Source organism: Myxine glutinosa, chromosome 14 (genome assembly GCF_964187855.1).
Source record: "Myxine glutinosa chromosome 14, kmMyxGlut1.1, whole genome shotgun sequence".
NCBI lineage: Eukaryota > Metazoa > Chordata > Myxini > Myxiniformes > Myxinidae > Myxine > Myxine glutinosa.
In genome coordinates this window covers 88,005,857-88,077,945 of record NC_136274.1, presented here as the reverse complement: position 1 = coordinate 88,077,945, position 72,089 = coordinate 88,005,857, and the positions used below count along the sequence as shown (strand labels likewise).

The 72,089-nt window shown below is 47.4% G+C and overlaps 1 pseudogene across 1 annotated transcript; it reads right to left on the bottom strand.

Annotated features, from left to right (window-relative positions):
• Nucleotides 1-23,989: 23,989 nt before the first annotated feature.
• Nucleotides 23,990-53,744, bottom strand: LOC137439295 (lariat debranching enzyme-like; annotated as a pseudogene). The gene is made up of 11 exons (XR_013621330.1): nucleotides 53,727-53,744; nucleotides 48,388-48,527; nucleotides 47,432-47,556; nucleotides 46,938-47,018; nucleotides 46,717-46,802; nucleotides 45,959-46,199; nucleotides 45,716-45,796; nucleotides 45,443-45,567; nucleotides 35,948-36,166; nucleotides 34,815-34,986; nucleotides 23,990-25,008 (listed from the first exon to the last, which is right to left on the bottom strand). The product of XR_013621330.1 is annotated as a lariat debranching enzyme-like (transcript).
• Nucleotides 53,745-72,089: the final 18,345 nt, after the last annotated feature.

Genomic DNA, 72,089 nt, shown 5'->3' with positions numbered 1-72,089 from the left:
ACTCAGCCTGTCATCCTTCCGAGGTCGGCTAATTGAGTACCAGTTCACTGGTAATTCCCTGCTTGTCGTAAAAGGCGACAAAAAGGGTTGGCGTCAGGAAGGGCATCCGGCCGTAACACATTGCTTCAAAAAGGGGACCAAAAAACAACAACAACCATGGTTCCCGAAAAAGGCCAACCCCCGCTTTGCAGGGAAAAATGGCCTCTAAAGGTGTTTTATTTATTTATTTATAGGCCTAAATATGACAATGAAGTTATGCCCCCCTCCGTAACTATTCAACAACAAATAAAAGGGCTCCTATGTTTCAGCCGACATCGAACCAAAGAGAATGATAAGTTTATGGGAAACTCCACCTGCCACCATTATAGTTACGAGTTGGACTATATGAGATTGCTTGTCCCAGTAAGGGACACTAGCTTAAAGATGATATCTTTGTTTTGGGAAGGAACTTGGACAACAGATACTACATGGACCTATAATAATACATATTTTATATGTGGACACAAGGCGTATGCGTATCTCCCACTGACATGGTCAGGATCATGTTTTCTTGGTTTTGTACTTCCACACATGCGCTTGTTAACAACGTCACCAATGCGTATCCTGCATTCTAGGCAGAAAAGAACTGTTAGTTTGGGAGAATGGGTTGGAATGGTAGTATTTCCATTTTATGGAACCTGGAAGGCAGGAAATGAACTACGGCAAATGGCATTGGCTATAGAAACATTGGCAAATAAAACAGCTAGTGGATTGACACAACTTACAAGTGAGCTGGTAGCGACAAGAACCATGGCATTACAAAATCGTATGGCATTAGATATTGTTATGAATTTGGTAATGCAACATCTAGAGCTAGGTAGATCTGAATAGGTAGGTACTCGGCTGTCGTGACAGGGACTCTACATGTAATAAGTTCTTGATGTTTAGGCGGTTGTCGGGGTAAGATGTATGAGTGTGGATCTACCTGGAGATTCGAGTGTTAAATAGTGAGGGGTTAAAGGTAACGCCCCTGTGAGTATCACCTAGTAATCAAACCTTTGTCCTTTATGGCACTGCAAACCACATAAACATTAGTTAGGTCCTTAGCGCAACATTAAATAATCCCCTTTCCCTGACAAGGACTTCGTATTAAATTGACAGGAAACCAGGCCAAAAACACCGCCACGGCTGGCCGCCACCGTGTACACCTCCAAAGGCCTACAAACCGGGCCGGCACGTGTTATGCCAGGACCGCAGGGTCGCGTAACGGGGGAGATGTTAGGAGTCGCATGCCGTAGAGGGCGTGACCGGCGAGTTGGGACCATATGATTGGCTGAGGAGTGCGCGAATGTGACGTCATCGGGGAGAGATATATGCGACGGTCGGACGCCATTTTGAGGAGTTCGTTGAACAGTTGAGTCTCTCTGAGTTCGCGAGTTGAGTTGTGATCTGATCTCGAGTCGTCCCAGTTCGTTGAACAGTTGAGTAGAGCGTCCCAGTTCGGTACCGGAGTGGCAGTTGAGAGAAGTGAGAGCTCGTGGCAGTTGACGGTTCGTGCCATTTTCTACAGTTCGTGACCACAGCTCGTTGCAGTTGGCAGTTGGCACTCGGCACTCGGCAGTTGGCAGTTGGCACTCGGCACTCAGCAGTTGGCAGTTGGCACTTGGTTTTTGGTTGCTTCGTGCAGCCCTGCGTTGGACCGACGAGGCCTGGTGGCGCTTGGAGGCGGAGGCAGAGGGCCGTGGAACTTGGAGCGAGGTGTGCGATCGGGCCGAAAGGAGCGGTGTTGGACGGCAGCCACAAGGACGACAAAGACAGATAAGCCCGAATCCGCGTACACTGTACACGACGTGACTTGTTATTTTCGTATTAATCTCCCTCGTTTGTGTCTGATATCAGTCGTGTGGGGACGTCCCGATTTAGTTATTAGTATTACCGGCGCGTGCTTTTTCACTGGCTTTACTTTTAATAATAAATCCTTATATTATTTTCTGTACATATTTGAACGCAGTTTCCTGGGTGTTTCATTTTAATAGATAAGGCTGCGGAGCCTTCGCTGCGTCCCGCCATTTCGCGCGTTGGTGTTGAACGTGAGTCCGCCATTGAGTGTTCGCCTCGGGAGTTAAAGTCTCGCAAATCGGTCATCCGTACTCTGTGGTGTTAATCACGGTTACGCGACAAGTGGTGTCAGGAGTGTAGGATTCGAATCCGTCGGACAAATTTTTTTGTCCGCGGCGAGACATCGACACGGTCGGGCGTACATTGCGTCCGACGTTCGAACGCAAAATTTGGATAGGCGAGGCGGAGAAATTTAATAATCAATTGGGCATACGGAGCGCGATATCGCGTCTTCGTCAAATTTAAATTGTGTTTTTGGAATTGAAATAAATACGCGCGCGGGAAACAATCTTCCGGAAAGCGGATGTCGGAAATTGATGAGATGGAAGTACGCAGCGAGGCCTCCGTCAGCGTCGGGAGTGAGCCGGAAATAGGGGAATTAGATGCAGAGGTGAGCCTTGGAACCTCCCTCGTCCCGAGCACCAACTTATCCCCCTCCCCCACCGGGGAGTCGGGAGCAGTAGGAACGGCCCCGACAACCGACCAGATGTTGGGTCAATTGCTTCGAAAAATTGATGGGTTGGGAAATAAAATTGATGGGGTAAAAGGGGAACTGAATGCCCAGAGTGATAAAATTGAAGGATTAAAGGAGGGATTGAAAGAACAAATCAAAGGGATGGTCAGCAAAATCGATGGATTGGAGGGAAAAATGGAGGTGATGAATGAACAAATGAATGAACAAGGGAATGAAATAAAGGAAAGGAATGAACAATTGGAAGGAAAAATTGGGGAAATGGCACAGCAGCTGGGGGAACGAATTGATGGCATAGAAGAGAGAGTGCAAAACCAAATTACGGACAGACTGGGGAAATTTGAGGGTAAAGTAGAAACTCAAATGGGGGCACAGGAGAAGCCAAAGGTGGCAAAAATTGAATCGGAATGGGGGGAAGCTAGATTGGGAACAGGAGAGAGTACGGCCCATGCAGATGTGCACGGGGCTCAGGAGCCGGGAATGGCAAAATTGGGAATTGCACAGGGAATGGCAATTGAAGTAAATGGGGAGACCGCAGGTCCACAGGTGGATGGGGAATGTCCACAGGTGGATGGGGAATGTCCACAGGTGGATGGGGAATGTGTACAGGTAGAGGGGGAATGCCTGCAGGTAAACGTGGAGTGTCCACAGGTGAGCGGGGAAGGAAATTTGGAATGTGAGAGTTGTAATGGGGAATGTTTCCCACATTCTGGCCTGGTTGTTTATCGGGACCGTGTGGATGTCACAACACCCCAACCGGGGGATGAATTTGGAATTGTGCAGCACCAGGGCGGTGGTGCGGAGCAAGAGGGGGTAGAGTTTTTGGGGGTCCATGCGATAGAGCCGGACCGGGTATTTATTGGGGATATTGATCAAAGCCTGGCGGGGCCAGGAATGATTTCTAATGATGATGATGAGGATGATTTGATCCAGCGGCTGGAGACCTGTGACAGTCCCATGGAGGTAGAGCTTGTTCAGGCCCAAAGGAGTCTGGGGGAAGAGGTGAGTTGGTTCGAGGAGGTGGTTGGAATGACCGAGGGGACGCTCACTGTACACTGCTATTTGGAAACAGAGGCTCCAAAATTGGACAACCAGTTGGGGGAGTGTGTTGGCTCCGGGCTGGATTTGGATCTTGGAGGATCGGGAGATAGAGCTTCTGGAGATTTGGTCCCTGTAGGGAATTTGGATCAACTGCAGGGAGGGGCAGAACAACCGGTGGTAGAGGTTGTTCCCTGCAGCTGCGGGTTGGCAATGGGAATGAAAATTTGTAAAATAAAATGTAAAATAAAATTACAATGGGAAATTGATTTGGAGCAGCCATGGTGGGGATTGGTCCCCGGGCTGCGGGATTTGGACATGGAGAGGTCATGGGTGATGGCCTCGGGCAAAAGTTGCCCCTTTCAGAATTTGGGTATGCCGGCCAGCTGGGGGGCTGTGATGGCGAGATTTGGACGTGGGGTCCAGCCTTGGGTGTCGAGGTACGACCTGGGTCCCACGGGGGGTCTGGTGGAGTGTGGCGTCCCTTGTCCGTCGGGGCGCCGTCCGAGCTGGTGGCTCGGGCCGGCAGGGTCACCGGACCCTGGTGGGGGTTAAGACCTCCAGGGAGGTCCGAGGTGGTTTCTCAAGCCTGGGATGGCAAATATTGAGGACCACTGGGGGGAGGTGTTGTGGGTCGCGCTTTGGTGGTGGCACCGCAGATGGCCAGCTTGGGCCTGATGTAGTGATCACCCGGGCATGCGACCTGACACCCTCTCCCTGAGACTTTGGGACAACTGGCATGTGATGACCTGCCATGCCGTGTTGGTCGATGGACGCGGGTCAAACCGAATGGACAGGGATGGAGATAGCCTGCCGGACAACCATTGGGGCATCTGTGGAACGTGATGGTGTGAGTGACCTTCCACAGATGCTCCGTTATGATTTATGGACTCTCGGGTTGGGAAGAGAGCCATGGGGATGTGAATCGGGAGATGTGTAACGAGCCGAGCATATGGGCCATGCTCGGCTGGCATGTGTATGGCAAAGCATCCTTCTTTGGTGAGGTTAGTGAAATGTGACAAATGTTTAGCATGGGTAATCTGTGGGTTAGATGCAAATTTAAGGGTGGATTTTGAAATGCCATGGTGGACACTGTACAGTGACGCCATGATTGATCCAGGTGTGTAGACCAAAGTGTTGGAGGCTGTGATGAAATTAATAGGGTAGCAAGACACAGCTTTCAACTGGTTGCGGGGGCAACTGTGCTGATATTTGGGACGCGGGATGATGGGGATGTAGTTGTGTAGCCTGAGGGTCAACGTGGTGCTGTGCGTGTCCGAGGTGTGTGGACCATGTCTTCTGGGTGGGTCTCCTGGTGGAGCATGGCTGTTGACTGGACCTTGGTGTGGTCAAGTGTGGGTGAGCACTGGGGGGCTGCAGTTCTGTAGTCGGACTGGGGGATGATGGGGAGGTGCAGGGGACGTGGCTGTAGGGATGCCACGCACTGCGACCGTGCCCCCCAGGGCCGAGGTTGTGTGTGCGGTAGTGTGTGTTGTGGCAGCAAGTGCTCACCACATTGGCCAGCTGGGGCTGCTGCAGCTGTGTTCCTCGCAGGGGGGCCGAAGGATGGATGGTGGGTCGCACCCTTATGGACACTCATGGGCCATGTTGGCGTTTTGACTGCTCACCTTGTCCCGGTGACCCTTGCACGGTAGAGGTGCAGAGCTGTCGTGGCCACAGGTAGTTGTGTAGTGATGATCACCGTTGGATGCGGATCCACATACCTGCCAGTGTAGTGGGGACAAAAGAGAAATTTGGAAGTATTTGGTAGGCCCAATGTGAAATTTTGGGAATTGTATGGGTGGATTGCACTTCGAACCTGACCAACCTGCAACTACCTGCACTTAAGGTGAGTGCTTTGAGGAGTACTGTCCCAGGCTTCAGGACTTGCTTTGGAAATTGGGGACATGTAAATTGGAGTTGGGAGGCGAGTGTGAGTGATGACATGGCCGGTGAGGGGATGGAATGGGAGCCACAGTGTCTTGTGGGTGGCGTATGTTTTTGTATTGTGGTTACGTGTTTTGATGTGGTCGTGAGAGTGGAACCTGGAGAGTGTGTGATGATTATTGGAGATAATGAAGGGTGATAATTGTGCTTTTTGGAAATGTGCTAATGGAAATGTGTAAGGATTCAATGATTCGAACTGTGAATGGAATTTCACATGTAGCAGGCCATGGCAAGCCTTGTAACACCTTTTACACCATCTATGGAATTGTACTGAATTGTGCTGAGTTGTGTGGAGAATTGAATGGCAGTGGGGGAGGAAGTGTGTTTTGGGGTCTTGTGGGTGGGGAAGGTGTGTGTGTCCGCAGGTACAGAGCAAGCTCTGAGGAGCGATGCCTGCGGGCCCCCCTCTGCGGCAATTACCCCTGGCAGCCGGTGGTAACTGGAAATTGGAGCTCGTCGGTGGAGGGTCTGGTTGGGCGCCGCGGGGTGAGGAAGTCCCCCGGTGACCCGTGTTGCTGCGTGAAAGCAGGAGGCAAAGGAGCCTGGTGTGTGTGGAGACCCTCACCGGCGAGGTAACGGCGGAAAGGGGCTGTTGGGCTGTCATGGGGCCAAGAGGTAAAGGGGGGGGGGCAATGAATTTGTAAGTCGGTTGACTTGTTTTTGGGACTGCGGGCACCACAGCCTGATGCGCCCCCACCATCTTTTGTGCGGTACCTCCCCGCTGCCTAGTTGAGGAATGCACACACACGTGAATGACATCAATGCCATGGTCCTGCAGGGGGTGTACTGGGAATAAGTGCTTTGTTGATTTTTGCAATGCCTTGATGACCTATGGAATGAGAATGAGTGGTTAAGGGGTCTGTGTTGCATGAATGTGGGCGAAATCCACCGAGCCGTGTCACTCACCTGTAACATCTGGACGGGGCCCGTGGAAATTTAGTGGGATGCATTGGGGATGGCCCCGCAGGTAAGGTTGAGTCTTGTGGCATCCACCGGGGGACGCGGTCTGTAGACCGGGGTATGTACAAAGGTTAGAGTTTGGAGTTTTTGGTAAGATGGTTAAGTTTGTGGATAAGGTAGGAGTTTTGGTGTGTTGTTTGTTCCCCCCTCCACAGGAACAAGGAAGAAGATGTACATACTTGCATGATGGTTAAGGGGTTCAGCATGTTAAGGAAGTGTAGGTAGGTAGTCCGACTCACTTCCCACAGCCCTTCCTGATTTATTTCGTAGGTTAATTAAGTGTGTGACAGTAAGTGTTAAGGCTGGAATGGTAGCCCTGCGGTGAACCTTGCAGGAGCTACGGTTCCAGGGGGGGGGCTGTGTTATGAATTTGGTAATGCAACATCTAGAGCTAGGTAGATCTGAATAGGTAGGTACTCGGCTGTCGTGACAGGGACTCTACATGTAATAAGTTCTTGATGTTTAGGCGGTTGTCGGGGTAAGATGTATGAGTGTGGATCTACCTGGAGATTCGAGTGTTAAATAGTGAGGGGTTAAAGGTAACGCCCCTGTGAGTATCACCTAGTAATCAAACCTTTGTCCTTTATGGCACTGCAAACCACATAAACATTAGTTAGGTCCTTAGCGCAACATTAAATAATCCCCTTTCCCTGACAAGGACTTCGTATTAAATTGACAGGAAACCAGGCCAAAAACACCGCCACGGCTGGCCGCCACCGTGTACACCTCCAAAGGCCTACAAACCGGGCCGGCACGTGTTATGCCAGGACCGCAGGGTCGCGTAACGGGGGAGATGTTAGGAGTCGCATGCCGTAGAGGGCGTGACCGGCGAGTTGGGACCATATGATTGGCTGAGGAGTGCGCGAATGTGACGTCATCGGGGAGAGATATATGCGACGGTCGGACGCCATTTTGAGGAGTTCGTTGAACAGTTGAGTCTCTCTGAGTTCGCGAGTTGAGTTGAGATCTGATCTCGAGTCGTCCCAGTTCGTTGAACAGTTGAGTAGAGCGTCCCAGTTCGGTACCGGAGTGGCAGTTGAGAGAAGTGAGAGCTCGTGGCAGTTGACGGTTCGTGCCATTTTCTACAGTTCGTGACCACAGCTCGTTGCAGTTGGCAGTTGGCACTCGGCACTCGGCAGTTGGCAGTTGGCACTCGGCACTCAGCAGTTGGCAGTTGGCACTTGGTTTTTGGTTGCTTCGTGCAGCCCTGCGTTGGACCGACGAGGCCTGGTGGCGCTTGGAGGCGGAGGCAGAGGGCCGTGGAACTTGGAGCGAGGTGTGCGATCGGGCCGAAAGGAGCGGTGTTGGACGGCAGCCACAAGGACGACAAAGACAGATAAGCCCGAATCCGCGTACACTGTACACGACGTGACTTGTTATTTTCGTATTAATCTCCCTCGTTTGTGTCTGATATCAGTCGTGTGGGGACGTCCCGATTTAGTTATTAGTATTACCGGCGCGTGCTTTTTCACTGGCTTTACTTTTAATAATAAATCCTTATATTATTTTCTGTACATATTTGAACGCAGTTTCCTGGGTGTTTCATTTTAATAGATAAGGCTGCGGAGCCTTCGCTGCGTCCCGCCATTTCGCGCGTTGGTGTTGAACGTGAGTCCGCCATTGAGTGTTCGCCTCGGGAGTTAAAGTCTCGCAAATCGGTCATCCGTACTCTGTGGTGTTAATCACGGTTACGCGACAATATGCTGTTAGCAGAAAAAGGAGGTACATGCGCAGTGATTGGTACAGATTGTTGTACATACATACCTGATAATTCGGGAGACGTTTATAACATAGCCAATACAATAAGATGAGAGGGAGCAAAATATCACGATTATGTGAAAGGGGGTGCCTTTGCATGGCTGGAAAACACATTGGGAGGAGTAGCAGCTGAGATACTCCAATACTTGTTCATTGGATTAGTAGTTATATTGGCAATAGTTTTAATGATGGCTTGCTTGAAAACCTTCGTGACGGTGGGTTTGAATAAGATAACAAACAACACTATGATAGTGCAAGCAGCCACAAAAGATTAAATAAAAGACGCAACAAATGAGGAAATAAATGTGGAACCACAAGAGGAAGACTTCTATGGCGACATGAATACTGAGATTCAAAGATTGAATCAAGTGATGTTGCAAATGAATACAGGAGAGTTAAAATAAGGGCATAACACAATGTTGTGAATTGTGTCCGTTTTACAAGATCGATGAACTCATATCACCACAAGTTACACTGTTAAAGAAAAACAAAAAGTGGGGAGGACTATGATAATAATACATTATGCATAGTTTGCTTGTTTGCAAGACTTGTTGGGAATTAGATATTCCTGTTTGTGATTTCAATCATATATACTCATTATTAATGCATTTATTTTCTTTGAGCTGTGTTACAATACCTGCATGAGTTTAATTTGTGAATTATATTAACCTGAAAGCAATTGTGGATGCTATTCTTAGTTTAGTAGTATAAAACACATACCTGATTTGAATATTATTCGTGTGAAGTTGTTATAAGATATACATGATGAGTTAAAAATATATATATATAGTGATTTCATGTTATGATGTACCCCATCTGATTCAATCTGTGTGGAGAGCAGATATAAATGTGGCTGAGTAAAGGAAAGACAAGTTCACATCCCAAATGGAGTGATAACGACATGTGGGAAGAAGTTTGAGAAAGGAAAATTTGTGAAGAAATGAAGTTAATCTTGGCATACACCCTCCTTCTCAAAGAATGATGAAGACATACTCCTTTGTAAGATGGATGTTTACCTTCACCAAGGGAAAATTATGTGACCATTTGTCTGGATCACACTGCAACATATGAAAAAGGGCGATCACTTACTTTTGTTCGAATACCTCGAACATTCATCACATCAGCAATTGCAGGACGATGACATTTTACCTGCAACTTCTACGGGATGCGGTGACGTGTGTCATTACTTCAGCAACTTCCGGGGAGCCAGCATGGAGCTGCAAGCGAACGGCTGCGCCTTTTCCTTCACAACAGCTGTGCACGATTCTGCTGGTTGCTCCTGGTATGGACCATGGACGACTTGAACACCATGGTCCCAACATCATTGTGGATGCATCTGGCGTCCCTGCTCCACATCTTGCTGGCCAATCAACATCACATCAACACTTGCTCCATACTCACGATGAGTGGGGAGGCAAGTCGACTACAACTGGATGGAGGCCTTGTTCAAATCTACTATGGCTCACAGCAAGAGTGGCAAGGATGATGCGTGGAAAGCAGGGTCAGTTTATGACTCTGCCCAGCTATCACAACAGCAGAAAATCCTACGCAAATAGTGTAGGTGCTATGAAGACATCAGAAGAAAAATGTTTCATGCTTGAATTTCAAACACAAGTGATCAGCCCCTTTTTTTCAAACAAAGAAAGTCAATATTTGATTGAGGGCAAACGTTTTGCCAAATGTTGCAGACGCTTTATTATTTTAATGATGAACTGAAATTATTGTGTTTTGGTAAAGGTGAAATGTTTTGTGATCTTTATGCAAATGAGTTGAATTGAATTATCAGCATGAAAAGAGTCAATGAACAAGGAAATGTTTTGTGATCACAATTCTTCCAGAATGACGGTGTATGCCTTAGGAAATTGAATTACCAAATTGGTGGTTTGAATATTTAATGTGGTAATGTTTAGATTAATGGTTAATATAAACAAAAAGAAAAAATCAGGGACTGTGGAATAAATATTCTTATTGACAATATTGCTAAAATATATCTTAATGTGATCTTGTGTAAAATGGAATATGTTGAACTGTTAACTGAGTAAGAGTCTTGGGACTAGAGCCAATATAATTAAAGACAGCATCTGTGTCTGTCAAAATAGCCTTTGTTCCATTTATGGAGCCAGAACAGAAATGTGCTATCTCTGGAATAGTTTTTGTCATCTCCGACAACCCCAGGCCTGGGCAAATTCCCCCTCAGGCAGGTCATAAGAAAGTGACCTCTTGGAGGGAGTATGTAGTTTTTTAGTTCCCAATATAGACAGTTAACCCAAAAGAGCCAAGTAAGGCTTTTGGATGAGAAGCAGAGACGCTTGCAAGCTCTCATGTCCCAGGGGTATTCACCCCTGGGTTGACCCCTGCATGCTCGTAAAATCAAAGGAGTTTTTGCTTTATAACGGAGAGAGAGCAACTGGAAATAGAGTGAAACTGGGAGAGCGACTGGAGAGGAGTGAAAAACTGAAGACCAGTTAAACTGGTCAAGCAACTGGAGAGACTGGTCAACAACGAGAAGGAGCTCCAGCTACGACCGGCAGAACGACGTCATTAAGATCTGGAATTAGTACGTTTATTTATACAGCAAAAACTCTCAAAAGTCAATAAAACATTGATTTTGTTAAAACGAGTTTCTTGAAGTTTTAGTGGTAGAATAAAGAAATTCGACTACAGAGCCTTCATGGTGTCAAAAGGTATAAAGGGGTCTGGAACTCTTTTTGTAGTATAGAAGTACGGTAAAACAGCAAACTTGTCTTCCTATCAATGTTCCGACTAGTGTTCAAAATATAACATTCAATTGAGATAAAGTTGTTCCTCCATCATAAACTGACGTTTGTGGACAGAAAGACAGACAGAGAGACAAAGTGTACCACTTGCTTACCCCCACTTTTCGCTTCGCTCATTCCAGGTAATTGAGGTGCGTGTCCAGTGCCCGTTTAGGTTCCAGGTTGAAAGAACCGCCTTCAGAGAACATTTTTCTTCGCAGAGCAGGGGTTGGTCTTTTTCGGGCACCGTGCCCCTTTTTGAAGCAATGTTTTATGGCCTGATGCCCTTCCTGCGGCCAACCCTGTTAGTCGCCTCTTACGACACGCAGGGAATTACCAGTGAGCTGGTACTCGATTTGCCGACCTCGGAAGGATGACAGGCTGAGTCAACCACCTGGTGTTAATTCAGCGATCAACCGGGATTCGAACCCAAGGATCCCAAGCGGGCACCCTAACCGCTAAGCCCACACCAGGCTAGGTTCCAGGTTGGCACAACACAATAAACCAAACCCAATCCAGAGTAACAGAGAAATCCAATTCACCTCAAAAGGAAACATGAAGTACGAAGGAAGCAAAAAACGAGAAAGATTTATGCTTTTATTTCACAAAGCAGACGATTAAAATTCGGGCAGAAATGAAAGAAAAACGTATAAAAGTTTAAAACGACGATGAATGTGCCATGCGCTACAGACCTGTTGAACAGTCGATGGAGGATGGCACATACAGACACACCCCATCTCTCTTGTAAAGACAAAAATCCTCTCGTTAAGAGTATTTTTAAATTTCAAAGATAAAATGCTGGTTTACCACACTCTACCAAAAATCGACCACTCGTTCTGGATCAAGTGGCTGGCCTTCTTGTGTGCGCAGGTGGACATAAATGGGTATGCATTCCGAAACACACAAGACATTGAACTGTAAGTTTCGAACCCAATTAGAGCAAAGTGAAAGAGGTTCCACTGCACTGCTTATTACTGTAAACTCCTGCATTTTCACAGCAAAGCTCATTTAAGTCGGGTAAAAATAAAATAAACGAGAACTGCCACTTTAAAACTGCTGGCAGTGATGACCGATTTACTCGCACCCACTTTTGAGACAACCCCACTTTTGAGACAACCCCACTTTTGATACAACCCCACTTTTGATACAACCCCACTTTTGATACAACCCCACTTTTGATACAACCCCACTTTTGATACAACACCACTTTCATTGGACATGCTGTGACACAACCCCCTTGGATACAACCCCGACACACACACACACACATCCCCCCCACACACACCCCTCCCCCCACATGCACACCCCTACACACACACACACACACACACACACACACACACACACACACACACACACACACACACACACACACACACACACACACACACACACACACACACACACACACACACACCAATTTGACCAAATCTGTTTCATTCGTTTGTTAATATTCCTCACCTATTGACAAATCTTCAATTGGAATTTCATTTAGGGTTGAAATGACCGCGGGAGATCGTGTGATAGTGATCACATTCTGGAAGGACAAAACGGTGCGTTTCTTCTTCTTTCAACAATAAAGACTTATAGCTTCGAGACCGTACATCCAATCATCTTGACAAAAAATTTTGTTTGACGAATTCTAACCTCTTAACGTTAGCATTTTTAATATACTCGATACACATGTCTTTTGTTCCCATTGCAGAGTTCTTTGGAATGAGCCATTCATCAAATTTTTCCATTGAGCCGTTTCGGAGATACAGCGGGGCAAAGTTGAATGTGTTTTACAAGATGGCGCCCATACCACGTGACCTATGACGTCATAATTAGCATTAAAAAATTATACCAGCAGAGACGATCATTTGATGAAATTTCCTGTCAATCTGACCAAGGGTTGCTGAGAACATTAATTATGAAGTTTTCAGAGGTGCAAAATACGGTGGAAGAATAATAATAACTAGAACTGCCACTTAAAAACTGCTGGCAGTGATGACCGGTTTACTCGCACCCACTTTTCATACAACCCCACTTTTCATACAACCCCACTTTTCATTGGACATGCTTTGACACAAACCCCTTGGATACAACCCAGACACACACACACACACACATCCCCCCTACCCCAACCCACACCCCTCCCCCCAAACGCACACCCCTCCAAACACACACACACCAACGCCAACCCCCACCCCCCCGCCTATACAGACACATCTCTCCACCCCCACACACACACCCCACCCCCAACACACACACACACACACACACACACACACACACACACACACACACACACACACACACACACACACACACACACACACACACACACACACACACACACACACACACACACACACACACACACACACCTCGTTTTTTCATTTCTGTTCCTCACAATTCTATCCCTCTCTTTCATTCACAAACACACACACACAGAGACACACACACACACACACACACACACACACACACACACACACACACACAGAGACACACAGACAACCCCCCCCCCCCTCCTCCACACACAAATCCAACCCCCCCCTCCTCCACACACACACCCCAACACCCCCCACCCCCCAACATACACACATATCCACCCCCCCCCCCCCCCCACACACACACGCACGCACATCCCCACACCCACACACACGCATATCCACATATACACACACACACAGAAACACACACCCCCACCCCCAACACACACACAAACACACACACACACAACCCCTCCACCCACACACACATCCAACCCCCCCTCCTCCACACACACACCCCAACACCCCCCCACCCCCCAACATACACACATATCCACCCCCCCCCCACACACACACACACACACATTCCCCCTACCCCCCACCCACATACACACACATAAACACACATCCACAGACCCCCCCACCCCCCACCACACACACACCAACCCCCCCCCCCACACACACACACACACACACATCCCTCCCCCCCCACACCCACATACACATCCACACGTCAATCCATGCACTGATTGCAGAAAAAGCTATTTTAAAAAGAAAATTAGCCAGAAATTGCAGAGACAGAATTATTTATTTTATCTAAGAAGCCAAAGGATTCTTCTTCTTCTTTAGTTTCTCACTTTGTGTGAAATGCGATAAAGTTTTAAAAAGTCAGAATTTGACCAAATCTGTTTCATTCGGTTATTAATATGCTTCTTCTATTGACAAATCTGCAATTGGAATTTCATTTGAGGTTGAAATGACCGCGGGAGATCGTGTGATAGTGATCAAGTCCTGGAAGGACATCTTCTTCAGTTGCTCAAAAATTTGTGTTGAATGCGATCAAGTTTTAAAAAGTCAGAATTTGACCAAATCTGTTTCATTCGTTTGTTAATATGCCTCTTCTATTGACAAATCTGCAATTGGAATTTCATTTGAGGTTGAAATGACCGCGGGAGATCTTGTGATAGTGATCACGTCCTCGAAGGACATCTTCTTCTTTAGTAGCTCAAAACTTTGTGTCGAATGCGATCAAGTGAAAAAAAGTCAGAATTTGACCAAATCTGTTTCATTCGTTTGTTAATATGCCTCATCTGGGCAGGGATTTTCGAAGCTCCACACGGTCTCCACGTTTTTCGAAGTCAAGTCTGTTCACAATTGTATTTTGTCGAAACTGTATTTATCTTTCGGTGTGTGAAGTTATTGTGTGCAACTTTGGTTGTTTCTCGGTGTTTATCTTTCATAAATTGATCGTCTGTTTGCCGCGTCACGAGCAAGGCCTTTGCCGCGTCACGAACGATATGAAATCGAAGTTAAGTGTTTGTTCCCATTTGTATTTTCGTTAAAACTGTATTTATTTATGGTGTTGTACGTATATTGTGTCCCGACGAAGATTTTTCGGTGCAAATCTTTCATGCCTGTATTGAAAATCGTGTTAATTTGTGTCGTGTCTTGAGGTCTTGTACAGTGTACACTGTACAACCTTGAGGCTTTGTTTTTTTTCTCGCAGCGGTCCGTCGTTTGTGATCCAATAACTTTCGTTCTCTGTATTCGCAGTCTTTTCACTCATAGCCTACTTCCTTGTGTAAATCTCAACTCAAAAAAAAAAACAAAAAAAAAAACAAAAAACATTTCCTTCTCTGTTCTCATTCGTTTATTCATTCTTATTCGTTCGTTCGTTCTTCGACCCGTGTTTCTCCCCCATTTCCCCAGATAGTTTTCACTGTTATTAACCTTCAATATTTACACTTTCCCCTCAAGTTATGTATTCCGTAATATAACACCTTTTTCTTCTTCTTTAAAAGGCTGCTTTCGACTTGCTCACCAAATCAATTCATCCCCAAAAAAATATCCATCCCCTATAGTGCCCTTTTTCTACATTCCCTAAACTCTCCTGCACTCCATCCTCCATCCAGCGTCCTTAAACGTATTTTTAACTCGAAGGTCACAAGAAACTCATTTTGCAATAAATGTTCGTCTCCCATAAATCGTACACTTTCTAAAATCCAATCTCACCCCTCCCCTCCAAATCTTCCCCATAACCCCTCCCCTCCAAATCTTCCCCATCACCCCTCCCCTCCAAATCTTCCCCATCACCCATCCCTTTCAAATCTCCCCCCTTGCCCCCTCCCTCCTAAACTACCCCCTCACCCCTCCCCGCCAAGATGCCTCCTCGCCCCTCCCCTCCTAGACTCCTCCCTCACCCCTCCCCTCCAAATCTCCCCCATATCCCATCCCTTTCAAATCCCTCCCCTCGTCACTTCCCTCCCAAACTCCCCCCTTGCCCCTCCCCTTCAAATCTCCCCACCCTCATTGCTTCTCAATTTCCCCCCTCTCACTCCCACTCCTCAAAGCGTCCTCCCCGCTTCTTCCCCCTTCCAACTCTCACCTCCATCTCCCCCAACCTTCTGCCTCGCTCTTCCCCCTCCTCAAATAACACCTCATTGTGCCTCACCCAATCACCATCAAACCTTTTGTCCGCCCCATCCTTCCCTTTCTCCGAGCTATTCTGCAATCTCTGACACACCTTCAACAGCTCTCCCTACCTCTTCCACCTCTTCCACATCTTACCCTACCCCTCCTACCCCCTGTTCTGTATCTGATGCTCCCCCTTCCTCTTCATTAACGGTATGGACCTCAAACATCCGGGGCCTTCGTTCAAACTTAACTGATCTCTCCATACAGGTTGCTTCTGTCAAACCAGACGTGATCTGCTTAACAGAAACTTTCCTCCTTTATGATGTCTCTGATTCCTTAGTATCTCTCCCGGGCTACTCCCTCCTCTGGTATGATAGACCTGAGCCTCGTCCTGGAGGTGGGGTTGCTATCTTTATCAAAAACTCTCTTCCTCACTCGCCCTGCACTGCACTCTCTCCACCTCACCCCCAGGAATACCTCTGGCTACGGCTTCCCCTTCGCTCCCACCTCTTGTTCATATGTGTGTTGTACCGTCCACCAAACAGTGATGACTCCATCTACATCTCGCTGTCTGATAATATGGACCAACTTCTATCTACTCATCCCAACTCTCGCTTCCTCATATGTGGTGATTTCAACTGTCATCATGCCAGTTGGCTGGGTGTGGGTACCTCTCTCACCAGCCATGGCTCATCAGCAAAGGACTTCTGCGACTCACTGGGACTGACACAATCTGTCAATTTCCCGACCCGGATCTCAGTCAACGGAACATCTTCTCTTCTGGACTTGGTTATGACTAACTTCCCTGAAAATGTCTGCTGCTCTTCTTCTGCTCCAATCGGATCATCTGATCATGTCCTTGTTAAAGTGGACATCTCTCTGACCATCCTCAGGGAGCCTGCTCAGCGTCGACGAGTCTGGCATTTCACTCAGGCCAACTGGCACGGTCTTCAAGCAGCCATCAATCATCTGGACAGGTCTCCCATCTCAACCACCTCTGACATCAACTCATCCTGGGAATTCTTCCAAAGTAAATTGCTCTCTCTCATGCACAGATTTATCCCATCTCGTCTTCAGTTGTCATACCCTTCCTCCCATCCATGGTACACGGAATCTTGTGGTGAGGCTGTTGCCCAGAAACAACTTGCCTTAGTCTCCTGGAAAGCAAATCCAACGGAAGGAAATCTCATTTCCTTTCACAAAGCCCGAAACAAGTGTGTGTCCACCCTCAGGAGAGCCAGGAAACAATATCTCTCCGTTCTCAAGACCGAACTCTCTCATCTGTCTCCCTCTTCCAAATCCTGGTGGCATCTGGTCAAATCTGTTTCTGGTGTTTGTTCCCCCTCCATCCCATCCCTTACCTCAAACGGCTACACAGCTGACTCCGCACGTGAAAAAGCTGAATGCCTCAACTCTGTCTTTGCCTCTAAATCTTGTGTCCCAAACCCATCCCTCTCTGTACCCACCATACCCAGTCGTACCCTGCTGCTCCTGGACTCCGTGTCCTTTCCTCCTGACAAGGTGGAAAAGTTTCTGTCAACCCTCGACTCTGATTCTGCAACTGGACCCGACGGCATCAGCCCACGGGTCCTAAAATCCTGCTCTGCCACTCTATCTCACCCTCTCTCTGTTCTCTTCACCCTCTCTTTTGCTCAAGGTCAACTGCCATCTGCTTGGAAATCAGCCAACATCACCGCTTTGCACAAAAAAGGTGCAAAAACAGATCCTAGCAACTACAGACCAATCAGGCTTCTCCCAATTATCAGCAAAGTCATGGAATCCATCATTGCTTCGGATATGAAATATTTCCTCTTCTCCAATGGCTTGATCTCTGATCATCAATTTGGTTTCAGACCAGGTCACTCTACTCTGGACATGCTGCTTCTGCTGTCTCAACAATGGATGGAGGTCCTCAATGCCAAACAGGAAATTAGAGCTGTCTCCCTCGACATATCACGTGCCTTCGACACGGTCTGGCACCCCGCTCTGCTCACCAAACTCTCCTCCTTTGGTATCCATGGAAATCTCCACGCATGGATGGCGGACTTCCTCTCTAGTCGTCGTCAACGTGTGGCCCTGAATGGGTTTCTCTCATCTCCTCTTCCTGTTCAGGCTGGAGTTCCCCAAGGCAGTCAGTGTTCTGGGCCCCATGCTTTTTCTGGTCTTCATCAATGATCTCTCTGACTCTCTTGAAAATCCTCTCTATCTCTTTGCTGATGACTCCACTCTCTGCCGCTCCATTCCTCTTCCCTCAGATCGGCAGTCTGCAGCCTCCTCACTCTCTGAAGACTTGGACAAAATCACAGACTGGTCAAACAAGTGGAACATGTCTTTCAATCCTGACAAATCTCACACTCTTACTATGTCTCTCCGAAAAGATCGAATGGACAACCCTCCCATCTACTTTCTCAACAATCCTCTCCAAGAAGTTCTGTCGCTCAAGCTTTTGGGTCTCACTATCTGCCATGATCTTTCTTGGGAAAACCACATTTCCAAGCTGGCCTCCAAAGCCAGTCGCCGACTGGGCATCCTCCGTCGTGCGAAGTCCTTCCTCGGCACACCTGAGCTCCTCACCACATACAAGGCTTTCATCCGCAGCTCAATGGAATACTGTTCTCCCCTATGGGCCGGTGCTCCTGCCTCACACCTAGCTCGGCTTCACGCTGTTGAAACCAAAGCTTTCAGAATTATTGGAATCTCCCGCGATGAAGCTATCTCTGAGGGCCTTTCACTCCCTCACCGCAGGCAGGTAGGTGGTCTTTCTGTCTTCTACCGACTCCTCTCTGGCCTTGCACCCCCAGCTCTCTCTGTGCTCTGTCCCCCAAATATTCCTACAGGTCGCACAAGATCTGCCAGCAACCCTCTGATGGTTAAACTGCCGAAATCTCGGCTCTCTGCTCACCTTCACTCTTTCATTCCTCTTTTCTCCCGCCTCTGGAACAAACTCCGTCACTCCCTTCAATCCCACCCCACTCCTCCCTCCAGGTCTTTAAAACAGCTGTTCACCACCATCTCTTATCTTCCCCCATCCAAAACCTTGATCTTTTCTACCCCCGCTAATTCACCCCAGATCCACCTTGTTTGAAATTCCAACTTCTTTCCTGGAAGTCCTGGCAGTGTCCATATGTTTTAAACCTCTCCCACCGCACCCTTCCCATGCCCCCCTCACCCCCAAAGCCCTCGCCCTCTCTCAGATCTCAGATGTCTCCATGTCTCTCGGTCCCTGCTCTCAAATGTTGTGTTTGTGTCCTTCCCCCTCTCTCCCCATCTTGTCTACCGCTCCCGATGTTATATGTTTTATGTGTCGGTTTGTCTTTCTGTGTGATTAATGTTCGCTCTTTCACGAGCCTCGACCTTGTATACCAAAAAAAAAAATACAAAAAATATATATATATATATTGACAAATCTGCAATTGGAATTTCATTTGAGGTTGAAATGACCGCGAGAGATCGCGTTATCGTGATCACGTTCTGGAAGGACAAAACGGTGTGTTTCTTCTTCTTTCAACAATAAAGACTTACTCGCCGAAACCCGTGGAACATCCACGGAAGGGAGGATGTGGTGTATGGATAGAGTGTACCATTACGGATGGCATAGGGGATTTGCTTGTCCGAGTAAGAGTTAGGAAGAAAGATGAGAATGAAGAGTGCATATATGAACAACGATCGCCGACACCGGCACAAATGCATGTTCTGGATTGTCCACTCAGTGGACGGCTTGCTTTCGCCTTCGCCTGTCCAATCAGCGGACGGCTTGCTTCGCCTTCGCCCAGCAGACGCCAATACGATGGCGCCGTAAGATGGCGTCGTATTGGCAGTTAATCGGATGCTTTTGGGCCACACCGTCGGCTAATTCAGATTTTTCGAGTATGGCTGTACGTGATAAACAAAGAGCGCGGTTCGTAGATCGTAAATCCATTAGTGCCGTGGGCATCGGGTCACTGGGTGCGGCGTAAAAGGGATAACAAAGTCGAGTCCTTACGCTATTATTATATAGATAGCTTCGAGACCGTACATCCAATCATTTTGAAATTTTGCACACTTCTTCCGCTTTATGAGAGCTACATTGCATTAAAAATTCAAGTCGATCCATGCAGTGGTTCAAGAGTTACAAGCTTTTTAAAATTTAACTTCAATTATTTATTGCGGCCAAACCATGTGACTTATCAAAACGTCTCAAGTAACATTGAAACATCCCCCCATGAGGAACATTTGTGTAAAGTTTCCACTCGATATCCACAAATTATAGAGGTGATACCATTTCTAGTTTGAGCTTTAAAACGTTATAACTCTGAAACCATGTGTCGGATGACGTCGTGCTGATTGACTTTTTTGTTCGTCATGGGTATGCGAATACGCATGCCAAGTTTGGGCTCGATCCGTTCAGCCGTTGCGGAGAAAAAGGGTTTTTTGTGTTTTTTCACGAAAAACAAGATGGCGGCCGAACCATGTGACGAATGACTTCGAAATTTTTTGCAATCTGAGTTTTTTTAACTGAGCATCTGGGGAAAAAATCCCATTTCATGGATTTCATGGAGAGTAAACCTAATAAGAAAAACTCTAGCAGTAATTAATAGGTTTCCTCTCAATTTCATGGAGAGTAAACCTAATAAGAAAAACTCTAGCAGTAAAAATAGGTTTCCTCTCCATTTCATGGAGAGTAAACCTAAAAATAAACAATGCTCTAAAATACGAGGCAACGCAGTCATTTGCTCAGCCGGTTCCTCTGGCTGAAGCCGAAGTCCGGTTCCTCGGGCGAGTGAAGCGTACTTCGAGCTCTCCACGGCATTGAAGTTTAAGTGTTTTCCCATTCTTGTCTTTGTCAAATTTCCACTGGTTATTTTGCTGTGTACGTGTTATTGTGTGTTTCTGGTTGGTATTGGTTTGTAATTCGTACAAACTTGTGTGTAGTTAATCGTTTTCTGGGTCGTACCTCGTGCGCGGCCTGGTAACTTGGGGCTTCCCTCCCCCCGTCGGTGTTTTGTCGATTTGGGTTCTTTCCTTCACTGTATTGCTCGTTTCTTTTATTTTATTTTCTCCCCCTCACCTCACCTCCCTAGACAAATAATTCTATATTGATTCTTTCTCTCCTCCCGGACATGTTTGTTCGCTCTCCTCCTCGTCTCAACTGGTGCCCCGCCCCCTGTATCTCGTTTTTCTTCCACCTCTGCTCCTTCTTTCTCAAATCCACGTTCTCGCTTGGAGACTTTTCCCAGATTGTTTTTCATGGTTTTCATGGTTCTGTTTGGATATTGTTGGAATATGTTTAAACCGCAGCCGTGATGCTGACGCCGCCCCTCCGCCCTCCCCCCACCCCCCCCCCCCCCAAATTTCCATGTTTTAAACGTTTCCCAGTGTGTACCCTGGTCAGAATAGGTACACCGTATCCCTGCGTGTCGTAAGAGACGACTAAGAGGGTTGGCGTCAGGAAGGGAATCCGGCCATAAAAAATATTGCCTCAAAAAAGAGAACCATGACAATTACAACTACATATGGGCAGGGCAGGGTGCAGCCCGAAGTCGAGATCGGTTTCTGAGGTTTGGGACATGGAATGTAGGGACAATGACAGGGAGATCAGGAGAAGTGGTGGAAGTATTGGTCAGAAGAAGAGTGGACATATGTTGTGTGCAAGAGACGAGATGGAAGGGAAGTGGTGTGAGAATGGTGAAGGGTAGGCAGGGACAGAAATACAAGTTTGCGTGGTAAGGGTGCCCGGAGGGCGTGAATGGTGTTGGTGTCCTGTTTTCTGAGGAGTTTGTAGACAGTGTGGCGAGTGTGACTAGAGTGAGTGATAGGTTGATGATGGTGAAAATGACGATTGGAAAGCTCTTGGTGAACGTCATCTCGGGATATGCTCCGCAGGTTGGTCGAAGCAATGAAGAGAAGGACAAGTTCTGGTGTGCGATAGAGAAGCTGATGGAAAACGTGAAAGATGAGGAAGTTGTTGTGGTGAGAGGAGACCTGAATGGACATGTGGGAAGGAGTATGGATGGTTTTGAGGAAGTTCATGGGGGTTACGGATATGGTGTGAGAAATGGAGAAGGTGAAAGGATTTTGGAGTTTGCTGATGGAGCTGATTTGTTGATTTGTAATGCTCAGTTCCAGAAAGAGGATAATAAGCTTGTTACATACACGTCAGGTGGGTCGACGACAACCGTTGACTACCTGATGGTGCGTAGGCGAGATAGGGCGCACCTCTGGGACACAAAGGTGATCCCGGGGGAGGAGGCTGTTTCACAGCACCACTTGGTTGTCTGCGACATAAGGGTGAAACGTGCGAGGAGAGCTCGGCGGGTGAAGTACCAACCAAGAATGAAGGTGTGGAGGTTGAAAGAGGTGACAGTAAGGGAGGCATTAAAAGAGAGGCTGAGTAGGGTAGAGGATAATGTGGTTGAGCTTGAAAGTGGTTGGATGTCAATGAAAGCTAGTCTGTTGGGAGCCATTGGTGAGGTATGTGGATGGACAAAAGGACCATCGAGGCACTCGGAAACATGGTGGTGAGATGATGAAGTTGGAAAGAGGATTGACGAGAAGAGGAAGAAGTTCAAGGAGTGGCAGAAGGCGAAGGGTACGGGAGCAGAAACAGCAGAGCATGAAAGTTATAAGGCAGCCAGGAAGGCTGCAAAGAAAGAGGTAGCAAAGGCGCAGGAGGCATGTAGGAAATGTTCGGAGAACGCTTGGATTCGGAAGAGGGTCAGAAAGCAGTATTCAGGATTGCAAAGCACATAGCGAAAGAGGTGTGATGTGATGGGGGTGAGTTGCTTGAAGGATGAAGTGGGACAAATCGTTGTCGACCCAGATGGAATGAAAGGAAGATGGAAAAGATATATGGAAATGCTGTTGAATACAGAGAATGAATGGGATGGTAACATAGAGAGTAACCCAGTTTTAGGACCGGCAGAGACGATAACTGAGAAGGAAGTTGAGGAAGCGATAAAAGCAATGAAGAGTGAAAAAGCGGGAGGGCCGACGGGAGTTGTGGGAGATATGTTGAAGGCAGCAGGAAGTTGGGGTGTGAAGAGAATGACAGAGATCTGTAATCTGGTGGTGAAAGAGGGCCGCATTCCAGTGGACTGGGAACTGAGTACCCTCGTCCCTCTATACAAGGGGAAAGGTGACCCTCTGGAGAGTGGCTCGTACCGAGCGATAAAGTTATTGGAGCATGGAATGAAGGTATTGGAAAGGGTGTTGGAGAGGAGGATAAGGAAGAAAGTGAAGAACGACAAAATGCAGTTTGGATATATGCCAGGAAGAGGAACGACAGATGCGCTTTTCATTGTGAGGCAGTTGCAGGAGAAGTACATGGAGAAGAGGAAGAAGTTGTTTTTTGGGTTTGTTGATCTGGAGAAAGCATTCGATAGGGTTCCACGCAAAGTATTGACATGGGCATTGAGGAAGTTAGGAGTGGAGGAATGGTTTATCAGAGTAGTGATGGCAATGTACAAAAGAGCGCACACAGCTGTAAGGACGAAGGATGGGAACAGTGGTGAGTTTGAGGTGAAGGTGGGAGTGCATCAGGGGTCGGTACTAAGTCCACTACTATTTGTAGCTGTGATGGAGGTGCTGGCTCAGAACATAAAGGAGGGTTTACCATGGGAGTTGTTGTATGCAGATGATCTGGTGTTGATTGCGGAAAGTATGGATGGACTGAAGGAAAAGATGAACAAGTGGAAGGAATATATGGAGACAAAAGGTCTGAAGGTGAATATCGGAAAGACGAAGGTGATGGCAAGTGGTAAAGCATGTGGTGAGGTGGAAAGAACTGGGAAGTGGCCGTGTGCTGTGTGCAGGAAGGGTGTCGGAGTGAACTCCATTCAATGTACAATGTGCGCTGAGTGGGTTCATCAAAAATGTCGTGGTCTGAGAGGGTCATTTGCCAGTGTGGCAGCTACATTCAAATGTAAGGTGTGCACAGAGGGAGCTGCAGATGGAGGAAATGTTGAGTTGGATCTTGGAGACGGCATGAAGCTGGAAGGTGTGAAAACATTTTGCTACCTCGGAGACATGCTGAATGGAGACCGTGGATCAGACTCAGCAATGGTTGCTCGAGTGAGATGTGCATGGAAGAAGTTTCGGGAACCGAGTGGCGTGCTGATGAGGACGAGAGTGTCGCTGAAGCTGAAGGGAAAGGTGTATGCTGCATGTGTGAGAAGTGTTATGATTTATGGGAGCGAGACATGGGTAATGAACGTAGAGCAGCAACGAAGGCTGGAAAGGGTGGAAATGTGAATGGTTCGATTGATGTGCGGAGTATCGTTGAGAGAGAGGAAGACAAATGATGAATTGCGAAAGATGATGGGAATATTGCCTGTGATTGATGCTGTGAAGAGGAACAGGTTGAGATGGTTTGGTCATGTGTTGAGGAAGGATGAAAGTGACTGGTTGAGAAGAGTGATGGAAATTAATGCAGAAGGAAGTAGAGGACGGGGAAGACCGAGAAAGACTTGGCTAAAGATGGTGGAAGAAGAAATGCGGGCAAGGGGGTTAACAAGGAGAGATGCAGAAAATAGGGCAAAATGGAGAAGATTGTCATGGGGACCGCAAGGCTAACCCCTGCTCTAGCAGGGAAAATGGCCTTAAATGCATATTGTGTTGTTGTTGCAGTCATTTGCTCAGCAACACCATCATGCTATGTACACGGTCACCCTTTCCATCCACAATGGTTTTTTTTCTTCTTTTTTTGCCTCAACTGTCCAAAATAAAATGAACACAGTAATAAAAACATTTTACAAAGCAAGCATTTTCATGTTCTCTGTATTTAAGAGCTAGTCGTAGTCTTGCGAGGCATAAACGTCCCGATTTCGGCGCTTGATCTTGCGCTCCCCTGAATGCTCATCGCTCACACCAACACGCTTACCCCCAGAGCCCCCAGAACTCTTGGTCTGATCCGGTTCCTCGGACTCCATGGAGTCCTCGGTCTCGCCCAAATCGCGCGAGACAGGACTGCAGCACGAGCTAAAGGCATTGCCGGACTGGACTGAATCGTCGAGGAAAGAGGACGGGGCTGTGCTGAGGAAAGAGCTGAAAACCTTAGATGGGGTGGAATTGTGCAAAGGCACGGGGCTTGGCAGGATGTTCAAAGCAGAATCTGAGATGAGATGCAAGAGAAGAAAGAAAATGAAATTCGAATCGATACTGAATGCACCCAAATACAAATACAGTATACATGTATGTGTATATATACCATACACAGATCAACCGCCCCCCCCCCCCCCCCAACTTGATGAGGCAGCAAGGCACAGATCAAGTCCCACCACAGCGGTTGCTCTATGACCCGCTAGCAACGTGTTGCCTGCCACGCGAACACATAGTCTCTGCCCTGCTGATAAATTAGTCAGGAATATTAAAATCAATCGAAAAAGTGGCATTGAAGAGATGGACATCTCTGCTTTCGTGTCTGTGACCATGGAGCTTTAATCTCAGTCTGCAAAGACTTCAGTACCACGTGGATGCCTCCTAATTTTGAGGTGATGTGTTGGTATAATGTATGCACATGACGTCAGTGTCATGTCATAAGGTCAGTGTGCATATATACACATACATATATACATACAGTCACGTGAGAAAGTAAGTACACCCCATGTAAAGTTTTGACTTTTTCAACATATTTCAACATACAGCTATTTGATCTTCATTTCAACAATATTGATAGATAAAGGTGATATAATATAACAAATATCATGAAACATTTACATTTTGTAGTCCATTGTATAATTTAAATAAACATAAATGCAAATTTCGCATGTGGAAAAAGTAAGTACACCCTTGGCTCTAATAGGTGGTATTGCCCCCTTTGGCAGAAACAACCTCAAGTCAGCATTTCTTATAACTGTCTACCAGTCTCTGACATCGACTGGGAGAAATTTTTGCCCACTCCTCCATGCAGAATTCTTTCAGCTGTGCGATGTTTGAGGGGTTTCTTGCATACACAGCTCGTTTCAAATCCCCCACAACATCTCGATGGGGTTTAGATCCGGGCTTTGACTTGGCCATTCCAGAACCCTCCATTTCTTTCTTTTCAGCTATTCGTTGGTGGATTTACTGGTATGTTTAGGGTCATTGTCATGTTGCAAGGGTCCACCTTCAGTTGAGCTTCAACTCTCCGGCAGATGGCCTCACATTATCCTCAAGCACCTTCTGATACAATGAAGAATTCATAGTGGATTATATGATGGTGAGCTGCCCAGGCCCTGATGCAGCAAAGCTGCCCCAAACCATAATATTTCCACCACCATGCTTCACAGTTGGTATCAGGTTCTTGTGGTCAAATGCTGTCTTTGGTTTTCGCCAAACATGTCTTCTGGTAATGTGGCCAAATAGCTCTACCTTTGACTCATCTGTCCAGAGCATATTGTTCCAGAAGTGCTGGTCTTTGCCTAAGTGTTCAGATTGTTGGGATTCAGATCAGATTCAGGTCTTTGCCTAAGTGTTCAGAACTTTAATCTTGCCTTGATGTTCTTTCTGGACAGCAAAGGTTTCCTCCTGGCACACCTCTCATGCAGATCAAATTTGTGCAGCCTCTTTCTAATGGTAGACTCGTGCACTTTGACATCAACAGTGGCAAGAGCTACCTGGAGGCCCGTGATGACATTCTGGGGTTCTTCGAGACTTCTTTCAGCATCTTTCGGTCTGCTCTTGCTGGGGCGGCCTGGCCTGAACAAGCTTGCAGTTGTTTGGAATCTTCTCCACTTGTAGATGATTTTCCGGACAGTCGAATGATTGATTTCAAATTGTTTGGAGATCTTTTTAAATCCCTTCCCAGACTCGTAGGCATCTATAACCTTCTTTCTGAAGGCCTCAGAGAGCTCTTTTGATCGAGGCATGGTGACGCCGCACACTTCAACAACAAAGAGCAAACCAAACTAAATGTCTGAGGTTTAAATAAGACAGGTACCTCCAAGATCCTCCCCAACAATGTTCTAATCTTTTGCACCCGAGTTGGTGCACCTGATTCTAATTTTAGGTATTTGAAGTAGTGATAAATGTAGGGGTGTACTTACTTTTTCCACATGCGAAATTTGCATTTATGTTTATTTAAATTATATAATGGACTACAAAATGTAAATGTTTCATGATGTTTGTTATATTATATCACCTTTATCTGTCAATATTGTTGAAATGAAGATCAAATAGCTGTATGTTGAAATATGTTGAAAAAGTCAAAAACTTTACATGGGGTGGACTTACTTTTTCACGTGACTGTATACACGTATGCATTGTCTGTCCTGTGTTGTCGCTGAACTACTCCCTCAAACTTTTGTGAAATCGTAACAAACTTCCGGTATGCACCTACCTCTCCCATGTGTATGTCCCAAGGGGGGTGTTTTTAAGTTGTTACATATTTATGTGAATGTATGTGAATTACCATTCAGGTCTTTGCTTATCCGTGTGTAGTATATTAAGTTGTGGTGTAGTTGTTGTGGTTGGAGGGTCAGGAGCCCTTCGGAACCAGTGGCCGGAAACGGAAGTGGCCGGAAACGGAAGAAGAAAAGACACGAGGAGAAAAAGGACGGGGAATCTTCTTCCTCGCCCCGCGACGACAGAAGGTGGAATCGACCTTGCGCTGCGCGGAAAACAGAGGCGTTCCGAAACCCGTTTGGCGAGAGGAGTTACCTGGCCGCGTAATTACCTTTGGACACGTGAAGTCCCCGTGAGTTCGTGCACGGAACCAAGCGGTCGCACGTTGGGCCGCGCGCGCGTTACAAACCGCGCTCGGTTTTGCCCCGTCTACAAGGACGCGTACGGGTCGCACTTTGGAGCCTCGCACGCGTTACAAACCGCGCTCGGTTTTGCCCCGTCTACAAGGACGCGTACGGGTCGCACTTCGGGGCCTCGCGCGCGTTGGAAGCCGCGCTGGGTTTTTGCCCCGTTGCTTGGCAAGGAGGTGCGCTGCAGCAGCTGTCCCCGGTACGAGACGGCACGTTTGGAGCACGTCCGCCCGGGGTTCGTTCAACCGCCCGTGTGCGGAGACGAGAGACATTGTGAGAGACATTGACCACGGAGGGAGTCAGGAGTGGGGCTCACGTGAGGAATATATAAGATGGCCATCTTAGAGTTAGTGTAGATGAGTTTATACCTTTGTAATATTGACGGTGCATTGTGGATGGTTGTTGATTGCTCAGAGAATATATTATTGATTATTCCGGATCCTTGGTGTGGGGTTTCTTCTTGACCGGAATTCATATTGATTGCGTTACGAAAGCGTATAAACCATATATCTTTCTGGCGGGGTCCCTCCCACGGTCCGGGGGATCACCCAGACCAGGTAGTTACCGGGAGGACCACGTAACAGAATTGGGGGCTCGTCCAAATTACGATTTGCGGTTTCGCAATTGGGTCTACGTCCGGGATTTAAAATTGTATAAAATAATAAAATAATAATATTTTTTATTAATTAAAATTTATTAATTAATTATTAATTGGTAAAAAAAAAATTTTTTGAGAAATTGGGGTAAAGTCTTGGGTGAAGGTTAACAGGTGTTAACGATAGGCACCATGGCGTTTGTGGCACAGAACTTTGGGGTAACACCGAGTGAGGCACAGTTCCGAGCGTTGCTAAAGTCGGACCTCTTGAAATTGGCCAAACATTTTAACTTGGAGGTCCGAACTAATTTGAGGAAGGCAGAGTTGCAGGCCACGGTGATACAATCTATGGTGGGATTAGGAAAATGGGACGAGTTAGCCTGGGAGTGGCTACCCGAAGAACCAGAAGACGTTGAGCTCCGGAAACTGGAGTTGCAATTACGGAGCCAGGAACGGATTAAAGAAGAAGAAAGGAAAGCAGAAAAGGAAAGAGCAGGAGAAGAAAGGAAAGCAGAAGAGAGGAGGGAAGAGAAACAAGCGGAGGAAAGGAGAGTGGAACGAGAACTCCAGGAAAGGTTAGAAGACAAAAAAGCAGAGGAAAGGAGAGTGGAACGAGAACTCCAGGAAAGGTTGGAAGAGAAAACAGCACAAGAAAGAACCGAGGAAAGGAGAGTGGAAAGAGAACTCCAGGAAAGAAGAGAAAAGGAACAAGCAGAGGAAAGGAGAGCTGCAAGGGACCTCGAAGCAGAGGAGAGAAAAGCGGAAAGGGAATTAAAGGAACGTGACATGGAGCTTCAGCAAGAAATCAAATTCAAGGAGCTGGAGTTAATGAGAGAACGGGGAGAGACACCACCCTTGCTGACGGGGTCGACACCTAACCAGAAAACCTGGGATGTGGGCAGACATGTGAGGCTGGTTCCACCGTTCAGTGAAAAAGAAGTCGCAAAATTTTTTCCACACTTTGAGAAGGTGGCTCGACAATTAAACTGGCCGGAGGAGGCCTGGACCATACTCGTGCAAAGTGTGCTGGTGGGGAAAGCTCAGGAAATTTATTCGGCGCTACCAATAGACCAATGTGCAGATTATGAGGTACTGAAGAAGCACATCCTCAAAGCCTATGAGTTGGTTCCGGAAGCTTACAGGCAAAAATTCAGGAATGCCAGGAAGAGGGAGAGTGAGACCCATGTGGAGTTTGCCAGAGTGAAAGAAAACATGTTTGATCGGTGGTGTGAGTCAAAAGGAGTCGGGAAAGACTTCGAGAAATTGCGGGACTTGATCCTGGTGGAGGAATTCCAGCAGTGTGTCCACGAGGACATCAAAGTGTACCTGCAGGAAACGAAGGTACCAAAGTTGTGGGACGCAGCCACCATGGCAGATGATTATGCCTTAACCCACCGAATAGGGGTCCACGAACCTAACTCCTCGCCTAGATCTCCGCAGGGGAGGTGGGGAACAGCAGGTGCGGAGAACGACCATACATGGCGGCGGCCTCGAGATGATTATGGGGACAACTATGATACCCCACCGGTTCGAAATCGGAGGGATGAGGGCCCAAGACAAACTTATAGTTCGGGGGGCCCGAGGCAGACCACGAGTTTTTCCTCCGGGCCTACTTGCGCTTTTTGCAAGAAACCTGGACACTTGATGTCCAGTTGTTACCGCATGAAAAGCGAAGACCCAGAGCGGAGTCCGACTACTACGACTCCAAATGCAATGGCCATTGTGAGAAACCGCCATCAAAAGGGTTACCAACCATTTATTTCAGAGGGGTTTGTGTCACGGGATGGAGCCTCGACTAACCGGAAACCGGTTAGGATATTGAGGGACACAGGGGCACATCAATCTTTAATGCTTGAAGGCATTTTGCCATGGTCCGAGGAGACGGCAACGGGGGATAGTGTTCGTTTACAGGGGATCGGGGGCGGTGTTAGTGCTCCCCTTCATGTCATCCATTTGGAGTCCGATTTGGTGTCAGGACCGGTCACCGTCGGTTTACAAGCCACGCTTCCTGTAGAGGGTGTATCTGTGGTTATCGGGAATGATTTGGCCGGGGGTCAAGTTTATGGTAACCTGAGGGTTGGTAAAGAGCCCAGCAGGGAAAATAACGCCACACCAGCTCGGGATGGCGACAAAAGTGCCAAGCTATTTGTAGGGGGACTGAACTTCAAAACAGAGGAAGAGGTTCTGACCTCTGTCTTCAACAGATATGGGCCGCTGGTGGAAGTGCGGTTGGTAAGAGACTGGGAAACGCAACAGTCAAGAGGGTTCGGCTTTGTCACGTTTGCCAGCACAAAAGACGCCAGAGAGGCAGAGAAGAATTGGAATGGCAAGGATTTGGAGGGTCGGACCATAACAGTAGGGAAGGCATTTCGTAGGCGTCGAGAGGTCTACAGGAGAGGACAACGGGGCGGTAGTTTTGGTGGTGGCCGAGAAGGAGACCGCTATTCATGGGACTACAGGGACCAGTGGTCCCACCCTAATTATTAGGGAAGTTCTGAGAAGTTGAAGCACTGAAGGCGGCGGAGCCGCCGAGCCAAGATTCCTACACGAATTAACCGTGAACGCCGTTCCTAAAGGCGTCCAGGTAGTGAACTTTCATGCACGGACTAACCGTGAACTCCACGTTCCTCAAGGCGCCCATGTAGAGAACTTTCCTGCACGGACTAACCGTGAACTCCGCGTTCCTAAAGGCATCCATGTAGTGAATACTCGGCTTGGCCTCCCGGAAAAAGTGCTATCGAGTTGCTTAACTTTGGATCTTTGATCAACCCTTAACCTTCATTCCCAAGATATGGACGGTCAAAGTCAGAGGGTCATGAGATGGAGTTTGATTTGGCAGGGACAATGTCGTTGTGGTACTTAGTCCAGAGGGAGTAATCTGGAGGGGTTGTGGTGGAATTTTGGTTGCTTTATTTTTAAGTGATAACGGGGCCCGGGGGGAACTGATAATGTGGGGGGGGGGTTGAGTTATCTGGTTTGTTTCTCCCAAATTGGGCGGCAAAGAAAGTTTTCGCTGGGTTCAAACTTTCTTTCTTGAAGGGGGGGAGTGTTACATATTTATGTGAATGTATGTGAATTACCATTCAGGTCTTTGCTTATCCGTGTGTAGTATATTAAGTTGTGGTGTAGTTGTTGTGGTTGGAGGGTCAGGAGCCCTTCGGAACCAGTGGCCGGAAACGGAAGTGGCCGGAAACGGAAGAAGAAAAGACACGAGGAGAAAAAGGACGGGGAATCTTCTTCCTCGCCCCGCGACGACAGAAGGTGGAATCGACCTTGCGCTGCGCGGAAAACAGAGGCGTTCCGAAACCCGTTTGGCGAGAGGAGTTACCTGGCCGCGTAATTACCTTTGGACACGTGAAGTCCCCGTGAGTTCGTGCACGGAACCAAGCGGTCGCACGTTGGGCCGCGCGCGCGTTACAAACCGCGCTCGGTTTTGCCCCGTCTACAAGGACGCGTACGGGTCGCACTTTGGAGCCTCGCACGCGTTACAAACCGCGCTCGGTTTTGCCCCGTCTACAAGGACGCGTACGGGTCGCACTTCGGGGCCTCGCGCGCGTTGGAAGCCGCGCTGGGTTTTTGCCCCGTTGCTTGGCAAGGAGGTGCGCTGCAGCAGCTGTCCCCGGTACGAGACGGCACGTTTGGAGCACGTCCGCCCGGGGTTCGTTCAACCGCCCGTGTGCGGAGACGAGAGACATTGTGAGAGACATTGACCACGGAGGGAGTCAGGAGTGGGGCTCACGTGAGGAATATATAAGATGGCCATCTTAGAGTTTGTGTAGATGAGTTTATACCTTTGTAATATTGACGGTGCATTGTGGATGGTTGTTGATTGCTCAGAGAATATATTATTGATTATTCCGGATCCTTGGTGTGGGGTTTCTTCTTGACCGGAATTCATATTGATTGCGTTACGAAAGCGTATAAACCATATATCTTTCTGGCGGGGTCCCTCCCACGGTCCGGGGGATCACCCAGACCAGGTAGTTACCGGGAGGACCACGTAACAAAGTTCATAATTTTTTTTTAACTTAAATCTTCAACTTCAATTCTTTATAAAAATGTAAAATCACGAATATTACAAATACATGTACAAAACAAATGTATTACGATTGGTGTCAGCAAACTAACACAGCTACTCACATGCAGCTCGTCTCTATAGCGACGTCTGATTGGGTGTTTTGAATTGCACAGTGGAAGTTGGTAATTACGTGGAGGTGAGGTAATTTTAATAACGGGGCTGTGAGGTGTTTTTAATAATTTGGCGTTTATATGTTGGTGAGGCGTTTTGAATCATGTGGCATGTACATGGTTGTGTGAGGTGTTTTGAATTACGTGCTGGTGAGGTCAAGTATTTAACATACTTATGGTCATATTTAATGTACGTCAATGCAGTGTCTGTCACGTCCCGTCACATAACTGAACTATTCGCTCAAACTCTTGCGAAATTTTCCCAAACATCCAGTCTGCATGTACCCCTCCCATGTGCAAGTGCTAAGCAGTTACTCATGAAATTTTTTTGAAGGTGATGTAATGGCAACTTCAATTGCTTATAAAAATGTAATAACATGAATATTACAAATACATTTCTGCAAAAGAAATGTTTGTATTATTGGTGTAAATCATAGCACAGCAACTCACGTGCAGTCGTTATACAACACAACAACAACAGGCATTTTAAGGCCATTTTCCCTGCAAGAGCGGGGGATAGCCTTGCGGTCCCCATGACAATCTTCTCCATTTTGCCCTATTTTCTGCATCTCCCCTTGTTAACCCCCTTGCCCGCATTTCTTCTTCGACCTTCTTTAGCCAAGTCTTTCTCAGTCTTCCCCATCCTCTACTTCCTTCTACATTCATTTCCATCACTCTTCTCAACCAGTCACTTTCATCCTTCCTCAACACATGACCAAACCATCTCAACCTGTTCCTCTTCACAGCATCAATCACAGGCTCTATTCCCAACATCTTTCTCAATTCATCATTTGTCTTCTTCTCTCTCAGCGATACCCCGCACACCCACCAAACCATTCGCATTTCCACCCTTTCCAGCCTTCGTTGCTGCTCTACGTTCATTACCCATGTCTCGTTCCATAAATCATAACACTTCTCACACATGCAGCATACACCTTTCCCTTCAGCTTCAACGACACTCCCCTCCTCATCAGCACGCCACTCAGTTCCCGAAACTTCTTCCATGCACATCTCACTCTAGCAACCGTTGCCGAGTCAGATCCACCTTCTCCATTCAGCATGTCTCCGAGGTAGCAAAATGTTTTCACACCTTCCAGCTTCACGCCGTCTCCAAGATCCAACTCAACATTTCTTCAGCTCCCTCTGTGCACACCTTACATTTGAATGTAGCTGCCACACTGGTTAATGACCCTCTCAAACCACGACATTTTTGATGAACCCACTCAGCGCACATTGGACATTGAATGAAATTCACACCGACACACTTCCTGCACACAGCACACGGCCACTTCCCAGTTCTTTCCACCTCACCACATGCTTTACCACTTGCCATCACCTTCGTCTTTCCGATATTCACCTTCAGACCTTTTGTCTCCATACATTCCTTCCACTTGTTCATCTTCTCCTTCAGTCCATCCATACTTTCTGCAATCAACACCAAATCATCTGCATACAACAACTCCCACGGTAAACCCTCGTTTACGGTCTGAGCCAGCACCTCCATCACAGCTACAAATAGTAGTGGACTTAGTACCGACCCCTGATGCACTCCCACATTCACCTCAAACTCACCACTGTTCCCGTGCTTCATCCTTACAGCTGTGCGCGCTCTTTTGTACATTGCCATCACTACTCTGATCAACCATTCCTCCACTCCTAACTTCCTCATTGCCCATGTCACTACTTCACGTGCAACCCAATCGAATGCTTCTCCAGATCAACAAACCCAAGAAACAACTTCTTCCTCTTCTCCATATACTTCTCCTGCAACTGCCTCACAATAAAAAGCACGTCTGTCGTTCCTCTTCCTGGCATAAATCCAAACTGCATTTCATCAATCTTCACTCAGTCGTTATCCTCAGTTAAAACAAGGCTGTCTCTATGGCGACGTGTGATGAGGCATTTTGAATTGCACAGCGGGAGTGTGTAATTTTGATCGCTCAATGGTGAAGAATCACTAAAATTCTCAGTTCCACATCTGGATCTTCATCAAAATCTAATAATTTCGTCTTTGTCACACACCCAACCTCTCTACCAAATTCCGTCCGAATCCGTCAACGCCAAATTCACAATGTCACACCAAATTCCGTCACAATGTTGAGATATCTTGTTCAGACAGACAAACAAACAAGCCGGGGTGAAAATATAACCTCCATCCTCTTTCGGTGGCGGAGGTAATGAAGCAACTCATGGCATGTTTACTCCAAAAATGCGGTACCTTTGAAACAAAGTTTGGTGGGGATACATTCCAATTGGATAAGAGGGGAGTTATGTAATAAGCGGCTTGGAAATGCTGTGTATTTCTCAGTTTGATAAGTTTGGCTTTTGTTTCAAATGAGTCGAGGAGAGGCGAGGAGATGAGATAAGCATTGGCATCACAAAGTGCTCGCCGAATCAGCTTACCACTCGTGTCAGCGAGACAAATGAAGCATCGGCGGCCCTTTCATCTCCGTCAACATCATCATCGTCCAGCAGGATCTCATCGGGGTTCAAAGAAGAATTCCCTGATAGGTCAGCACTGCTGAGGTTTACAATGAGGGACGAATTGGATGCTTCAGCAAGTCCATGGCCAGCCCTGCATGGAAATGCACACATGGAACCAACATTTCTACAATGGATGATAAATTACGGCAAATGGAATACAACACCATGTTTACCAATAAAAGGTAATGGCGAGAAAAATTGCACAAACAAACAAAAAAAAAATCTTTAATTTTACATGATCTAATGCTAGAAATAAACGCATATGCACGCAGACATGCACGCACGCACACACGCACGCACGCACGCACGCACGCACACACACACACACACACACACACACACACACACACACACACACACACACACACACACACACACACACACACACACACGACAAAGCCGGGAATTCCCAGGGCATTGTGGTTACGAGCGATGCCACAACAATGGCACAACATTTCTCAACACACTAAGAGCAGGGAATTCCCCAAGGAGGAATACCTCCTCCCCATGGATTGTCCGTGCTCGTATTCTTTTATAATGCTGAGGGTTAAGCAAGGAAGCGGCAGGTACCATTTTGAAAGTGTTTGGTAGTACTGGGCCGGGGTTTGAACCTCCAACCTCCCAGACGATTGGTCTAACAATTACACCACGAGTCTGGCTTTGTAAATGGAATTCAGTTTTAATGCAAATTAAAATTTCGACGCAATTCAGTTTAATGCTTTAACAGTTTTAATGCTCTTCCACGAGCCTCGATCTTGTATACAAAATAAATAAATAATAATAAGAAGAAATAAAAAATGCAATTCATTGCTAAAATAAACCCGAGGTTACACAGAGATTCTAACATCCGGGCACCTTCACACAACTGCCTGCTTTTGTCAAAATAAACTGTCGTAGCTTTCACGCTTCCAAGTAACGAAGACAAATGAAGAGCTATTGATGCAAACGCATTGAATAAATGTGAAAAGGCCTCATATTGTCTGCACCAGTCTGCTTTAACACAATGATCACTGAAGGTAGCAGTGCTAGCCCAAAGTCACCACCGGGCTCACCGAGCTGCTGCCAAGATGAACACATCTGTAAGTCCCAGGCGGCGACAATAGGTGGCCGTCTGTGGGCTGGGTACAGGAACAGGTGGCTTAACCTTCCCCCCTACAATATTCTTCGGGGAGTAGAATGGAACCGTGGGTGAGAAACTGGTTGGAACAGCAAGATCACCGCTCAGGAGGTCACGAACACGGGACAGGTCATCAGCACAAAGCTTCACAACGCTATGGGCGACAGAAAGCACCATCATCACCACCAAAACAATTTCAGACTAGAATCCGGGCACTCGGTAGAGCGCATACCTTCGCCGCAGCTACTGTTCTGTACTTGGCATGGGAGTGTATGCGATGTGAAACTTTATGTGAAATGCGATCGATTTTTAAAAATCAGAATTTGAGCAAATCTGTTTCATTCGTCTGTTAATATTCGTCCGCTTTTGCGAAGGCCTCCCCGATTGACAAATCTGCAATTTGAATTTCATTTGAGGTTGAAATGATTGCGGGAGATCGCGTTATAGTGATGACGTCTTGGATGGACATCCTCTTCTTCAGTCGCTCATAACTTTGAGTGAAATACGATCGAGTTAAAAATAGTCAGAATTTGAGCAAATCTGTTTCATTCGTTTGTTAATATGCCTCATCTCTTGACAAATCTGCAATTATAATTTTTTTTGAGGTTGAAATGATCGCGGGAGATCGCGTTATAGTGATGACGTCCTGGATGGACATCTTCTTCTTCAGTCGCTCATAACTTTGAGTGAAATACGATCGAGTTAAAAATAGTCAGAATTTGAGCAAATCTGTTTCCCAAAATCTAATCAAATGTGTCCCGTATAATAACCAATCATCCCACCAAATTTCATGCAATTCGGTTGAATACTTTTTGAGTTATGCGATTAACATACACACACACAGACATACAAATAAATACACAGCGATCAAAACATAACCTTCCGCTTTTGCGAAGGTAATAACAGAAATTATCTTGTGAACCAAAACAAAATATTGCTACTGATGTGTCTCAGGTGTAATTGGTTTTTAGTTTATACTAGTTATTTCCATAGTACATGTTCAGCATAAGTGTACGTAACATGTGTATGCCAGGCAGTGTCAAATTTGTTTTTCTTAAGTTTCCTTCACCTTCCCTCCCAGACAGCTCATATCTACAAAACGATATACCCACCTTTGTGTTTATATGGTTTTCCCCATTGTGAGGTGTTGGTATGTTTTCCTTAAATAAATAATGGCAGTGCAAGATTCCACATGGCCTGGACACAGTGAAAAACTGGTATTTGTGGCGCAAGGCAGCCACCCGGATAGAGGCACCGAGAACCATGTACGTCCCCGTAGCAGGTGTACGTCCCCGTAGCAGGCATGGGCCCTGATCATAGAGCACCACAACTGGGACGACCCGATGGCTACAATACTGGTGTCAGCGAGATATGGACCGAAGGTATGAGAAATCGCACCTCAGGAGAAATTGCTGAGCGCGATTGGCACTACAAATTAATTGCGATGAGCGATCAAAGTGGCTCGAACCAGGGGGCCCACTGGACTGATGCCACTATAGCCTCGGCCAAAATGCAAGCAGAGGGGTCGTTATCGAGTGCTGTGGTGTTGCCCCCACTACCCAGTAGCCCCATAGACTCCAATAGCTATCCCGGTGCCTCCAACTGAATCAGCAGTGGGGGGTAACAGGCCGGCATTACTGCAGCAGCAGGGCGATAGCCAGGAAGTGATGGCCAATGTTAACAGCTGATGGCTGCCATGGAAGCAGCCCAAGTCGAGAGGACGGAAGAAATCAAGGCCAACCATGAGGAATGGCGGAAGCCTGGCAGATGTGCGTAGTTCATAGCAAGGACTGACAGATTAGGAATAGCATCGGAACGGGAGTTAGAGGGAAAGAAAAGAATGTGCGACTCTGCACGCCAGTTGGGGATCTAGTAGCCAGAGCCAAGAGGTCAAGAGGAGAGTTAGAACAGGCCATGGCAGATGAGGTCAGTGGACGTACTTAGGTGGAGATGTCTGCGGCATGTGCGACTCTGCACGTGCAGGGATCCATGCCGGAGAAACATGATTGCGGGCGGCGTCCGGCAATGGACACCAGGTATGTGGATAAATGGTGTGAATGGGGAACAGGGGTCCAGATAACATGAGTTTGGACAGGGACGCTTCCCAAGGTGCATGTAGATGTGAAGGAGCCCAGCACATGAACTACCCGAAGCCGCAGCGAAGGTCTGTGTGGTCCATTGAATGGCCGGTTTACAAACTATGCTTTTCGGTGCACATCGACCTTTCTTGCCGAGAGATTGAAACCACATGGCCTGTGCATACTGGGCCAGGTGTTGCAGAGGGAAAGTGTGCATGTGCATGTAAGTGGTGAGCGACAAATGCGGGGCACCTGTGCAAGGTGAAAAAAATGGAGGAACGCAGATGGGAGAGCCACCTCTGTCGACAGACTGTATAGCAGCAGTTTTAGAGTGGCTTCCCGAGGGATTAACAAGCACAGCTCCAGCTCAGGGTGAGCCGAGGGCCGCATGTGGGAGCATGCATGCCCCTGGAGTGTAGTTGGAATTTAACTTGCATGCTCACTCCATGGTTTATGGAAAGCTTAGAGTACAAAAAGGAAATGGCACCATGTTAGCCCCAGTAAGCCTTGGAGAGAAGGATGGGGCTGAAAGGTAAATCGGAGAAAGGGACAGATCCCCCACGAGCCCTGCAGAAATGGAGGGGGAAGCGAAAAGCTAAATTTGCATGGTCCCCCCATGAGTATTGGCAAGAAGGTGGAGGAACCATAACTCTCAGGGATGGGCCACGTAGGGACCCCTAGGTGAGTGCACGGCAGCCCGTGCAACGTGCATGGAGGACCATGCAGAGAGCATAGCGAAAGTGGGCATGGTGACCGCAAGGCATGGGGTCCCGTAGCAAGGGCGTTGGGCGTGGAGGCCGAGGACGAGTTCTCTCAGGATTTAGATGACGACACAAATCGACGGGGTTTCAAATAATTAGCCCATTGCCCTTGCAGCGGAAAACTGGGGTTTCCAATCACTTCTGTGTCTGCCTGTGAACATATGTGTGTGGCTGTCCATCTGTCTGTCCAGGCCATAACGTTTTTACCATTTTTTGGTAAAAAAAAGAAAAAAAAGAAGCTTTTATCAAATTGTCACCAGTGTTATTATGAGAAAAAGCGTTACGCCTAGGTCCCCCGTCGGTGAAGTGATGTGAGTTGACAAAGTTTAAGACGCAGAAAACATGCTATGATATGATATTTCGCTCACAAGGTTCAGACCTACATGGAGGTGGCTATATTGGATTTTGACGTGGCCACCCAATTTTCAATAGCCTTCTTCCTTATGCCTAGATGCACCCACACACCAGATTAGAAGTTGGTACTTCGCTTATTTTTCAAGATATTCTGCTCACAAGGTTCAGACATACATGGCGGTGGCCATATTGGATTTTGCCGTGGCGACCCAATTTTCAATAGCGTTCTTCCTTGCGCCTATATACACCCAAACACCAGATTAGAAGTTGGTGCTTTGCTTATTTTTCAAGATATTACGCTCACAAGGTTCAGACATACATGGCGGTGGCCATCTTGGATTTTGACGTGGCGACGCAATTTTCAATGGCCTTCTTGCTTATGCCGAGGTACACCCACACACCAAATTAGAAGTTGGTACTTCGCTTATTTTTCAAGATATTAATCTCACAAGGTTCAGACATACATGGCGGTGGCCATCTTGGATTTTGACGTGGCGACCCAATAGATACACCCACACACCAGATTAGACGTTGGTACTTCGCTTATTGTTCGAGATATTTCGCTCACAAGTTTCAGACATATATATGGTGGCGGCCATCTTGGATTTTGACGTGGCGACCCAATTTTCAATCGCGTTTTTTTTTCTTTGTATACAGGATCGAGGCTCGTGAAAGAGCTAACATTAATCACACAAAAAAATCAAACAGACACATAAAACATATAATAAAGGGAGCGGGAGACAAGATGGGGAGAGAGGGGGAAGCACACAAACACTACATTTGAGAGCAGGGACATCGAGAGATCTGTGTGAGGGAGAGGGCTTGGGGGGAGGAGGTGTGGGAAGGGGGGGCGTTCGTCCTTATGCAGAGATACACCCACACCCCAGATTAGAAGTTGGTACTTCGCTTATTTTTCAAGATATTCATCTCACAAGGTTCAGACATATATATGGTGGCGGCCATCTTGTATTTTGACGTGGCGACCCAATTTTCAATAGCGTTCTTCCTTTTGCCGAGATACACCCACACACCAAATTAGAAGTTGGTACTTCGCTTATTTTTCAAGATATTCATCTCACAAGGTTCAGCCATACATGGCTGGGCCATCTTGGATTTTGACGTGGCGACCCAATTTTCAATAGCGTTCTTCCTTATGCCTAGATACACCCAAACACCAGATTAGAAGTTGGTACTTCGCTTATTTTTCAAGATATTCATCTCACAAGGTTCAGACATACATGGTGGCGTCCATCTTGGATTTTGACGTGGCGACCCAATTTTCAATAGCGTTCTTCCTTATGCCTAGATACACCCACACACCAGATTAGAAGTTGGTACTTCACTTATTTTTCAAGATATGCAGGTTACAAGGTTCAGACATACATGGTGGCGGCCATCTTGGATTTTGACGTGGCGACCCAATTTTAAACAGCGTTCTTGCTTGTGCCTAGATACCCCCCCCCCCTCCCCCCCAATTAGAAGTTGGTACTTCGCTTATTTTTCAAAATATTTCACTCACAAGGTTCAGACATATATATGGTGGCGGCCATCTTGGATTTTGACGTGGAGACCCAATTTTCAATAGCGTTCTTCCTTATGCCGAGATACACCCACACACCAAATTAGACATTGGTACTTTGCTTATTTTTCAAGATATTCATCTCACAATGTTCAGACATACATGGCGGCGGCCATCTTGGATTTTGACGTGGCAACCCAATTTTCAATAGCGTTCTTCCTTATGCATAGATACATCCACACACCAGATTAGAAGTTGGTACTTCGCTTATTTTTCAAGATATGCAGGTTACAAGGTTCAGACATACATGGCATCAGACATACATGGCGGCGGCCATCTTGGATTTTGACGTGGGTTGCACCCACACACCAAATTTGAATGCGGTCCATCGCGTACGCATGCACGCACACACGCCCGCCCGGCACGGATGGACGGACGGACACACGGACGTAGGGGAAAGCGATAGTCCCCCTTTCGCTCCGCTGAGCGACGGGGGACAATATGGAGAAGACAAATAAATAATTTAGTCAAAAGGTCAGCATCACATAAAATTGCCAATATTCATCCAATTGACCTGAAATTGTAATAATTTCACATGATTGGTTCACGAATCAAAAGCTAGAAGCAGATTGTTCTTTTTTAGATGAAAAGGTCAAAAGTCAAGGCTGCATAAAAATCGTCAGTTTATTTTATTTTTAGCCGTTTTCGTTTTGTTTAGTATACGAAGAAAGAAGAAGAAGCATAAATACAAAGCGCATGCGGATGGGCTTTGTATTTTTCCGATGATTTATACTTTCATTTTTAATTGGTTGACAGGATACAGTAGATGCCTTCCTCTTCTCATCCTGACAAGATTATGAATGGGTGAGGAGTTGATAAGGTGAATGTGAATGAGGTACGTGGACCTAAAATGTTTAGGAATAAATATTGGACGAATGGTGTATTGAGTTGGATCTTGGAGACGGCGTGAAGCTGGAAAGTGTGAAAACATTTTGCTACCTAGGAGACATGCTGAATGGAGAAGGTGGATCATACTGAGTGGAAGTTTCGGGAACTGAGTGGCGGGCTGACGAGGAGGGGAGTGTCGTTGAAGCTGAAGGGAAAGGTGTATGCTGCATGTGTGAGAAGTGTTATGATTTATGGGAGCGAGACATGGGTAGCGAAGGCTGGAAAGGGTGGAAATGCGAATGGTTCGACGGATGTGCGGAGTATCGTTGAGAGAGAGGAAGACAAATGATGAATTGCGAAAGATGATGGGAATAGAGCCTGTGATGGATGCTGTGAAGAGGATCAGGTTGAGATGGTTTGGTCATGTGTTGAGGAAGGATGAAAGTGACTGGTTGAGAAGAGTGATGGAAATGAATGTAGAAGGAAGTAGAGGACGGGGAAGACTGAGAAAGACTGGCTAAACATGGTTGATGAAGAAATGCGGGCAAGGGGGTTAACAAGGAGAGATGCAGAAAATAGGGCAAGATGGAGAAGATCGTCATGGGGACCGCAAGGCTAACGCCCGCTCTAGCAGGGAAAATGGCCTTTAAAATGCATGTTGTTGTTGTTGATGGTGTAAATAGGGTGTGAATCATGAAGAAGAAGCACACCGCTGTGGAGAGGGAATCCCCATTTAAAATGGGTGGAGGGGATTCAGCTGGTTTGAAACGTGGATGCTGTTCCGTTATTGGTGCTGGAATAAGTAAAGTTTTGTTTATTGGGTGCAATAATTCGTTGACAGGCTGGGGGTGTGGCTCATTGAGTGTAGGTATTTGGGGAGGGGCATCTTGGGTGCTCAGTGTGCACTGGGTCCAGAGGGGCGACCCAGAAATTTGTGAAGTGGGCCCAAACACCGAAGAGAGCGCTGGAGGTGCCACGGGCTAGAAAGGGAACTTCCGAGAGCCAGAGAGAACTCTCCAGAACTCGGAGTGGAGCAGGTAGCTCGGAAATGGCCCCAGCAGCCCAGGGATGACACATTTGGGAAGCAGGCAGAAGCCTGCAGAGAGAGCCATAAGAGAGATATTGTGCTTTGGCAAAGAAAATAAAATTTTAGAGCCAGGCACGCACGCACTTGTTAGGGCACCAGCACGTGGGATGGCGGGTCAATTGGTTACATAGAACCACAGTAAAGTGGGTTTAAAGTAAAATGAAAAAGTGTTTTTGCAAAAGTTACGTCAGTTGGAGATACTTCCCCTTCGTATCATTGTAAATGTTAGACTACCATTTGGACTACCAAGCCACCGAGACAAACTGAGTGGGTAATTTTTTTTTGTGATGACCCATTGCATTCCAAATTGTTAGTGCAGGGCTCGCTCCGCTAGCGATCCAGGTAAGGCCATGCCACTTCATCATGTTATAGTCACGACACGTGCCTTGATCTTCTCTTGGAAGATAGATTAGTTTGACGGAATTAGCGGGCCCGGGAGGGATATATTAGCCAAGAGCGGTTTAGAGAGGATGGAGTTCGAGATAGGAAAGAGGGATAAGCTGGGCAGCTCGGGTAGAGTAGGTTGGGGCATAAGCCAGCCATCCTATCTGCTGCAATCACATGATCTTACCATCACGTCATTCATCTGCCGGTTCACGACATCTACTGGCCACTCACTTGACTTGCCACTTCAACAACACTACCTTCCTGTAAGCCATGCCATCTGCCAGGTCGTGCTGCTCACCTGCTGTGGCACCTGCTGCCACTTATCTGCTGCATCATTTTGCTGGGCCTTAAAAGCCAGAAGACAAAACTCGTTTCAAGGCCAAATGCCTTTTATTTCTTGTTGAGCCACAAGTGCCGTTTGCTTGCTCGTGTTGGGCTACATGGGCCAAAGACACCACCAGTAGAAAAATCACATGGGCCCTTGCTAATCCTCAAGTTATGGAGAGGCTGCTTGGGCCAGGGACAGGCCTTGTGGTCAGTCACCAAGGACACTTGAAGTGCCGGACAAAAGACCTCAATAGACAGCGCCAGGGTGTGTAGTTATCTCCGTAGTATAGTTTAGTCATCTCTGCAGTGAATGTAACAGAATAAGTGTGAAGTGAAGTCAAGTGTCACAAAAGTATTACTTTTGTATATTTTTGTTTGACTCTATTTTGGCAACTATGGAAATGAAGGTTTCTTTGAATTGAATTGAAAACTAATTCATCGTGATATTAGATATTCAGTGTTTTATGTGATATATAGATGATGTCCACCCTCCCTAATGTGTGAGTCCCAAAAAAAAAAACTGCAATCATTTTGAGCCTGTTTTATGTTCTTTTAAGCGAAAGACCAGGCCTTTAGGCACAGGTTTGGATGGGAGAAGTCAGCTCGACAGCTGTAGCCGTTGTTGTGCACCAGACCACCAGGGTGAAAGGTCAGGATGGGGCATCATGCCCCCATGGCCCAATGATGAACGAAAGGGGAGGGGAGGGATGCAACAAGTCATGGGTGACGGAGGCCGGAGCTATAAATGTGGGTGCGCCGAGAGGCAGCAGAGCAGAAGCCTGGATTCAATTGCGTAATTCGCTTGAGCTGCCATTCCAGAGCATGCCCAGACAGCCAGAGGCATGCCCTCTCCTCTCGAGCCGGAACAACCGGGACAGAGTGACTCGTTCCCAGCAGAGCAGCCGGAATCTGTAACTTTCAACCATTCTGCCTGGTTCTACCGGCCATCGCCCGGTATTTGTCGTCTCCAGAATCCCTCTGCCTTTCTATTGTATAAATGATTGGGCCCCAAAAGGCTTAAGTTATTGTGGATCTTCTGTTCATCGTTGCTTCGTGGGCACGTATCAGTAAGGGTTAAGGGGTTTCTTGGTGATTCAGTGGAATTGCTACTTTTGTATTTCCTTCCACCACGCGGCACGCACCATTATCACTACAATTAAATATACCTGATCGAAGGGTGAATTTGAGCCGTGGTGATCGCCCTTCCAATTAGGAAAGTCCATTGTTGATCAATGGTGTTGATCCATGGTGTTGGCTTAGTGGTTAGGGTGCCGGCTCGGGATCCTAGGATCCTGGGTTCGAATCCCGGCCGATCGCTGAATTAACGCCAGGGGGGTTGACTCAGTCTGTCATCCTTCTGAGGTCGGCAAATTGGGTACCAGCTTGCTGGGATGAATGATCCCGGTGTGTACCCCGGTTTAGAATAGGTACACCGTATCCCTGCGCATTGTAAGAGCGTGACCAAGGGTTGGCGTCAGGAAGGGCATCCGGCCATAAAAACATTGCCTCAAACAGGGAACCATGATTGTCATGGGGCCCGCAAGGCTAAGCCCCGCTCTAGCGGGGAAAAATGGCCTCAAAACGATCATTCATTCATTCATTGTTGATCAATTGTGAATGGCAACAAACGCCATGCATCCACACGGTGCCGTGCTCCTCACCAGCTCAGCCTTTAGAGGCGAAGTGCGTGGCACAAATTAGCATAACGTATCGGCCGACTTGGAGGTCCCATCAGTAAGGTATCATGATCCGGTTCGGGGTCTTTGACTCAGCTGGCAGTTACGGCCGCTGTGGACAGTCCACTGGGATTCGCACCAGGTGACCCGACAGCTACAACAATAATATTCTCGTTGAAATTCAGGGACACCGTTAAAAAAACAAAAATAAACACCATCCTCCAAAGCACGACAAATTCAATTACTGCCCAGGGAAAGATGAGCAAAACTGAATGTCACCGAGGAAGGGGTTCCTTGATGAATGTGTACAGTAATGAAAAAAATTAGCAAATTAGTGCGGGGGTCATGCTAACCTGTCTGGTGGTAACTGGTTGCGTGGAGAGGCACAGGTCAGATGGTCCGTGGCTTGCATGATCGCCAGCCACTCATCATATTCCAGCTTGGGAGGGGAGTTCCACGAGAGTCCCAGTTCCAGAACCTAATCCGGATGGGTTTAAGGATATCTTGGTAAAACACCAGCATGAACAGCACCTAATTATATTTTTATATCAAAAAATACTCAACAAAAGAAATATACAGGGGAAAAAAAATCTCTGATCAAAGAAAGCATTTTGCACGAACCCCACCTGGAGAAACTCCCGCCAGGGAAGACATTTATCCAGAGCGAGGAATTTAGTCACTTGTGGAGATTTCTGTCCCTCTTCCAGCTACAGCAACAAATCACATTGAGAAATTCATGATAAGAGCAAAGGATGCGGTCCCTGTGATTATTTGATGGTCCTTGTGGTCATCTAATCAGCCCAGCCCTTTGAATCAATGGAAGGTTTGCTTCCAAGGTGCCCCTGGTAACCCAGCTGGTTCTAATGTACCTGGTGCTGGACAATGGTCGCGTATTTAACATGGAGATGCGCCGAGAACCAATAAGACGGTTGCAGTTTCCTCAGGTTGTAGTTTCCTCAGCAATGCTCCAGCTGGAGGACTACCAAGCCTGCCCCCTTCCACTTCTTGAGCAAAGAACGGCTTCCTTCTGAGCAACCCTGCAACGCCGCTTCCCACCGTAACTCCCAGGGGCCAGTCATGACTGAGGAAAACATCTGGGGGATTGGAAAGCTGAAACAAGGAGGAAAATAATGAGGACTTGGAAATGCAAAGAATGTTGAAAGCAAAAGCTTGAGCCCTGGTGTTGGCTTAGCGGTTAGGGTGCCGGCTTGGGATCCTAGGATCCTGGGTTCGAATCCCGGAATTAACACCAGGGGGGTTGACTCAGCCTGTCGTCCTTCCGAGGTCGGCAAATTGAGTACCAGCTTGCTGGGATGAATGATCACGGTGTGTACCCCGATTTAGAATAGGTACGCCGTATCCCTGTGCATCGTAACAGCGTGACCAAGGGTTGGCTTCCGGAAGGGCATCCGGCCATAAAAACATTGCCTCAAACAGGGAACCATGATTGACATGGGGCCCGCAAGGCTAACCCCCGCTCTAGCGGGGAAAATGGCCTTAAAACGATCATTCATTCATTCATTCATGTTGAAAGAAAATGGAAGGCAACTGTGATCAAAAAAATAATAATCGCAGTGCAGGCTCGAGTACCATGGTAATGCAAGCATTGGTCACAGGTAAAGCCCACCTGCATGAGGCGATACACATCCAGGCTGCGGACGTGGTAGGTGCTCCGCAGGCAATCCTGCGAGTATGGTGGGCATTCAAAATGGCCTGCAATAGAGAAATGAAAATGTCCACTGTTGCCAAGATCGGTCGAATTAAAACTTGCGAAAAACTCTAGCGGTGTGGAGACACAAAAAGTTTCCATCACTGTCTACATCCAGGTGCACAAGCATTTCAACAAACCTTTGTGGTAATCGTGACCTTTGTAGATCCCAGAAAGGCCTGCTATCCGAATCCCACCAACACACAACACGCCAGCATACCCTGCACACATGTCACACAAAGGCAAATCAACCTCGTAATGTGCAGAAATTAATATTTTAAAACAACAACAACAGCAGCAACAACAATAAGAAGCAAGACAAACAAACCTGCAGTCCTTGAGAGAACACGTTTTCAGTCCTGTGTGACTGCATCACCACCGCAGTCCTCGGCCCATGACCACTGCCTACCAGGACCCTCTGGCTCGGTCGTAGTTGACCTGCAGGCAGCAGTCAAGGACCGAGGATGGAGACGAAGGTACAAAGTGCACCAAGCAAAACGCATCATCTCAGGAACCGCAGATCAAGAACCATTTATTTACAACACGCAAACAAACAAAAGAGAAGACAGGTTCCTGCTAGAACACAGCTCATATAGAATGAGGTTGTGTGTGAGGTGTCTCATGGAAAACACACCCATGTAGTAGACGTTTGGTGCCACCCATCCACCAAAAGGTAACTCCTGCAGATGGTTTGATGCCTCGTGGTTTCCTCCGATAAACACCGTCAGCACAGGAGCCTGCTTCTCTCCAGAATAATACCTGCGACATCAAGTAATGGCACGTACAATCAAAGTCCGTCATCCTGCACCGCCCCTTACAAAACCCCTCAATATGGGTCCAATAATGAAGGACTAGTGAGTGGTCAGAAGGGGAAGACTGCCAAAAGATGTTAAAGGTATGTAGATGTTATGTTATACCAAGTTAACAGTAACTATAGGATTAATATTACGGAAGATCAGACAAACTGATCAAGGAAGTGAAATAAGTGGGGACAAGGAAATGGCTTCAATCTCCAAAAGGCACCAAGACATGCCAAGGCCTGCTGGAGCAAGACATGAAAGGCAGCAGCACTTGTATCCAATGCCTTACTAGAGCTGGAAGGCAGATGCCGGTGGTGAAGGGGAAGTTTATTTAATTATTTATTTATGTATATCAAGTTGAGGCTTGTGTAAGAGTCTTTCACGAACCAGCTGGCCACACCTGATGCTCGACTAAGGTCAGGGCAAGAATTTCTAATTTGTTCATGGTGTCGGCGCTGAGTGCACCTACTCTTTGTGAATGACATCGTGGGATCTTTAACGTCCACCAACTAGTGCCGAGAGACGGGACCCCAGTTTAACATCAATCCGAGGGATGGCACACTCATTGACAACTCGCCCTGCCCGTGGAACACCAGGATGACAGTTTATAGCTGGGTCAGGATTCAAATCCAGGCTAGACAGCTTAGGGACGAGTGTAGGTACCTACAGGCCATCCTGTCAGCCCGAATGAATGGAATAAATAAATGGCAGAAATCTCTCAAGACGGAATTCCATCTCCCGACAGAGACTGGACACTCATGGTATGGCTGGCTAAAAGGTGTTTGGTTACCTGTGGAAGTCTTGCATGTGTCGGTACTTCGGGGGTACAGCCATGCAAAGCAGGTCGCTCTCATTACGAACAGCTTGAAAGTCACCACAGCAAAGGAGGAGGTCCACGGGCTGCCCACCTTGCTGTACCGCCTCTGCCAGCTGCAATTAAAAAACATTTTCTTTGTGTACAAAAGGGAAGGAATAATAAAAGCTGTGAACATTCAATAGTTACTGCATCTCTGCCACCATAAGGTGCAACGTTACTCAAAGTGTTCCCAACATGGGTCCAAATAAATAAACATATAATTCTGATCTGATATGGTCCAAATAAAGATTGTATTTTTAACATAACTTCATATATTTATATATGTATAAAACACACACACACACTTTTTACCAGTAGACACACACACACACATACACACACTTTTTACCAATGGACGCACACACACACACACACTTTTTACCAGTGGACACACACACACACACTTTTTACCAGTGGACACACACACACACACACACACACACACACACACACACACACACACACACACACACACACACACACACACACACACTTTTTACCAGACACACACACACACACACACACACACACACACACACACACACACACACACACACACACACACACACACACACACACACACACACACACACACACACTCCATAATTTCTGTTGTGGCCCCGGATCCAGAGCTAGACTGTGGGAAGTGCTTTATGGTCCGTGTGTTTTGAGTAGGTTAGATTGCCATGTAACAGGGACCTGTCAGAGTAAGTTGTTTGTTACACTTGCTGCTGGGGAGGCAGTGTATGCAATTTATAGATAGGGTAGACAGATTAATTTTGGATGTGCAAACCCCTCTAGTTTGTGAACAGGGCTACCATCGCAGAGGCACAAGTCACATTTGTGTGACCAGGCTGATTTTGATCTCTCTGGCCAGTGTGTGCCAGCCATGGCGGCACAGTGTGCTGTGAATCCAGAAGTGGCAATGGACATTTATATTTATTGGGCTCGCTCCATGGGCGAGACAGCCCAAAAAAAAGCTCTGTCCAGGAGGAGGGGGAGAACTGAGACCAGGCGGAAGAGGCAGCCTCCTGTGTAAAGAGGACGAGCAATTCAACGACGGACCAGGAATCAAACTCAGGACCCAAGGATCCCAAGCCAGCCATTCTAACCTATAAGCCAACACCAGGCTTCTATCGGTGTTCAGAAGAACCCAAACAAAATAATGTCTTCCTCAGGGAAGTTCACCTGACACCCCTATGTAAACAATAGCTGGCACAAGCTTTGTGTGTTTTCATGTTGAAAAGATGCCCTTTGTCGAAAAGTTGTTTACCGTGCACCAATGTATGTTTACCGTACCGTTTACCGTGTTGTTTGTTTACCGTACCGTTTACCGTACAGTTGTTTACCGTACCGTTTACCGTGTTTACCGTCCACCCCACGAGTGCACCATCATTAAACAATCCACCACACGAGTGTACCATCATTAAACAATCCACCCCACGAGTGTACCATCATTGAACAATCCACCCCATGAGTGTACCATCATTAAACAATCCACCCCACGAGTGTACCATCATTAAACAATCCACCCCATGAGTGTACCATCATTAAACAATCCACCCCACAAGTGTACCATCATTAAACAATCCATCCAATGAGTACCATATTACTCCAAACCTGTGTAGCATTTTAAGCAAAAACATGTTCACTGATTATTATAATTTTTAACAAGCGTTACGCCTAGGTCCCTCATCGGTGAAGTGTTGCGAGTTGACAAAGTGGAAGACGCAAGGCGGCCATCTTGGATTTTGACGTGGCGACCCAATTTTCAATAGCTTTAATCCTCATGCCGAGATACACCCACACACCAGATTATAAGTTGGTACTTTGCTTATTTTTCAAAAATATTCCGCTCACAAGGTTCGGGCATATATATATGGTGGCGGCCATCTTGGATTTTGACATGGCGACCCAATTTTCAATAGCGTTCTTCCTTATGCGGAGATACACCCACACACGAGATTAGAAGTTGGTACTTCGCTTATTTTTCAAAATATTCCACTCACGAGGTTGACATATATATGGTGGCGTCCATCTTGGATTTCGACGTGGCGACCCAATTTTCAATAGCGTTCTTCCTTATGCGGAGATACACCCACACACCAAATTAGAAGTTAGTAGTTCGTTTATTTTTCAAGATATTTCGCTCACAAGGTTCAGGCACATATACACAAAGAATTAAGTTAAGCACCCCTACACAACGAATTAAGGTAAGCACCCCCTAATATATATTCTTTGTGTATATGTATACATTGGCATATATTCTAAGGTATGTGAGACCAAATAATGATTGGTATGACATTAGCAATTATCCATTGATGAAATTGAGTGATCAAAGTGAAAAAAAGTGATTGGTTGAGTCAGTGATCCGATCACGTGGGTCCTACACACGTTATTGACGCAAAGATCGCTAGAGGTCTTCTCAGAACAATGACTGTACGTTAGAAAACATAAACGTCATCCACACTGTCCGTGATGGACCTATAGCTCCATACTTAAATTGAGATGAAAATATGCCTAAAATTCCCAAAAATTTTCACCTTAAATTATTCAGAATAAAATATTGAAAACGGCATGATTGTTATGTTTTTATGTGACCATAATATCACTTCTCCAGAAAATATAGCAATATCATGGGTATATTACACTGTTTTGACGACAACAAACTTGTAATGTGCGAGGTTGTAAAAAAACGGGGGGGGTGCTTAACTTAATTCTTTGTGTTTATATGGTGGCGGCCATCTTGGATTTTTATGTGGCGACCCAATTTTCAATAGCGTTCTTCCTTATGCCTAGATACACCCACACACCAAATTAGACGTTGGTACTTCGCTTATTTTTCAACATATTCCGCTCACAAGGTTCAGACATACATGCCACATGGCGTCAGACATACATGACGGCGGCCATCTTGGATTTTGACGTTGGTTGCACCGCACACCAAATTCGAAATTCGAATGCGGTCATTCGCTTACGCACGCACGCACACACACACACACACACACACACACACACACACACACACACACACACACACACACACACACACACACACACACACACACACACACACACACACACACACACACACACACACACACACACACACACACACACACACACGGAGGGGAAAACCATAGTCCCCCTTTCGCTCCACGGTGCGACAATTAGGCCTACATCGATCATGGTAGTTATATCGCTCGGATAGATTCCAAATACACTTTATACCAGAGGCCTCCCTGGATCCTGAGCTCCATACTGTTACAACGCCCTATGACGCGATCGTTACACACCTTTTCATTCTTCATAGTCATACAGTTGTTTCCGTCAATCTTTTGGCTAGAGCAGACCGATGAGCCACGTGGTCCACGTCCAACCACCACAAACGTCTTCGGTGTCGTTCACAAACTTGAGGCAGTATTATAAATTTCCTGTCGATTCGGATAAATTTGAAGTAACCTTTACTTAATAATTATAAATTTCCCGTCGGTGTGGATTCATTAGAAGCAACGTTTACAACAATGCATTGTCTCCGACGATCATTTCCGTGTTTCGGGGGGTGAGGGAGGGGGAGGGGAAGACAGAAAGGTAGTATTAGCGTATTAAATACTGTATTGAGTATTGTGAAATTCCAAAATCATCATGACGTCTTCACAGCAAATATATCGCAGCATATTTCTTAACTGCAATTGTATTTTGGTGTTTTTTAAATCGGGAACGTGCGGAGCAGCATTCTGTCCACTTATACACCGCCCAGGTTTAATTTTTGGTCTAATTGTAAAAATTATAATTTTCACAAAGGTTTGGATGAATGTGTTCCTGGATTTAATTCTAAAATCTGATCAGACCGTAATCTTCCCTCAAAAAGTGATCCACTATGACTTCCTTGAAAGTGTAGTGTCGTGAGGCCCCGTTGGATTGGGAAGTGCTTCAGAATAAGGAGAGGCCTTCAATCTCTGCTTGCTTCTTAGCTTTGAGACATTCATCCATTACTTTATTCCTTCACTACCGCAGGCCATTCTGTCGATCATGAAAATGGTAGATGAGTCGTTGTTCATATTCCATAAGATTTGATTTGTAAGCTTGTGGGCATTTTGATTTGTCCATTTCATCTCGGTCCACATGGTGTCACTTCAAATCAAGCTCACCCTTTACCTCCTCCTCTTCAAATTTGGTGGTACCTGATAAAAATGTAGTAAGGAAGATTCGTGTGGTTGTTGCTAGCAGCAGTTTAGTTTAGGAATGCTTACAAAGAAAAATACATCATGACCTGTGGTCAGCTTGGATTGGAAACTTCTGGAAGCAAACATTGCAAATTTGATCCGGCCCGGCTCTATCCCCTAATGACCTCTGCCACCAAAAGTAGGCCGGCGTTTGTTTTCACCCCTGTATTGTCTGTGAGCAGGATAAACCCAAAATGTCATGGATGGATTTGGAGAAAGTTGGTGGACAGATTAGCTCCGTGACAAGGATGAATTGATTAGATTTTGATGACGATCCGGATCTGAGAATTTGTAATTTTTTCAGCCATTCTTCACCATTGAAAGATGGGCCCAAAAATGATACATAGCACGATATCTCAAAAATTATGGATGGATTTGGACGAAACTTGGTGACCGGTGTGTGTGTGTGTGTGTGTGTGTGTGTGTGTGTGTGTGTGTGTCGAGGACGAATCGATTCAATTTTGGTTCATGTCCGAATCCAGATCCGGCCTATCATTGGGACACAAAACAAACTGTTCAGCCTGGCCGAGGGTGGTATGCGCTGAGGTACCGTGTGCTGGTCTCACCCTGAACGATATTCAAGGGACAACCAACGAATAAATTCATCAATGCCCAGTAAATAAATTCTGCCCTCAATAACCTCACACATTTCACTTTGGGCATCTCAGTCCAACAAAGAGAAATTCTGCCCCCTGCTGTAACTGAACAAACATCACTTCAACCGATGGGCACAAGCAAGTTCCTGCGTGACCATGGTGCCCCCTTGTGCTCATCAGGGCAAACATTCGTTCACTGCCCTGCGCTCACAATGCCCTCTTCCGATTGCACATCCAATTCCCTCAATTTACTTCTCATTGGGATCTCCCGATTCATCTCAGGCTGTGCAGACTTGCATATAGAAATACCAGGAAGATGGCCCAAATTAAATGTTGAAGCACAGCATTGACAACTTCACTTCCGTGGAATAGAACAAACATCACACGTGGTGATTACTAAAGGATAATCTACATGAGGGTTAGGGTTAGCAAACCAATGGTGCCAACCTACCGTGAGGTACCCGCTCATTTCCGACCAAGATTATGCAGGAAACCAGAAACGCAAGGGGATAAATGGTGCTTGGTAAGCAAAGAGAGACCATGGCACACATACTGATGAGGCAACGCACCTCGTGCAGCTTTGCAACGAAACAAAATGCATGATCACCATGTTTATTGGACCCACGAGTAAATTATAAAAGTCAATCACCATGACGGTGGTCTTTAGCTCATGAAGGAGCTTGCACACACACTCCTCAAACAAAGCGAATTTAAAAATCATCAAACTATGTGACTCCGATATCATTCACACCAATACAAGCTTGTACACATCTCGTCATCCACCAAATCAGGGAATCCGATTCTCCCTGTGGGGTGTTGCCCCATTCTTTGACCAGGGACACTTCCAGTTTTAAGAGCCTGGGAACACTTGGTGACCACGAACAGGCCCCAATCTATAGGATATCCCATGAAGTACAGTGCCTTCAGAAAATATTCACACTCCTTGACTTTTTCATATTTTGTTGTTTCAGCCTGAATATAAAAAGGATTAAATTTAGATATATTTTTTGTCAGTGATCTATACGTAACCCGTAATGTCAAAGTGGAATTTTTTATTTTAAGAATTTTTTACAAAACAATTTAAAAAAATAAAATACAGAAATATCTAATTTATATAAGTATTCAACCCCCTGAATCAATACTTCGTAGAAGCACCTTTGGCAGCGATTACAGCTTCGAGTCTTCTTGGGTGTGTCTATATCAGCTTTGCATATCTGGATTTGGGGAGTTTCTCCCATTCTTCCTTGCAGATTTACTCACGCTCTCTCAAGTTGGATTGGGAGTGTCGGTGAACAGCAATCTTTAAGTCTTTCCACAAATTCTCAATGGGATTCAAGTCTGGGCTTTGTCTGGGTCACTCTTCACGTTCTTGTCCTGAAGCCATTCCAGTGTTGCTTTGGCTGCATGCTTGGGGTCATTGTCCTGTTGGAACGTAAATCTTCACCACAGTCCAAGTTCTTTTCCACTCTGAAAGAGGTTCTCCTCAAGGATTGGCCTGTATTAGGCTCCATTCATTGTACCCTCTATCCGTACAAGTCTCCCAGTCCCTGCCACTGAAAATCATCCCCATAGCATGATGCTGCCACCACAATGCTTCACGGTAGGGACGGTGTTTCATGGGTGATGAGCTGTGCTCGGTTTCTTTCAGACGGAACGCTTTGCATTCAGGCCAAAGATAGTGGGGGGGCCAATGTAGCAGATTGAAATGCCCGGTGAAATTGCTTGTTAATTTTTGGACACTGGTTGGGCTGTCTTTAGGGATGATATAAGTTCTAGAAAAAATATGTCTCCAATTGTTTCAAGTTCTTTATGGCGGCCATTTTGGATTTTCAAAATGGCGGATGTCGAAAACGTAAAATTCCATTATCTTGGCTTCTAAATGACCTAGAGTTTCGATTCTGGTGTCCAGTTGTACATTTTTGGGGATAGAGAATTGAATGAAACCTTCTTTAATAACCTACAAGGGATAAAAATAGGTTTTTATGGCACAGCCGAACCAGTGTCCAAAATCTAACTTAATGCACATCTATCTTAATTGTTATTTGTTATTTGTATGTTCCAGATTCGTGACCCTGAGCTATGATGGAGCCAAAAAGCAAGAAAACCAAGAAAGAAACTGATTTCACACTTTGCATTCAGTGCCAGGATCCCCAAGGTGCACTAGTGACTGAGCCAGCACTGGGCTCATATGCAAAGTTTCTCCAGTTCATCCAGGAGAGGGCACGATATGGTGATGCCGACTTCAAACAGATCAGCGAACGATTAAGCTGTTTCACTGCCACTGACTTGAGGAACAATAAAGCAAAGTGGCACCGGGCATGTTATGGATCTACATGCAACACTGCTCACCTGGAGCGTGCTAGAGTTCGCCACCAGAAAGCCTGTGAACATGGCGACACCCAGCATCTTCATAAGAGGTGTGGACGTCCTTCTTCTGCACCTGCCGCTGCAAGTACCTCAGGTTCTACGCAAGACGAGACTCTTCGCTTCACACGTTCATCATCAACTCCATTCAACAGAGACCTTTGTTTCTTCTGTCAAGAGGTCACTAAGGAAAGTGTACATGTTGTATGCACGTTCAACGCAGGTAAACAGCTGAAGAAAGCTGTTGAAGAAGGCAGCAACCACAAGTGGAAAGTTCAGCTGAGTGCTGCCATCAGTGCACATGATGCTCATGCGATCGACGTCAAGTATCATCTCCCATGCTGGGTGCAGAATGTCCAACGTGCTCCCAAGAGTGGGACATCAAGTGATGACAAAGAACACATACTGCAAGAAACTAATGTTATCAAAATAGCCGCAGACATTGAGTTTGTCAGCCTTGTTCGCTCTCTACTCCAAGCTGGTGAAATTCTCAACATGTCTGACCTGAAGTCGGTTTACTCCAGGATTCTTGACAATAATGGTGTGCACAATGTCCCATCACCTACTACCCAAGGCATGAAGGAGAAAATCAACTCTCACATTGATGACGTTCACTTCATGAAACCAAAACGTCGAAACGAGTCAGACTGTGTATTCTCCACTGCCGTGCGTGATGCAGCTGTCGAAGATGCAATGACGAAGACAAATGAAAAAAACATCGAACAACTGTTTGAGAGTGCCTCTGTTCTCCGCAGTGCCATTGCTTGTCAGAACAAGCACCCATGGCAATTTGAAGGAGAAATGAACACTGATGATGCTGAAAAGCATGTACCCAAAGTACTCTATGCTTTCCTCCGCTGGCTACTGGAAGGACCAGCCACGAGCATTGAGCCAGAGACTATGCGCTCAGCCACTATTCATCGAGATGTTATAACCATCAGTCAGAACATCATGTACGGCTACAAGTCAAAACGCCAAGTCACGTACAAGCCCAAAGAGCCAGATGCACCATTCCGCCATCGCTTAGAATGGCCACAGCAGCTTGCCGTTGCCATTGTAGTCCATCAGTCCACCAGAAACAAGAAGCTTCTGGATTTCCTGCATGGGTTCGGTCTGTCTGTTGATTATAGTCGGATCTTGCGGTTGGAGACACAGCTGGCCAACTCAGTCATAGAGTCTACGACAGAACAGGGTGTATACTTTCCAAGAACCATGCGCATAGGGACGTTTGTCTTCTTTGCAGTGGACAACAGTGACTTCAATGAAGACACACCTGATGGGAAGCGGACACTCCATGCTACAGCCTGGGCACTCTACCAACGACGGGAACATGCACCCTCCACAGATGAACATAGAACACTGACACTACATGACCGAAAGGCCAGACACCGCTCACTCAAGGTTCTGACTGCTCCAGACTTTGTTCCTTGCCAAGCACCAAACACCACCCCCTCCCAAGAAGGTGACTGTCATAGACGGCATGGCATTAGTGCAAGCAATGGGTAAGCCACAATGGGTCAAAACATGTGCCCAGTGGGCTGGCCATTTCAATGCAACACTGGACTGCAAGACCAACGGGTATGATGAAGTCCACCTCGTGTTTGACCGATATGATCTGCCAAATTCACTGAAAGAGGCCACACGGGAGAGGCGCCAAGGTGGCAAGCCGCCCACTGCTTACCACGTTCAAGACAACACCCCGATTGGGAAACTGACAGCAAAACAGTTCCTGTCGCACACCAACACCAAAGATGAGCTAACTGTCTATCTGGCAAAGAAAGCTCTGTGTCACTTTGAGGGGACTACCAAGGTCTTCATCGTCACTTCAAGGCAGGATGTCTTCTCCAACTGCATGGATGTACAGCATCTCCGTAGCTCCCAGGAGGAGGCTGATACGAGGATCTTTCTTCACAGTCTAGATGCCGTCCGAAGAGGTGCAACACAGCTGTACATTCAGTCACCTGATACTGATGTATTCATCCTAGCACTCCACCGGTACCATGAACTATGCAAAGACACATACTTCATCACGGGTGTGGGGAACAAGAAGAGGCAAATCTCACTGGAACCAATAGTACATGAACTTGGTGTCAGGAAGGCTGCAGCCCTACCAGGATTCCATGCATTCACGGGAGCAGACCAGACTGGTCGGTTTGCCGGCAAGGGAAAGCTCACATGTTGGCAAGCCCTCAATAGGTGCTCTGTTGAGGTGGTATCTGCGTTTCATGACCTTGGGGCCTCTGAGGAGCTGAGAGCTGACACAGAAATTGACATTGAGGCATTTGTATGCCAGCTGTATGAGCCTCGTACTACAGTTGTGGATGTGGGCAAGCTGAGGTGGAGACTGTTTACCAAGAAACAGCTAGAGGCACAGAAGCTGCCACCAACACGGGGAGCTTTACATGAAGCCATTGCTCGTGCACATTTCCAGGCCATGGTGTGGCATCAGGCTGATGTACCGGACCCCCAGCTTCCACAACCAACAGAACATGGATGGAGAGCAGAAGGAGATCAGCTGGTGCCCATCACAACCAAGGACCCTCCAGCCCCAGCTGCCATCACACATCTAATCAAATGTAACTGCAAGAAGACCCAATGCATGTCTCACTGCTCATGCAGGTCTCAGCATCTCAACTGTTCTGAGATGTGTATGTGTGGGGCAGATGAAGAGGTGTGTGGTAACACGGGTCAGGAGCGCCCCATGGGAATCGATAACACTGATGATGAGGAGGATGGAGATCCTTCAATGTAACAATGAACACTGCCAACTAAAAATATTGCACAAAGACATTATAAGTGTACATTTGAACACTAAAGTCCAGCCTTTATGTGATTTAGAAGTGAAAATGATGGAAAAAAATATATATATGTGTTGGCATAAGTGCGTGAAAATCCAAGATGGCTGCCATAAGAACCCTTTTGATCATATGTAGGTGTATAAATGTGTGTTTATTGGATTAAGTATCCGCAAATATGTACATTTGGACACCAAAATTAACACTCTAGGTCATTTAGAAGCCAAGATAATGACAATTTCGGTTTTCAACAAACGCCATTTTGATAATCCAAAATGGCCGCTATAAAGAACTTGAAAAAAATGGAGACATATTTTTTCTACAACTTCTATCATCCCTAAAGACAACCCAACCAGTGTCCACAAATTAACATTTGAATTCAACGGGAAAACATTGGCCCCCCCACTAAGAGTTAAATTTTCGTCTCATCAGTCCACTTAATTTTTTGCCTCATGCTCTCAGAGGCTTTCACGTGCCTTTTTGCAAACTCCAGGCATGCTGCCATGCGGCTTTTTTTTCTCTCAGGAGTGGCTTCCGTCTGGCAACATTCTCAAAAAGCCTAGATTTGTGAAGTGTTGTCGAGACTGTTGTTCTTCCAGCAGGTTCTTCAATCTCAGCCAAGGAACGCTGTAGTTCTGTCAGAGCGGTCATTGGGTTCTTGGTCACCTCGCTGACCAAGGTTCTTCTTGCCCGGTTGCTCAGTTTGGTCGGACGTTCAGCTCTAGGCGGCGTTGGGGTAGTTCCATATTCTTTCCATTTCCTAATGATGGAGCTCACTGTACTTTTGGGAACTTTCAACAGTCTACACCCTAAAAACTGTTCCACACCCTAGCCCAGATCTTTGCCTCCTCACAATTCTATATTGGGAGTTATACAAACATTTCCTTGTACTTCATGATAGAGTTTCTGCTCTTACATGCACTGTCAACTGTGGGAACTGATATATAAAGGTGTTTCTTTTTAAATAATGTCCAATCAATTGAGTTGGCCACAGATGAGCTCCATTGAAGTTGTAGAGGCATCTCAAGGATGATCAAAAGAAATTGGATGTACCTGAGATCAATTTTGAGTGTCACAGTAAAGGGGTTGAATATTTATTGACTCAAGACATTTCAATTTTTCAGTTTTTAATTAATTTGTAAGAAATTCTGAAATAAACATTCCAATTTGAAATTATAGGTTATAATGTGGAGATCAGTGATAAAAAAAAATCTCAATTCAATCCATTTTAAAATCAGGCTGTAACACAACCAATGTGAAAAAAGTCAAGGGGTGTGAATACTTTCTGAAGGCATTGCATGTATTAAATCAGACTCAAGATCGTGTAGGACAGTTCAAGTGAGTGACGTGTGGTCCCAGGCATGGTGTGTGCACAACATTTGCATGGTGTGGATGAGGGATGCAATTTTTAGTGAGTAAAATCACATGCAGGACAACGATGTAGGAGACTAGGAGACCATCAATGTACATTTCCAGTAATCGAAAGCACATCACTGAAGAATAAACAGATCATCATCACCAATGGGATTTGAACCAGAAACCCTATCAGTATGAACTGCATGCTCAGGTGGGACAGCAAACAGCCCTGAATAATGAACGGTAATGTCAAAAATTCGAAAACAATTGGTTGGTTTGTGAATGTGATGAAGAAAGGATTCAAAAAGGTCCACAAGTCTGAGCCTTATATCACAGTTGTACCAAGATGTTTATATTTAAGAGAAGGAGATGCAAAGATGGAATACAAGGTGAGATTATCTGAAGATAAGATTACAGGTTGTACAAGATAAGATTAGCTTTGATTGCAGTTTCTATAGGACTTTAATGGTGTTCACGTGAGTCCTTTTGCTGTGTGCACCTCATATATTGTTGGCATTCGTGTAGCCAAGTGTGGCCAATAGGGAGCGGTGTCATTAGATTTCCAATAAGTATTCACAACTGCTAAAGCCCCTGTCACACCTTGACGATTTAGCCAGCGTATGCCGACGTATCAAAATTGAGTGCTGGTGTAAGTCATACGCTGGCATACGTCGACAAATTTTGTGCATGCACAAAATTTGTCGACGGGCTCGGCGTACTACGACGTATGCCAGCGTGCTTCAGCGTTCTCTTAACGTAGCCAAATTTTTCATACGTCGGCATACGCTGACTAAAACGTCAAGGTGTGACAGCGGCTTAAGGAAAGTTCCTTTATTGTTATAGGCGTGTGTGTGCCGGCCTGTGTGGGCGGGCCTGTGTGCGTGTGTTTGTGCGTTCGTGCGCGTCTGTGTGCGCATGCGTGTTTGTGTGTATGTATGTGTGTGTGTGTATATCTCGGTCGAAGACCTCAAGGGAAGGAAGAAGAAGAAGAATCAGAGCAAAAATGTTTAATAGAATCGATTATACACACACGTGTGGAGCGAGGCTCGAGAATGTACCGCCTAACACGCAGCGGACAATTCCTCAAGACACTCGCTGAAAAATAAGTGGAAAGGCATTTCATTTATAGCAAAATATTAGACAAGAATCTGCGCTGAAGACATAGCACTACTGGACCATAAGGACAACACCTCCCATTGTCCCGTCCTATAGAAGGTCAAATTTAGACAACAAGATGTAAGCATAATGATAGGCTACGCTTTTTTTGGCTATCTATCTAAACATATCAGACCCGAGCGCAGGCCGAAGTAAATATTCTTATACACTAGGCTAAATGGTAGATGAAGATTGGATACGTCCTTGGTTTAGGAGACATACTAAACACTACGAAGATATATAATTAATTATTCCCTTTGTGAAGGAGGCGTTTGGATGACATGTTTTTTCCTGTACGTGGGTCGAGAGCATTTTATCTACTGTTTGGCACATTCATTCAAGGACTAATTTACTAGGCTAAGGATCCACCCTGCACGTTGAGCCTCGAAACCACATTTTGTCCACTCACCTCTGTCTGCAGTTGAGTTCAAATCAGTTTTCAGAAGCACGATATATAATTTCAGATATTATGATCAATTGAGTCATGGGGCTAAAACCCTAATGGCTGACAGTTCCTTCCTTTGTCTTTACAAGACACCTCCTTGGAAAGACACCGTATACCCCAGTGGTCAGCATCCCAATTAGTTACCTGCCAGGCACGACATAACGTCACGTATGCTCAAAGAGAGATACCGGCCCTAACTGGTCGTCTAACATTCAACGTATGAATTGTTAGCCATAATTCGCGACGACGGCGCCTGGTTTAAGAGATTGCTGCCGCCCGCCAGATTCCGAATCCACCCTCGCTGCGGCATAGGTGCGACCCAGTTGCCAGCCAGATTAAGGGGCCCTCTTTATGCAGGCGAGGTCCTCGCGAATCAGGGCAAACAATCGACGTCCAATGCCATCAAGCTTTGTACATGTCATTGCTGGGTGGTGTAAGTGGTGGTGAGGGTGGTTCTTCTGGATACATGTTTTGCCATCCGCTCCTTACTGCTGGTATAATAGCAATGACTTTTAAAAGAACCTACACTTTCTAAATCACAGGTTAAATCATCCCAACTAAAATCATAATCATTATCAGAATCCCAAGCATCCATAGGTTCATCGATTTCAAGCCACATACTCCTTCCTTTTCTGCCAACAACATATCCAAAACCACTCGATTCTGCATCACCATTGTTCGCATATGCATTAATTCGTTTTCCAATTGTAGTTCTGCGATTCAGGTTTCGTTTCCAATTCGTTCCATTACTAATGCGAGACTATCTATTTGCCAATCATTCATAATACATAAGAGGCGTTAGCCAGTACACGCAAGGGATTTTCAACACAAGTATTACAATCATCACAAACATCGATGCAGGCATCAGCCAGTAGCCAGTTCCCACAAGGGATTTTCACAGTCATCACAAAAATCAATACAAAATTCTGAAGCGCTGGTCACATCTGCCTTGTTGAAGGACCCATTCAGATCGACGGCCTCTGTGGTCAAGATCATGGTTTTCCAACGGCGATTTCTTCATCGTCCATCCTGAAAAATACTTTCTTACACACACCATGATCAATTCCTAGCCCCCCGTCCCACTAATTGGCATTTAGTTACCTTATCTCTCAGATGGTTGGCTTATTCATAGCCGCATTTCCTGTGTCGTGTCTGGAAATTCAAATGCCATATTTACTTTCACTAATTTCCGAAAATACCTTCCTTTTAATCATCTTCCCTACATCTAATAATACATGATTTACCAAATTTACCTTGGGAAAAATGGATCCCAGATAACAAGTCCCTCCCCACTGTTCGGGTAGGTATGGATATGCTTTATTTCCGCAAATAAACATTACTCCATGGGTGGGATAAGGGCCGAGGCCATGCATTTACCGATCTCAACGCGGGTGGCGCTTGGTGTTCCCCAAGATATGGTTAGCTTGGTTACGTTATGCTGGGCTTGGTCATCTATGGTTATTACAAGGGGGCCTCCCTTTTCTCTCCATCTGGTGTCGGATGGCAGGGTATGGGTGCATTCCGAGGTTCCCATCTGAACGTGTCCCTTTCCTATAAGACACACCCGTCCCTTTTGCTCTGTCACCCAGACTGGATCAGGTGGTTTGTCTAACAAAGCCTGCTTAATGGGTGGGGTATATCGAAACTCCCGGGAACACACTGCTGGGTAGATTTGGGCCTATCAGTTCCAAGGTTGTGGTCAGACATGGGGTACGCAAGGGTCCTGAGCACATATCTCGTAGGGACAGGGGTAGCACTACCATTTCTATCCCTGTCGTACTGGTGTGGGGAAAATGCATGCACACCCAACACCGTGATCGGTTCTGTACTTTCGCCATTGCACGGGTCACAGTCCAATACGTATTTTCCTTTGGCTTTTTCTTGCTTTCGATCCGTGGGTGCGGAATTAATATGTGTGAAATGCATGGTGGCCTATAATCGTAGGGGGAGCTCTGTGACGTCATGAATTCACATTGTAGTAATCGCTTGCTTCAAACGACTGAGGGCAGCAAAACCTGTCTAAACCTACTGCCATTTAACGACGCTTCCCAGATGACGGCTCCCATACACCATTCTGGCACAAAATTGTTGCATCCCACAGATGCCACGATTATTTGAACAAACTCATTTTCCTAATCCACCCTTTCAATTTTCATTTCAATTTAAAGTCAATCCAATGTCCTCTTTTAGCATCCCATGCACCTGTTGCAGACACCTGTTTTAGCCTGAAGCGGTATATTAAACTAAATGTGATTGCCACCCCTAACAGGCGGTGGTGCAGCATCCTCGATCTGTGGTGGTGCGTTTGAGGTGTCTGTGTTTGTGGGTATGGCCAACTTACAATGTGTGGCATGTACCCAGGACGACTTGCCCTCACAAAACACCGCTGTTGGTGTGATCAGAAGAACTTGGTATGGCCCCGTCCATCTTGGTTCGAGCGCAGTCTTACGGGTGAAATGCTTCACCAGCACGTAATCTCCAGTCGCCTCGAAGGTGTGGATAGGCTTGCTTGTTGGCTCCAGCAGGGCCTCTCAAACGCGTTCATGTATGTTGCGTGCTACATGGGAGAGATCTATGCAAAACTTTAAAAAAACATGTCATCCATGATAGGTAATTCAAGGGCTGCCATATCCACTGGCGCTGATACCGATGACATATAGCGCACGAGCGACAGACCATGGTAACCACAGTCGAAAGGCCTGGTGCTGCCCAGGTGGAAGTGACCTGCCTCATCACCTCACCCCCCTATGGCACACATGGCCATTTGGATGCGCCATGCGTGCCAACCATGGCAATAAAGCTCGCGGTGCCACGGGTTTGTCATTAATCGTCCACATTTGTCCTTCTGCGGGGCACTGAGCTCCCAATTTAATCCAATTTTTGATGTTCTACGTTTGAGGCCGCGGCTTGTAATTGTATTACATCGAACTCTGTAGGTGCGGATGTCGGAACGTCTGTCTTGAGGTGCCAAATTAATTATGAACCCTTCATTGTTGTCCAACACATGGACCGTTCGGTGTTCAACATTGTATCGACGCCTTACTGGCGTTTTCCGCAGCCGGTCCATCATCCATGTACGACAGTACCCTGCCATTCCCAAAAATCGCAACGAACACACTAACTCTTCACTGTTATCCTTCACTTCACTTCAAAATTTCACTGTTATCCTATCAATACCTGGACAATTTTTTCCTTTCCTTCCTAGATACGCGAATTTCACATCAGTATAAACCCACTGGAAAAATTATCTGAAAAATAACTAGCCTCCCAAACCATTTCCCTGCAAGAGCGGGGTTAGCCTTGCGGTCCACATGACAATCTTTTTTATTTTGCTCTATCACCTCCCTTTGAGCAATAATTTAATTGGTGTGATTCCCATATACCCACTCCTGGTGGAGTTCTGTTCACCTGGTCTGCAGAGCCGTGATCCAATCTTCACCAGCCCCCAATCACCTTCTTATCACAAAACAACAGTCCATAACTAACCACTTTTCTTTATTTCCCGTCTTTTCCATCAACTTTTATAATCTTTTCCCCTCCCTTTCTTAGCAAACCTTGCAAAGTCACTTGTCATTGACAAATGATCCATCTAATTCGACTTTCCTTTAACATCTTCGCACTTTCCATGACCTTCTTCACACTTACTTTAAACCTTTTCTTCAGACACAACCCACATGAGTTATGAATACAATTTCCCTTTTCAGGCACGTGTCGAGTCACTCACAAAGTGTCCATAAGACAACGTCATTATATTTCACAGAACTCCACCACTCTATTAAATCCTAAACATGCCCAATGGGCAATCCACGAAAAAATCAAAGCATTTTCAGTCCCCCTTTTCAGGGAAGTCAAATCAACCACCATTAAAGCACAAAACAGAAAACGACCATATACTCAGAGTATATGCCATATACTCAGAGTGAGACCCGAAAATCAAGCAGACAGACCGACAATCGAACCTGTCTTTCGACACTGCCGAACGACAAGTTCGCAGACACTGAGGGAGTGACATTCGACCCCCAGTAGATACCGCGGACACCGCTTTGGTCCGCACCAGCAACTCCCTCAAAATCAGTGTTCAGAGACATGACTCCATAGACAGCCAGAAAGCCAGACAAATACGGACACACACACACAGAGATTAATATATTGTTACAGATACGACTTTGATGGTATGGTGGGCCGAGCGGGATGGCCGCCGTATCCGTACAAGTTACCCCGATTGCACCCGGGGTTGACTAATCGCGCTATGCTGGCTCAATAAGAAAAGAAGACACCCGGCTGGATTACAATCACACAATACGACACCAGGGATACGGTTCTCAAAGGTTGTTATTACAATTGCGGAAGGTTTAGATTACAGGGACAAGAGGGAAACATAGGAAGGTGGGCACTTAAACACACTTATATTATCCCCGGACAGACGACAGGTAAACGCGGGACAAGGCTCACTCACACGGGGTTTGATGGCCAGGAAAGCGGGTAGCGATCGCTCCAGGTGCACCTATGCTCAGGGCAGGATCACGTACGGTGGTGTCCAGAGATGCGTGAAGGTATCACAGCGCTTGTGGGTCGCGACTTTGGTCTCAAGCTGGGGAGGTCGCTCAGCGCTCGGGAGGGTGGCGTCTTTTCCTTCCAAGCTCGGGGCGCATCTCTCGTCACGTCCGGCGCGGGGCCGCGTATATCCGGCGGGGAGTCACGCCCTCGCTCGTTAGCTCCGCCCCATATGGCATCGGCCCATGGCTTCTCATTGGGTGCGGGGGTTACCGGCTCCGCCCTTGACGAGGGGCCGACAGGGAGCCCCCTTCTGGGTAACCCCGTCGAGCACATGTTCAATGGCGGCCAACCGAGCCGGAGTGAGGACGCAAAGCCGCTGTTGTTGTGGTTGTTGTTGGAGCTTGAGATGATGGGAAGAGATGCGGGGAGGTATGGGAAGGTCCTAAACTCCTACTGGTGCCATATCATCACATTCTGGTGCAACGAAGAGTCATAATTAATGGAAACAAGTCCTTAACTGACATAGATTAAGAATAACTAGCAAGATGTCCTATAATTGTCTACGTGTGGTGCGGGGGACCTGGGCACGACATTTAATGGGGGAATGAAGGGGAAGATCGGCTCTAATGGGTGTTGTTTACAGACAATGGGACTAGGGAATGGGGTAAGGGGAGAGTTGGGGAGTATCGGAGAAGATAGGGGAATATTTACAAGCGGATATGGAGGTCAAATTCCATATTCGCAACATTGCACCCTTCTCTACCCTCGGGGCGTCCCGACCCGATAAATTTTTACCTACTTTAGTGTGGCACGCAATGTAGTTCCCTCTACTATTAACTCTACCCTGAGTGCGACAGTTTTACAGATATTCACAAATGAGTAAATATGTCCCCCTGCGACGTTGCACCCTTCTCCTCACAGAAACACACCCACAGGATAACCGAATCCGGAAAGAATTCTCAAACTAAACATACAGCCGGTAGGGAGCATTATTTACAAGACTACGCTGCTATTTACACTACGATCCAGGACCTGTTTTTGGAGGAACACATGCAGATGTTATGCATAGAGAGAGCGCGCTTGCCAACATCGATACACCAACCCACGAGTGCTCTGTGGCCGACGGCCTTTAATAACGTGCAGAGCACCCTTTCCGCGCATCACAAGCACCACCCCACCACCAATCGGTGCAGTCACCATTGCGTGAGGGGCGCGTCCACTAATGGAACGCCTCTCGCTTCCCAGATCGAGGGCCACGTGGTCAGGAGAACCGCGTCCCTTCTGGTTGCCCTGCCGTCCCGCCGTGGGCGCTGGCAGGGTGTACTTCAAAATAAGCTTAAGTGTCAAGTGTTAGGTTCCTCCTTGCCCTCGCAAGGGAAAGGCTAGGGTCAAGCTCTTCCAAATTTCCAAACACTAGGAATCGGACATCTCAAATTAATTAATTAATTTGTTAACACATCTCAGTCGCCCGCGACCTCTCTAGCGCGGGCGTCGAACCAGTTCATTCCCGGTGCGACCGGGCCGAGTATCGGCCCGGCCGTGGCCGAAGCCGTTGATTCCGCCGTAGCACGCTAACGTGTAGGCTCGCGCGCCCCTGGTCCGCCGGGGCTCCGCGGGTGTCCTACCGTGCCTGGCTTGCCGGTGCCCGGGGACGGATCTCGCTGTCTAAACATGGTAGCGCTAGGCCAGTGGGACCGCCGGGACCCACGTGCACTCACATGGTGTTGTGCGCGTGGGCGGCAGTATCAGACCGGGGCGCCCAAAGGCGCCACGCACCCAAACGCTCCCCGGCTAAAGTTCATCCTGAAAGCGCCCACATTGTGCGGACAAACCAAGTCAAGGGCCACAGAAAGTGCAGGTACGGGGTGCTTGGCACTCCCCAGCCGGCCCGCTCTGAAGGTTCGGATCGGGACACCGGGATTCATTCCGGTCGCCCGGTCGGCCCGGAGGTGGGGGTGCGGGGCCTGTCACGGAACGTCAAAACAAACTCCTCCCTCCCATCCCATCACCCTCCCATCACCCTCCCATCACCCTCCCATCACCCTCCCATCACCCTGCCCCATCACCCTCCCCCATCACCCTCCCCCATCACCCTGCCATCACCCTCCCATCACCCTGCCATCACCCTCCCCCATCACCCTCTGCCATCACCCTCCCATCACCCTGCCATCACCCTCCCATCACCCTCCCATCACCCTCCCATCACCCTTTATTGGACCATTTGACTTCTGTAGGGTTGGTTTTCTAAGGCTTATATCAATTTATATCAAATAAATCTTTTAAGGTGAAAGCGTGATGACGTCACCACGTCACGCGGCACGAATGCGCGCCTGTGTCGTTGGAGGTATTGACTTATATAGGGTTGGTTTTCTAAGGCTGTAGGCCGCACCTCATTTTGTCGAATAAAGTGGTATGCGGGTGGTTCCGGTATTTGGGACCACAGGGACGGAAAGTGCAGCCGGCCCGCTCTGAAGGTTCGGATCGGGACACCGGGATTCATTCCGGTCGCCCGGTCGGCCCTGAGGTGGGGGTGCGGGGCCTGTCACGGAACGTCAAAACAAACGGCCTGCCGGGGCCGCCCAAAAGTCGGGCGTGAGGGGCGCGTCCACTAATGGAACGCCTCTCGCTTCCCAGATCGAGGGCCACGTGGCTGTGCCATGCCATGCTGCACCCTCACAATGTGCCATGCCGTGCTGCACCCTCACACTGTGCCATGCCATGCCCCACCCTCGCACTGTGCCATGCCGTGCTGCACCCTCACACTGTGCCATGCCATGCCCCACCCTCACACTGTACCATGCCGTGCCCCACCCTCACTGTGCCATGCCATGCTGCACCCTCACACTGTGCCATGCCATGCTGCACCCTCACACTGTGCCATGCCGTGCCGCACCCTCACACTGTGCCATGCCATGCCGCACCCTCACACTGTGCCATGCCATGTTATTCTTGCTCCTCACACTGTGCCATGCCATGCTGCACCCTCACAATGTGCCATGCCATGCTGCACCCTCACACTGTGTCATGCCATGCCCCACCCTCGCACTGTGCCATGCCGTGCTGCACCCTCACACTGTGCCTACCGTGCCCCACCCTCACAATGTGCCATGCCATGCCCCACCCTCACACTGTGTCATGCCATGCCGCACCCTCACACTGTGCCATGCCATGCCGCACCATCACACTGTGCCATGCCATGTTATTCTTGCCCCTCACACTGTGCCATGCTGTGCTGCACCCTCACACTGTGCCATGCCATGCCCCACCCTCACACTGTGCCATGCCATGCCCCACCCTCACACTGTGCCATGCCATGCCCCACCCTCACACTGTGCCATGCCATGCCGCACCCTCACACTGTGCCATGCCATGCTGCACCCTCACACTGTGCCATGCCATGCTGCACCCTCACACTGTGCCATGCCGTGCCGCACCCTCACACTGTGCCATGCCATGCCTTCTCACACTGTACCATGCCATGCCGCACCCTCACACTGTGCCATGCCATGCTGCACCCTCACACTGTGCCATGCCATGCTGCACCCTCACACTGTGCCATGCCATGCTGCACCCTCACACTGTGCCATGCCGTGCCACACCCTCACACTGTGCCATGCCATGCCGCACCCTCACACTGTGCCATGCCATGTTATTCTTGCTCCTCACACTGTGTCATGCCATGCTGCACCCTCACACTGTGCCATGCCGTGCTGCACCCTCACACTGTGCCATGCCATGCCCCACCCTCGCACTGTGCCATGCCGTGCTGCACCCTCACACTGTGCCATGCCGTGCCCCACCCTCACACTGTGCCATGCCATGCCCCACCCTCACACTGTGCCATGCCATGCTGCACCCTCACACTGTGCCATGCCGTGCCCCACCCTCACACTATGCCATGCCATGCCCCACCCTCACACTGTGCCATGCTGTGCTGCACCCTCACACTGTGCCATGCCATGCCCCACCCTCACACTGTGCCATGCCATGCCCCACCCTCACACTGTGCCATGCCATGCCCCACCCTCACACTGTGCCATGCCATGCCGCACCCTCACACTGTGCCATGCCATGCCGCACCCTCACACTGTGCCATGCCATGCCGCATCCTCACACTGTGCCATGCCGTGCCGCACCCTCACACTGTGCCATGCCATGCCGCACCCTCACACTGTGCCATGCCATGTTAATCTTGCTCCTCACACTGTGCCATGCCGTGCTGCACCCTCACACTGTGCCATGCCATGCCGCACCCTCGCACTGTGCCACGCCATGCCGCACCCTGTGCCATGCCATGCCGCACCCTCACACTGTGCCATGCCATGTTATTCTTGCCCCTCACACTGTGCCATGCCATGCTGCACCCTCACACTGTGCCATGCCGTGCCCCACCCTCACACTGTGCCATGCCATGCCCCACCCTCACACTGTGCCATGCCATGCCCCACCCTCACACTGTGCCATGCCGTGCTGCACCCTCACACTGTGCCATGCCGTGCCCCACCCTAACACTGTGCCATGCCGTGCTGCACCCTCACACTGTGCCGGGCGTGCCCCACCCTCACACTGTGCCATGCCGTGCTGCACCCTCACACTGTGCAATGCCGTGCCCCACCCTCACACTGTGCCATGCCATGCCCCACCCTCACACTGTTCCATGCCATGCCCCACCCTCACACTGTGCCATGCCGTGCTGCACCCTCACACTGTGCCATGCCGTGCCCCACCCTCACACTGTGCCATGCCATGCCCCACCCTCACACTGTGCCATGCCATGCCGCACCCTCACACTGTGCCATGCCATGTTATTCTTGCCCCTCACACTGTGCCATGCTGTGCTGCACCCTCACACTGTGCCATGCCATGCCCCACCCTCACACTGTGCCATGCCATGCCGCACCCTCACACTGTGCCATGACATGTTATCCATGCCCCTCACAATGTGCCATGCCATGCCCCACCCTCACACTGTGCCATGCCATGCCCCACCCTCACACTGTTCCATGCCATGCCCCACCCTCACACTGTGCCATGCCGTGCTGCACCCTCACACTGTGCCATGCCGTGCCCCACCCTCACACTGTGCCATGCCATGCCACACCCTCACACTGTGCCATGCCATGCTGCACCCTCACACTGTGCCACGCCATGCTGCACCCTCACACTGTGCCATGCCATGCCGCACCCTCACACTGTGCCATGCCATGTTATTCTTGCCCCTCACACTGTGCCATGCCATGTTATTCTTGCCCCTCACACTGTGCCATGCCGTGCTGCACTCTCTCACTGTGCCATGCCATGTTATGTTATTCTTGCCCCTCACACTGTGCCATGCCGTGCTGCACCCTCTCACTGTGCCATGCCGTGCCCCACCCTCACACTGTGCCATGCCATGCCGCACCCTCACACTGTGCCATGCCATGCTGCACCCTCACACTGTGCCATGCCATGCTGCACCCTCACACTGTGCCATGCCATGCCGCACCCTCACACTGTGCCATGCCATGTTTTTCTTGCCCCTCACACTGTGCCATGTCATGCTGTACCCTCACACTGTGCCATGCCATGTTATTCTTGCCCCTCACACTGTGCCATGCCATGCCGCGCACTCACACTGTGCCATGCCATGTTATTATTGCCCCTCACACTGTGCCAAGCCATGTTATTCTTGCCCCTCACACTGTGCCATGCCATGTTATTCTTGCCCCTCACACTGTGCCATCCCATACTCTCACACTGTGCCATGCCATGTTATTATTGCCCCTCACACTGTGCCATGCCATGCTGCACCCTCACACTGTGCCAAGCCATGTTATTCTTGCCCCTCACACTGTGCCATGCCATGTTATTCTTGCCCCTCACACTGTGCCATGCCGTGCTGCACCCTCTCACTGTGCCATGCCATGTTATTCTTGCCCCTCACACTGTGCCATGCCGTGCTGCACCCTCTCACTGTGCCATGCCATGTTATTCTTGCCCCTCACACTATGCCATGCCATTCCGCACCCTCTCACTGTGCCATCCTCTGTTATTCTTGCCCCTCTCATTGTCACTCTCCCGTCTTCTTCACAAGGAACATCATGATACATGTTTGTTCTAAAACACACATTAATATTGTCAGTCATCTTGGTTTACCTGAAAAAAATTTTACCAGCATTATGACACTTACTATATCATTTCCTCAGGGTAGACAATATCACTG